This window comes from Carassius carassius, chromosome 19 (genome assembly GCF_963082965.1).
Source record: "Carassius carassius chromosome 19, fCarCar2.1, whole genome shotgun sequence".
Classification (NCBI taxonomy): Eukaryota; Metazoa; Chordata; class Actinopteri; order Cypriniformes; family Cyprinidae; genus Carassius; species Carassius carassius.
In genome coordinates, this window is record NC_081773.1 from 9,145,827 (window position 1) to 9,197,801 (window position 51,975).

The 51,975-nt window shown below is 38.6% G+C and overlaps 3 protein-coding genes and 1 long non-coding RNA gene across 6 annotated transcripts; 2 read left to right on the forward strand and 2 right to left on the reverse strand.

The window, feature by feature from the left end:
• The first annotated feature begins 11,484 nt into the window (after positions 1 to 11,484).
• Positions 11,485 to 17,691, forward strand: ihha (Indian hedgehog signaling molecule a). The gene is made up of 3 exons (XM_059499720.1): positions 11,485 to 12,342; positions 13,976 to 14,237; positions 16,041 to 17,691. Exons 1-3 carry the CDS (start codon positions 12,043 to 12,045, stop codon positions 16,718 to 16,720), a joined length of 1,242 nt encoding a protein of 413 aa, XP_059355703.1. The 5' UTR covers positions 11,485 to 12,042; the 3' UTR covers positions 16,721 to 17,691.
• Positions 17,692 to 18,388: 697 nt separating this feature from the next.
• On the reverse strand, positions 18,389 to 26,899 carry slc23a3 (solute carrier family 23 member 3). Its single transcript, XM_059499721.1, has 12 exons — positions 26,463 to 26,899; positions 26,022 to 26,158; positions 25,858 to 25,928; positions 25,669 to 25,742; positions 24,519 to 24,700; positions 24,240 to 24,324; positions 20,634 to 20,829; positions 20,275 to 20,525; positions 20,053 to 20,158; positions 19,667 to 19,834; positions 19,474 to 19,569; positions 18,389 to 18,965 (listed from the first exon to the last, which is right to left on the reverse strand). The coding sequence occupies exons 1-12, from the start codon at positions 26,595 to 26,597 to the stop codon at positions 18,703 to 18,705; spliced, it is 1,764 nt and encodes a 587-aa protein (XP_059355704.1). The 5' UTR covers positions 26,598 to 26,899; the 3' UTR covers positions 18,389 to 18,702.
• On the forward strand, positions 26,032 to 32,547 carry LOC132095010 (uncharacterized). Its single transcript, XR_009422421.1, has 3 exons — positions 26,032 to 26,254; positions 32,028 to 32,127; positions 32,326 to 32,547. It is a non-coding gene; the product is annotated as an uncharacterized LOC132095010 (long non-coding RNA).
• On the reverse strand, positions 27,990 to 47,166 carry LOC132095009 (myc box-dependent-interacting protein 1). 3 transcript variants are annotated; one of them, XM_059499722.1, is made up of 20 exons: positions 46,913 to 47,166; positions 45,345 to 45,425; positions 45,153 to 45,207; positions 44,954 to 45,048; positions 37,293 to 37,388; positions 37,104 to 37,211; positions 36,889 to 36,981; positions 36,472 to 36,557; positions 35,836 to 35,911; positions 35,557 to 35,612; positions 35,301 to 35,345; positions 34,824 to 34,896; positions 34,027 to 34,149; positions 33,458 to 33,535; positions 33,059 to 33,076; positions 32,396 to 32,593; positions 32,011 to 32,064; positions 31,086 to 31,148; positions 30,883 to 30,984; positions 27,990 to 30,802 (listed from the first exon to the last, which is right to left on the reverse strand). In XM_059499722.1, exons 1-20 carry the CDS (start codon positions 46,997 to 46,999, stop codon positions 30,701 to 30,703), a joined length of 1,689 nt encoding a protein of 562 aa, XP_059355705.1. In that variant the 5' UTR covers positions 47,000 to 47,166; the 3' UTR covers positions 27,990 to 30,700. The 3 variants fall into 3 exon arrangements, with proteins under 3 accessions (XP_059355705.1, XP_059355706.1, XP_059355707.1); XM_059499723.1 differs by lacking the exon at positions 35,301 to 35,345; XM_059499724.1 differs by lacking the exon at positions 32,396 to 32,593.
• Positions 47,167 to 51,975: the final 4,809 nt, after the last annotated feature.

Genomic DNA, 51,975 nt, shown 5'->3' on the forward strand with positions numbered 1-51,975 from the left:
GTGCATCTGTACACTTGCTCACTGATTGCACTTGCCTGTTTTAATTCACTACTGATGACAAATTGAGGCTGAGGTGGGACTGTTAGCACACACTAGCACAAGAGTACCAATGAGTTTCAGCGGCTGCATGGGAGTTTCCATTATTACTTCCTTCAGATTTTAATCTTTTTGTGAACATGAAGTTTGTTCAGTGAGTCTCCTCCACTTTCCTTCCTATTCTGAATTTGACTTTCAATTGTGAGTCTGCAGAGAACACCTCCACCCATATCTATATGCGGAAATAAAAGTTTGATCATTTATAGATATCCAAAAATGATGGATTTTTCCACTCCTTTTAGCTGAATAGAACAATTAATATTAGCCGTTGGCTTGTTTATTAAGAAAGTAATTTAAATTAATTTGGTTATGCAGTCATTTTTTTTTTTTATTACAGTCCAGGCAATGTATTCTTTATTACTACTATGATTTTTTTTTATTATCATTTACTCATCCTCATGACATTATAAAATCTGTTTAACCTTCTTTCCTCTGTGAAACACACTCAAAAAAGAAATTGTAAAAAATATTTCATCGTTTTTTCCACACAATGAAATATATATTCATTTTATTGAGAAAAACTGTTAAAATACTCTTTCATTCAAAAGTTGGGTTGCTAAATCTTTCTCTCTTTTTTAACATTTAATTTAACATTTAATATTATCTTATGCTCACCAAGGTTGAATATATTTCAATCAAAAATACAACAAAAGCAAGAATATTATGAAATATTATTACAATGTACAAAAAATTATAGATTTTTTAAGATATATTTAGAAATATAATTTATTCCCGATACGGCAAAGCTTAATTTTCAGCAGTCAATACTCCAGTCTTCAGTGTCATATGATCCTTCAGAAATCTTTCTAATATTCTAATTTGCAAGAAACATTTTACTATTAATGTTTATCAATGTTGAAAAAAAAAAATGTGTAACGCCTAATATTTTTGTGGAACCCGTGATACAGCTTCGTAATTGTATAAATCTCTGTACTTGTCATGCTCTGTCTAGAGTTTAACGAGGAGACGCAGAACACACAAAACAATCATTAATGGAGTCCAGGATTAGGGTATATCCAATACAGGGAAATCACAGGAAACACACGCGGCAACAAGTAGATCCGACAACCAAGAACTGAATGGACTTGGACTTTTAAAGACAGGATAATAATGGTGGAACGAGACATACCTGGGATCAAATTAGCACAATTAACAGGAGACAGAAACTGCTTCATGGAGCAAAAACACACACACGGGTAATAATTCTGACATAACGCCCCTTCCCGGAAGGTGTGTCCTCGCACAGTAGAAACAACAGAAATGGGGAACGGGTGGGAACTAAAGAGGAGGTTATGGAGAAGCATGGATATCCAGGAGGAGGACAACAGCTGGAGACCAAGAAGGAGACGATGGAGGGAGGAGCCAGGGAGGAAACAGGACAGGCCTGGAGCAGGATGAGTCTAGCTGGACCCAGGCCAAATCCATGATGCCGACCCATGGTGGAGCTGAGGGAGGACGGAGCCATGGAGGAGGAACTCGAGGCAGAGAGCCAACGAGCCAGGGGAATGCTGAGGATCACGGGGGCCAGGGCAGAGCCGAGGGCTCTGGTGACCGAGGCAGAGATTCACTGTGGAGCCGGAGTGACTGAGGACCAAGGTGGAGCTGGCGGGAGGAAGGAGCCCAGCGCAGCCGGTGGGATGGAACATGAGGCGCAGCCAGAGGAGAGGAGTCCAGAGGCAATGACGGGTCAATGCCTGACCAAGGTGGAGCTGGCGGGACGAGGGAGCCTAGGGGAGCTGATGGATTGACGTGTGATGGTGGAGGCGAGGGAGCTATGAGCCGAGGTGGAGCTGCTGGGTCTACTGACCAAGGTGGAGTCTGGGCCTCAGAGGCTGGAGGCGGAGGTGAAGGATACTCTGACCCCAGTGACGTTGGAGGATGGCAGTCCCGTGGGGCTTGCACCGCATTGATGGTGGGCTGAGGGGGAGACGAGGGGCTGCCAGACGACGGCGGTGGAGGAGGCAAGAGCAGGTGGGAGGGTGTGCATTTTTAGAGGGGCGGGCACTGGAAGGCACTTTCGAGGAGTGGGCACTGGAGAATCGGAAGCCCCTTCAGAGCTGGAAGAAGGAAACCAAGGACGAAGGCGGGCTGGATGGGACCAGCGGAGATGACACAGACAGGAGAGGGGGCAGTTTGATTTCCAGATCAGACTCCCAGTCTATTAGATCCCCCTCCTCGTTTTGGCATCAACACCGTCCCACAAAAGTGGCAAAATTCACTCGGGGACCGTCCTTGGACGACAGTGCTCAGTATGCAATGTTCAAACTAGTGTCATAGAACACACAGAGTGTGTCACCCGGGTAGTTGGTGAGGCTTGACAGTCTGGTGTGGGCCCTGAGCGATTTATCTCAATTCCATCAGGAGGAGGAGGTATTCCAGGTGAAGGAGGGGATCCATAGGTCAACACAACGGAAAATGTAAAAAAGAGAAAAAACTGAAAACAAACGGAGGGGAGACAAACGGAGGTAATGGTTAGGTTGGGTCTTCTGTCACACTCTGTGTAGAGAGGAACGAGGAGATGCAAAATACACAAAACCATCTTTAATTGAGTCCAGGATTAGGGTATATCCAATACAGGGAATCACAGGAAACACACATAGCAACAAGTAGACCCGACAACCTAGAGCTGAATGGACTAGGGCTTCTAAAGTCAGTATAATAAGGAAGAAACAAGACACACCTGGGATAAAATTAACACAATTAACAGGAGACAGAAACAGGTCCATAATCCTGACAGTACTGTTACTTTTGAGAAAATATATGAATGGAAGTGTATTAGTAGAAAGAAAGTCAGTTCAAATATACATATAACACAATGTAGAGCATGGGGTTGGTAACCAATTATTTCTAAACAAAATAATTACAATATAACAATGAATCATATAGTGTGACCAGAGTAAATATTATCTAGCTGCAAATATCCTGATCGGCCCCATCTCTGTCATTATTTTTGTAAATCTGCTCTCTGTCTCTTACTTCCCTTTCAATCGTTTCCTCAGACGAATGCACTATGGGAAAATTTACTGTAAGGCACTGGATACACAAACCATGAGGACAGAAAATGTGTCATGAATCAGACTGTGGTCTTTCTTGAAAAACCCTGAATGATATAAGCTCTCTCTGAGAGTAACAAACAGTCAGTCTGCTTTAAGGTGTATGTGTGCATTCATCGCAGTGTGGTATTTTTGTCCATTATAGCCCTAAGTGAGCATGTCTGTGGTAAGCCGGTGTTTACCTATGGTCAGATTAGCTATACTGCAGGCCTGTGGGTCTCCCTCTGTATATAGGTGAGACAGGGAATGTGAGGGGACGTGAAGACAGACAGGGAAGAGGTTAAAATTAGCAAAAAGGACCACTATGTGCAACTATGTTGCAGTGCCGATCATAAAAAGCATTTAACAGTCCAGGCCTAGATGCGGCCATGACTGATTCATCATCACAGCATGTGCTTATGGCTTACTGAAGAAGGGAACTGAGACAGAGTTGTGGAATGACAGTCTTTTAGGGAATGATGAAAGGATGTTGTAGTAATCCTCTGGTGTCCACTAAATCATTAAACTGAGTTTATCAGTTTGACTTTATCTAGTAGCAGTAGTCTGAGGGCCGTTGCTAATGGTCTGAAGGGTGGGAATGATTCTAGGGGCCCACAGATTCAAGGGGACCCACAGTATTTCCAGTAGGTTTGATATAGGATCCAGTATAATAATTCATTTGAAGCCACATTCAAATGATAAAGGCGAGAAGTTTATGTGGTGAGCGAGTCATACTGTCAGGAAAGAAACAAAAATCTGTTCACCATAAAAGACAAGAAAGGAAGGAAGGAGAATGAAAACAGAAGAAGTGTAGAAACACAACAAAAAACAAATTACTTTTTAAGAAAATGTAGTTTATTAAACAAGTCATATTAACAGTAAGACAAGAAAGTTGTCTGCTTCTTGTCACTGCTTCTTTAGAACATTTAATTTTCACACAGTTCTACATATTCATTTAATTTCCAATGATCATATGAACACATCAGTATACTATAACTTTGATAAAATAGTTATATCATCACAATTCTCAGGAGATTTTAGCATGGTAAAGGATATGACAATGTAAATGTATTTGTTCTTTTTAGAATAGATAAGCCATGCTGCTGCTGTTGGTTATTGCTGTAGAATATTGCTGCCGCTGCTGCCAAACAAGTACAGGAACTTGCTACGGCCAATGCATATGACAATACGGTGCTGTGAGTATTTCAGATATACTGCTGCTGCACAAATAGCATATAATAACCTGTAGCAGATCTATACAGGTTGAGCTGGGGAAGTAGAGGGATTCAGAGTAACTCTGAAAGCACCCTGCAGAATGCTCTAGGGATGCTAACCAGCCATTTAAATGTAAAGCAGTAAACTCATTGGCTGCATATTCAACATGAACCAATCAGGTTGTGCCAAGTAGTTTAACACTGTGAATATTATCAGTTTACGTAAAAGACCCATCAGCCTGTGCAATCTAGAGCTTCATGACAGAACTTGGCATTTACAGTGCCGTTTAAGTTTAGGATCAGTGAGATTTTTTAATGTCTAAAGAAGTTTCTTAGGCTCATCAAGATTGTGTTTGTTTTTATCAAAAATACAGATTTACAATTTGTGAAATATTGTTGCGGATTAAAATAACAGTATTCTATTTCAATATTCTTTAAAATATAATTTGTTCATGTGAAGCAAAGATGAATTTTCATCATCATTACTCCAGTCTGCATTGTGACATGATCCTTCAGAAATAGTTCTACTATGTGCGGATTTATAATCAGTGTTGGAAACAGTGCTGTTTCTTTGATAAATAAAAAGTGCACAGTGTACAGTGTTTAGTCAAAATATAAATTTTACGTTACAATATACACTACTATACAAAATTTGGGGTTGGTACTTTTTTTTCTTTTATTTAAAAAAAAAGAAATTAATACTTTTTTTCAGCAAGGATGTGTTAAATGGATAAAAAGTGATAGTAAAAAGACTTGAATAAATTATGTTCTTTTTAACTTTTTATTCATCAAAGAATCAAACTTACACTCTCCCGTCTGGAAAATATTTTAAATTAAGTATTAGGACAAACATGATTTTCTGATGTTTTAATGTTGATGTTTAATTTACTTCACCAAAATCACTAAATCATATTACATCTTACACTAATTACATATTGCATCATTAAAATCAATGTTATTTCGCTCAGAAAACAGAATAAAACAGTAAAGAGGTGTTAGATAGAATAAGAATAAAGCTTGAGAGATCTTCAATGAAAGGAATTTTGATAAATATATAATTTTGTAATATTAGTAGAGTCAGAAAATTACTCAAGCAAGATTTAAACTTTGGTAATCCTCATACAAGCTCCACGTGTCAGAGCATGTGCGCCATCCACCAGACCACATCTAAATCTAAACTTTCTTAAAAAAGGTGAGGGGCCTAGAGAAATATACAGTCAGGAGGCCCATACTCCCTATAGCTACAGTCCCAGATAGGCTACATCTACAGCACTAACTGTTTCCTTCCAAGCCTGAGCCGTGGATTGACAGAGAGAGATACAAACAGACAGAAAGAGAGACAGACTACTGTGGGACAGATGAGAGTAGGATGCTATTCCTCCCTTCATCCATGTCAGCCTGCTGCTACTGAAGCGTAGTGTGTGCACTTGCACACACTTTCCGCTAGCTTGTCCCCAGCTCCAAGCAGGCACCCTCTAATTAGGGCTGCGGGCAGGCCTGCAGTCTTTGAAGCTTGCAGCAGCACCACAGCAGCTCGCCACAGCCGGGGTGACAGCGGCATCCCACAGAAGATCACGAGACAAAACCGTACAACATGGACACGCAGGATCTGTTCTGTCTTTTCTTCACTATTCCCCTCTTGTGTAATTGCGCAATACTCTCTCTCTCACCTTTCTATCCTTCCTCTATTTTTCTCCATAGCTTACCTTTGTTCTTTCATTTTTTTTCTTCTATACCTGGTAGTACCACATTTCAGAACAAGGATCCATTGATGGATCCATAAGATCGATCCAGCCATAAGCTGCTTGAATTATCATTTTAAAGTGCAAAAACACTTGCAATGGCAGGTGTGAGTTCAATTAAACAAGCTTGACAGCTTCTGAGATAATATCAAACTTAATTTCCCACTCACTGAGACTCATCTGTACTCTTGCCTTTTACCTCAGTCTTGCAGCTCAGCAAAAATTGAGGCCTAAAATCCAGCCATTTTTGTTTGTGGGCTCTATGTTAATACTGGGCACTGAATGTTGATGTTTACCTTCATTTTAGCTGTTTAATCATATTGTCACAACCTATTTAAAGGAAACAGGCTGTTAGCCAGTACACAGCTGGCAAGGGCAGTAGCGGTATAGTAAAATATAAATATAATAAGAACGTTTTTGAGCTGGTGAATCCATTCTGAGCAGTGAAACATCACCACAGGGACCACAGCTGTGGCATGCGTGCAGGAAAAAAGCAGCCCAGGCCTCTGAAGCCTGAGAGAAGAACCCAGTAGAACCAATAAACAGGACGAAATGTGCAGCATGTGCCCTACTTCATTTTAAACGCTGCCATTAGCATGGATCCCTCCAAAGCTATTGGTTACGCAAAACAACACTGGACACCATCATTATCATCATAAAACTAAAATCAATATCAATATCACTGGGAAACACAAACAGCTTTGACTTCTTTTGGGTTCTTATGGGACAGGCCACAATCAGAGCGATTTTTTTTTAATGAGAAAATGTGTATAAATGAACAAATCCTTTGACTTTAAAACATGTTGCATCTATTAAATAACACAAATTCCTTAATCCCTAACACAAAATAAAGTTATTCTAGAAACAGAAACACTGAAACTCACCTTTCATCTCATCATCTTATACATTTAGCCAAGAGTAAAGGTCACCACAGCCATGGAGGTGAGTGAGGTTTCAGCTCATTGGTGAAGAAAAAAAGTTTTTTTTTTTTTTGATTTCAGGTCCGTTATGAAGGTAAAGAGAAACATAGAGGGGGAGGTCCCACAGGCTGCTATTGATGCATGGAGTTATTCAGGGCTCTTGACTTTAGGCCTCAATTACAGCCATTTGGCAGCAGCACTAACGTGTGGAGACGCGGCTGTGGCGAGTCCGGTCCACACTGCCTGACCCTGTGCTTGTCCCCTGGGCAGTGCTTTGTTTTTTTAGCAGGCGGCTAGCTCAGGCTGCTTTTAGCCTCTGCTTTTATACATCTCTGGTATTATTTTTTCCCTGCTTGCTCCAGCTGTGACTGCCCCAACCACTCCTCGTGCTCCACTGCATGTGGAGGAATGGAGTAATCAGACATTGACGCTGCACAGCTCTCTGCATGCATGAATGAATTCAGTGACATCTTCTGTCTCTGCTCCAATCAAAACAGAGGCCTTCAGAGACTGCAGAAGTGAAGTTGGAATTCAGGTGCCCTTAGGTGAAGTCCCAAATGATGTACTATACATTGTGCTGGTAATTGTCATCTAGTTTAATAATTTTAGCAGACTAGTGTCTCAAATGATCACTTAGTGTATTTCAGTGTAAACGCACTACTAGCACTACTGTGCTTATGCTACCATGTGGCACAGAACAGTGTAAAAGATTTCAAAATGGGACACACCTTTTGCTCTAAGAAAAACAATGCAAAATTTGAAGCTTGTCACTGAATCAGTACTCTCAAAGGGATTTCTTATTTAATCCTAAAAGGTTCATGGTAGTACTCTAATGCCTATTTCTACTGAGTGATAAGTGTCAGTACAGTACAGTATGGTATGATTTGGGACAGTACACCCTTATCTGGCTTACATTTCCAACGCCAGCAGTACTCTTATTTGATAGAGTTGGTGTATATTGGAAAATAGCAATAAATGTCATTCTCGCGCAAAGAAGAAAGTGCAACATTGTCCATGTGATTGTTTTTGCACAATCTAATATAAACAAGCCTAACATGCATGAGCAGCATGGCATTAACCAATCAATGCTCTGCAGTGAATCTAGCTGCACCCTTCAGCTACCGAACTACTGTGCTAGGTACCCCAATGGAAGAGTACCAAAAAAGTGGTATAGTTCATTGCACACACACAAAAAATATATATATATATTTTGAATTTACTAAAAAAATTATTAAAAAAGTGGTTGCAATCAATTTATTTTAACTACATTTAAATAAATAAATTTAGCTTACTAACTTTCAAAATTGTTTTATTTAATTGTAGCTAAAATAAATTGTTTGCAACCACTTATCTTAAAAATATCTTTCTTTCTTTTTTATTTCCCAGTGTATTTTGGTACCATTCAGTTTCCGGCAATGGAAACAGATATAATTGCATTCCATACTGTATGAACCCCACCGTACCACTTGGTGGAAATAAGTCTTTACGTATTAGTATGCACCGTTTATGGTAGAATTGTCCAATCCTGCTCCTAGAGGGCCTAAATCCTGCAAATTATAGAACAAACCTGCCCCAACACACTTTCCTGTAAGTTTCTAGCATGCCCGATGACTTTGATTAATTGGTTCAGATGTATTTAATTAGGATTGGACCTAAACTCTGTATAATAGTGGCCTTCCAGGAGCAGGATTGGACAACCCTGTTTTAGGACTAGATAAGGATAAGTCATTCCTTTAAAGGGACTGCCATTGTGAGAAGCCGTTTTATCCCTAAAAGTTTTTTTTTTCTTTCTAAGAGTGTTTAATTTTGAAATTACATTAGGCTTCCACCGAAAAGAGAATTAGTGGAGTATGGCGGCTGTTAAGACCCTACAAGGTTTATCACCCAGTTTGAGGGCTCTAACCCTCTTTCCCCTGAGGTTGTTAGGGACAGCAGGAAGCGGTGAGGGGAAAAAAGCTGCTATTACCTTGAAATCAAGGGGAGTGAAAGAGCAGCTCATAGAACACCGAATCCAACCACAATCCACAAGAACGCCATTCCAAAGAACGAAAACAACTAAAAACAGAGTTGTTTACCAGTTAATAGAGGAGAAACACCAAGTTGCCCATGCTCTTTTTCTCTCTCTTTCTCCTCCCCCTCAGCATTCAAGCTCCCTGTCCCTCCTGCACACCCTTTGTTGGTTAGTTCCGTGGGTAGCCCTGGTGCCCATGTGAGAACCCAGCAGAACCAGTTCACTCACCCCACTGACAGCAGATGAAAGGCTCCCTGGCTGGCATTATTTGAAAGGCACCCATCTCCCTCTGTTTTGGCCTGGGTGTCCTCTTATTTCACAGGGCAAATTAATAACTCTGTTACATCAATGGACTCTCGCTAAAAGAGCCTGGGTTGGCGTCTGAACCACTGCCATCACCCGGTTGACAGGGAACAGCCACTGCTGTGTTGCCTTTAAGGACGTGGGCTCTTTTCTTGAGGGCAGAAGGGATTTCTGACTGGATCTGACCACTTCTGAGGCATTGTCAACAGCCAAGTTCAATAGGCAGGCCTGCAAGGAGCCATGTCTTTATTTACGTCCATCAAAGGGAAGAGGACATACTCAGTGGGATCCACACACTCTGTAATTGTGTCTCTGTGATCTCCAAAGTCAAGATGCAAAAATTTGAAAACAAGTTCATCCTCTACATTCCATTTATGCGTGCTGGGATTGCTCAAACGTACCTGGTTCCCATGAGGACTTGGGTACCTGGAGATGAAATCATCTATCTGTGGAAGGTGAGTTATAGTGGAATGAAGTCACCAGTAAGTTAGGGAAGAGCTTGGCCAAAGTTCTACAAGACTCCAGTGACTGTAACTAATGAAGTGCTTATTTCATATTAAGAATATATTTAGATTAATGGTGGCTCAGTGGGTAGCACTGTCGCCACACAGCCTGGGACTCCCTGCTGATAAATGAGGCCTTTCTGTGGGGAGTTTGCATGTTCTCTCGGTGATGGCATGGGTTTCCTCTGGATGCTCCACAAACTAAAGAGATGCAAGTGAATTGGAGAGACAAACCAAATGGTCAATGTGAAATTGAGTTTGATTGGAAGAGTGACAGTAGTGTGTTCCTCATCCACTCAATTACTCTCTTTTACTCCTTGTTCCAAATGAGGACATACCAACCCCCAAACCTAAAATACTTTGATATTTACAGACATAAATAAAAAAATAAATTGCTTTTGAAATGGGCACAAAACCACTAGACCCTTTCCGGCAAATATTTGCAGAGCTAATTTGGAAGACTTGGGTCTGTTTCCTTTTCCTCATTTAAAGAGAAAGTTAACAGACTTCGAGTGTCGTGGATATATCTGTTCTTAAGGTGCTGACCGCTGGCTACCTCCACACAGTCATGACTTGTATACATGGAGCGTCTTCTCTCAGTGCTGTATAATAGAGCTGCTCCTGTGTAACAGTCTTCCAAGCTATATGCTCCCGTCTTTACCTGCTTCATCTTCAGTTAGAACAGTGAACCCCTCATGCAGGTCCCACCACTGCCCATTACCTCAGCATAGGCCAGCACACACTAGAGCTCTGTACTTTAATATCTGATACAAATAAGATCCATTGAGCAGCTGATGTGAACAGAACCTGGAACAAGGAGGCTGCAATACACAAACCAAAATTGTTTTTTTCAGCTCAAACGAATTTTCACAATGCTAGTCCACAGTTATAATGTATTGCCATGAAGATCAATCCAGATAAGAATGCCCAAGATGACAGAGAAGGAATGAGTTTGAAATCAAGTACAAATATCCCGATTTTTAAAGTCACAAATATTGAGAGTTATTCCACTTCATTTAAAATGTGCAATTTTTTTAATGGCCTGACACATAGTTATGAGGGTCTAAGGGATCACATAACACCAAAATGGCTTCCTTGCTATTTGTTACACCATTTGATCTGTCTGGACAAGTAAGTGTTTTCAAATATTATTATTGACTTTTTATTTATTTATTTTAGAAAACACTGCCAAACTACTAATGCCAACAATGACCCAATTTCTTTCTTCCTTTTTTAAAAATAATGTCAGCATTTTCTCTCATTTCTAGACACCACTTTACTTTTATGTAACATTGCATAACAATAGTTCAGGACCATAAAAAAAAAGTAAAAGAAAAAGAAAAGAAATCACTTGTCTTTGACTCATAAGCAACGTCGTTACACCTGTCACCAAAAATGAACAGCCTAAACAAACGGGCGTATTCTGATGAATAATGATCAATCATTTAAACGAATGCGCCAGGTTCTAGTCTAGTGTGTTTCCTGAAGCGTATCAATGTTATAAAGAGGTAGGGGCGGGCAGCAGTCGTTCACGTTTGTTTGAGGAGCAGCCAGGCTCGTTCTCTATTTGTGGATCTATGAATGGGAGAGTCTGAGTCCACAGATCTTCTGCGAGACTTGTGTTTGCCCAGCCAGGCGCTGTGAAGCGTTAAAGGGAGCCGGTGGGTATACGACGCACCCAATGTGACCCATGGGGAGGAGTGGCAGGCAGGGATAGAGAGGGGCAAAAAACTGGCAGGGTGCGGTCTCATTTCGCCGGCAACTCAGATCACTTGACGTGCGCCAAAGGACGTGCTCATTCAAAGACAGCAGCCGCAGCAGTTTCTCCGAGTCTGACAGCTCTGCCAGTGTGCATCGGAGTCACCCTGTCTCTCGCGCTCCTAGAATCTATTAGATAAATAAATGGACTTGCCTGCTTACTCTCATTTCGGTGATTTACTCGAGAGACCAGCGTTTCGCATTCTATGGGCACTGAACACTTGGTATCACTGGATCTTTTCTCCGGCGTCTCTCCATGACAGCCTCTGCGTAAAGCACGTTTTACGCACGGACGATGGCGAGGATAAGAGCGATAAAGAAGTAGAGGTTTTGTCCTCCCCATCTTTTACCCCGTGGGGGGGAATAAGGATCTTCCGGGGGGTAGTTTCTCATTGAACGGCGAGCTGTGCCACCGTGCCACTCCGTATCGGAGTGCACGGAGTGCCCGGCGGGTTGGGGTGGAATGCGTCTCCCCGTGGTGTTTGGGCTCCTCGTCGGCTGCGCCCTGATTTTCGCACCTGTTAACGAGGGCTGTGGGCCGGGGAGGGGACATGGGAAAAGGCGGCCTCCAAAGAAACTGACACCCCTTAATTACAAGCAGTTTAGTCCAAATGTAGCCGAAAAGACACTGGGAGCCAGTGGGAGACACGAGGGCAAGATCACCAGGACCTCGGAGCGTTTTAAAGAGCTCACACCGAACTACAACCCCGATATCATCTTCAAGGATGAAGAGAACACAGGTGCGGATCGACTCATGACGCAGGTAATAATGCAGCTCGAATGAATTCAATTATCGGCCCATTAGAAACACACTCAGTGGCTCTGATTCGATTGCGAGCGCATTAAACCTGTTGCTCCGCGTTGTGCCCTTTGCTCAGTCCCACCGACGCGCTCCTATCGATCTTCACAGCTTTCAGAGGAATTGATTGCTGACAGAGGTTTGTCTCTTAATATCGCTTAATAAAACAGCTTCTTCGATGGCTTTCGGGTTCTGCAGAGAATCTTATGTTTTTAAAAAACCTTACATTTGGGTTCTTGAGTTTGGCTGTATCTTTGGGGATTTAAATAAGTTATTAATGTTACATCGCTGGTCTTTTTAGATCAGCATATTGGTTTCTTAGTTCTTCAAAGCAGAAAACAGATTGTTTGCTAAATGACTAGGGCATATGATGATCTTATGATGGTTCTCTGTGGAACTTACATATCTGGGAAAATCTAGGACCTGTCAAATACTTGTTCTTTTATGTACAATGTCAATGTGAACATAAAAAAAAATAAAACTTAATATTTATTTAATTTTTTCATGTTAACTCACTCTAATACTAACCTTAGAGTATTAGTCATAAATGGAAATAGTTTCAAAAATAAGTAAACTTTCCATTCAGTTTGTGGTTTATTTAAACAATTTATAAATAAATCTTGAATGACTCATGAATCTGAACTTATGACTCTTATTTCCTTTCCAAATAATGAAACCGATATTGCCTGAAATTGTGGTTCGTTACAGTAGGATATCTGTGCTTTGGCAATATACTCTTGTTTCCATGCTGAAATATAAATTTGCTGTTAAAAGCAAATTTGTCTTGTGTATTCTAAAGGGTGGTGAATGTGGTTAGGTTAAATGAGTAAAAGTGAATCACTCAACATTTTGTACCTTGGTCAATGAAAAATACCTGTGGGATGGTAAAAATAAGTCAGTATATATTTGTGGGTTCAAGCATCACTCAGTTCACCTCATGATTCAATAATTTCTCCTTATGTAATGTTTTACGTGGGTGCTTTTGAAAACAAACTCTTCAGGCATGAAAGAGAGGTGCCTGGGTTAAAAACTAAAACTATGGCATATTGTATGGTATGTTAAATAAAGATTATTTGATTTATCTGATTTAAGTTCTGAAAATTAGTAATTAACTTCCATTTGTTTTCCCTGTTTTGCATCTTCCATGCAGAGCTTTCCACCGTACACTTTCCAATAAATCGTATAATTTATTCCTATATTAACTAATTAAAAGAGGTTCTGTAATCCCAGTTTTTCCACATTAAACAAGATTTAAAGATTTAGCCCATTCATTTATTTCACATATTATTTGTGGTGTTATAGCCATACACTTAAACTCCTTAAAGAGGTGATCCTGGACTCTTTAAAGTATCATTTGCAGATCTCTGGATATGTTTTCATTTACCTCAACAACAGAAATCAGTGTCCTTTGCATCAATTCTGTCTGTCTTGCCCTGTGATGTAAGTGTTTGTGTGTGTGAGAGATTCAGTCTGTTTTGCCCTTTGGAGTTATAACTTGTCCTGTTTGCGTATTTCTTGCAAAATTCCAGTAAATGCAGGCCATCATCTTCCACGTGTGTAACTCAGGTCTAAACATCTTTCCTTGTTGCGTTCACAGCGCTGTAAAGATAAGCTGAACTCTCTGGCTATCTCTGTGATGAACATGTGGCCCGGGGTGAAGCTCAGGGTGACCGAGGGTTGGGATGAAGACGGCAATCACTTTGAAGATTCGCTGCATTATGAAGGAAGAGCTATCGATATCACCACCTCTGATCGTGACCGTAATAAATATGGCATGTTGGCACGTCTCGCGGTGGAGGCCGGATTTGATTGGGTCTACTATGAGTCCAAATCTTACATCCACTGCAGCGTCAAGTCAGGTAGGGCTGAGACTACATACATCTGTTTATTTACAATACAACTATATGAAATGTAACCAATGTGATATACAGAGTAATATAATGTAACATTCAGCCAGAGACTTTATTCACTGAATATAGTTGAGTTCACAACATCTAAAAGGGGAAAAGTGGAATATTGTGTGAATTAAAAAGCAGGGTTATGATTGATGGTGTAAAACTGTCCAGTCTGATCTCTGATGTTTAAACTGAGAGACTCCAGCCTGAAAGGTTTATATGCGTTCAGTGTGCAGTTAAATCAGGTGTGTCCTATTGTGGTGAAGATGGTCATTTCTCATTAACTTGGGTGAGATAAGTGGTAGACCTGGGATGAAGGTAACAACAGGTAACCGACCACATCATTAAACCTTAAACACCTGCCTCTACCTGAATCACCAGAGACCAAATTATTGGCCAGACAACAAGGAAAGTAAAAGTGCACCCATTTATTGTCTCTTCTTGTCTCTTGACCTGAAATTGTATTTTTCGGATGCTAAAAACGACCTGTTGCACACATTGTCTTCTCATTGAAGATAATGAAGTAAATTAATTTAACACCTTGCAACACCTTTTCTTTGTGATGCTTCTTTCTGCAAATGTTTTGGATTATTTATCTCATCACCTAGCTACCATTATGAATCTGGAACTTCAACTTGATAACTTACTCTACTTTAATCAGTTCTTCAGAATTCATCATATCTTCCTGCATAGGCAGTGCAGATAAAGGTCTACAGTTTTGAAGGTCTGACTATAAAGTATTTATTTTTCCAAATGTCTGTAGAGTATTTCTCCACTGCTAAAGAGAAATGAGACCTGTGTGTGGACATATTTTGAGGCCCTTCTGTTATCTTTCTGATAGAGCATGCAAACACAAGCAAGATCTGTTGTCTACTTCTACTCTATCAAAGTCCTCTATAGGTGTGTTCTTCAGTTGGCTTCTTCAACTGTTATTGTAAGATTTCATGCACGTACTTCAGTTTATATATATAAAAAAAGATACAGTTAACCAGATTACGAAATATCATGTAAAATAAGTTCTTCAGAACTCAAATATAAACAAAACAGTATTTGGACTTGTGAGAACACATTCATATGCTAGAAGTGCATAAGAGTAAATATGTATGCATGTGTGTGTGTATATGTAAGAGAGAGAATGTGCCTTAAGAAGTAGGACTGCCTGCTAAAGTGCTGTGAGATGATTAACCAAGCCCTTTGTTTTCCAGACGGCAACTCTGTTGTCCCCTTTTCTCAGATCTCTTATATCAGCCTGTCTTATCTCCTGGCCTTGGTACTTACCTTTCCCAAATATTTGTGTAGGATTCAACAGAGACTTAAGACTCATTCCGGCTTTTGTAGTGCATACATCACTCCAAACCTTCTGTTGGACAGAAGTCACAGGGAGTTGGGATTCAATCAAGTTGTTATTTATTAGCTTTTATTGCATTTTTACCTGCTGACTATAGAGTCTTGCCGAAAAACGAATTAGCTTGAAGGATGGTGCTTGAAATGTTTGCCTGCACACCTCAGGTTATTTTACCACTGCAACTCTCTGTTTGATTGGATTTTTATGGGTTTACAATGAGAACGGGGAGTGTGTTTGTGCTTGGGTGTGTGTGTTTTAAAGATTGAAGATTAATCTGAGAAAGGCACTGTGCCATCTGAACAATCCAAACCTGAGCTTTAATAAACACACAAGACCTTTGGAATTATGTTAGGCTACTGTGCAAATCAAGGAGAGAAACGGGACAATTTTATTGTTAGTTTGTCATTATATTTCTCTTTCAGAGCACTCTGTGGCTGCAAAAACTGGTGGCTGTTTTCCCGCATCGGCTCTTGTCACCATTGAGGATGGAAGCGTGAAGACTATGGACCGCTTACAGCCTGGAGAGAAAGTACTCGCTTCATCAGAGAGCGATGGAAGTGGGCCGCTCATCTACAGTGAAGTCATCGCCTTCCTAGACCGCGATCCTTCTGCAGAGAAGCAGTTCTATGCCATCGAGACTGACTCGGGTGCTAAACTGAGCTTGACTGCGGCGCATCTCCTGTTTGTATCCAAAGGGAACTGCTCAGGGCCAGTAGCGAGTACAGAGCTGAAGTCTGTTTTTGCTAGTGACGTGCTACCAGGTCTGTGTGTTGTGTCCACACAAGGAGCAGGACAGCAGGGACAACTGTCCCGGGTCACTAGGATCCAAATACAGGAGGACAAGGGGGTTTTTGCGCCGCTTACCCGCCATGGCACGGTGGTGGTCAATGGCGTGGTTTCCTCCTGCTACGCAGCCGTGGACCAGCACTGGCTGGCTCACTGGGCGTTCGGCCCACTCAGGGTACTTTCTAGCTGGGGAGGGACAGTTGGACATCAGGCTGTGGGGATACACTGGTATTCCTCTCTGCTGCATTGGGTTGGGACTCATGTGTTGGATCCAACACACTTCCATCCCTGGAGCATGATGGACAATGACAGATGAAAACAAACAGGGGGAATGAGAATGTCACTCAAAAACAAGTTTTGGAAGCATCTAAAAGAAAGCGAAGTAAGAAAGTCCTGAAATGAAGAACACAATCAGTTGTGACCCTGAATAGTCCCTAAAAGACTAGAAAGGATGCAGCTATTCAATAGGTCGAGCTTCGTTTGAGGAAGTGGACATAGGACGTGACAAAATTGATCTTTGTAGCCCATATTTAACACTTTCAGATGGGTTTTTCTATACTGCCTACACTGGAACATTTTAACAAATATATCGAGACTCACACATTCCCGCTCGGATAGCTCCTATTCAGTCTCTTTTTTTTCCTTTATACACACATACATATTCAAATAAACATATCATTATAGGCATGGAAGTGAGGAAACTATAGATGAATTTGCTTTATACTCAGGTATGCAGTGACTCAACCAAAGGCAATCAGACAAACGCGGCCTGATAAGGTTTGAGACGGAGGAGGAAGTTCTGTGAGTGGAAGGTACACACAAACACACCCATAGAAACATACACTTTACAACTGGGTTAAGGTCTTTAAAACATCAGGAAAATGTACTTTCAGGTCCATAGCGGTTCATGATAACTGTTTTGTATTCATTCATATGGTCAGTTACATGTTTCTCACTGTAAATGTAGAAGTGTCTGTCCCAACATAATCGAGTATTTAATGGTCACATTGTACACTGTATTTCTCCATCTAGCATACATTATAAGGCTGTTGAGTACTTTTATGAAGGCTCCATTCGAACAAATTAAGTCTATTCTCTGCAATGTTTATGCCAGTTTATGTAGTCCTTATGTGTGCTTTATGCAGTAATACTCAGTTTCCCATTCAACTTACTGTATTTATCGGTTTTGTGGCATTATTTACATTTTACTTAAAGATGTCAGAAATTATATAATATTTGTAAAACTATTTAAAGATCTATTTTTCAGAATTAAAGATTATGGAAATATCTGCCTTTGTCCTTCTTTAGTCTACTGACTAAATCTCTCTGTTTTCAGAACTCCAATTTTTCAGTGCCGTTGGTTCCGGAAGTATTTTTTCCATTCACTTTTTCCAATAGGGATTTTAAAAGAATTGATTTTGTTATTGCAAGCCATGAATCAAATCAACCAGCTACGAGGTGAATCACATCAACACAAACTTTTATTTAATGTACATAAGGTATTCGAAGATCAGACATAAAGACAAAGGTACAAGACTGGTGTGCTGGATTTAGTGAGGGAAAGAACTACACTCCAATGAAGCATTGCGAATGACTTAAATTAAAAACGCTGGTAAAACAAAACTAATTTATTTAAAATTTTAATTATAGCTATAAAAACAACATATTTCCAATTTTGTGAAAATATTCATATGTATTAAAATATTTAGCTATTTTAAGAGTAGGTACACCAGAAGATTAAGTTATTTGTGATGATTCATGCAGTGGATGTTCTCTGCAAGCTCTTTTGCCAAAGTTTGCTCACTTGCTCTCTCATTGGTGGAATTTTCTGCAAGGTATCATGGGTAATGTAGTTTTTGCATTACAAATTCTAAGAAAAGCATTTCCCACCGATCAAGAACCTTGGAGCTCAAAACAGGTTTTAAAAATCTTTCAAATTATATTAAAAATCTATTTCCCTATAGAAAAAATGAATGGGATTTCACCTCCGAAACTCAAGTGTTGCACTCTATCCAGTTATTCTGAACCAGAGGCTGGGACCAATGAGGGGGCCTCAAATTAATATATTACAATAATGAATTATTCATAATAGTAATATTATTAATAAAATAAAACAATCTAACTTAAATTATCTAATAAATAATTACATTTTGTTGATTAATGGGTGGGTCCTCGAGTCAAAAAGGTTGAAGTAAAAACTGAAGTAATAGAAAACTGTACCACTCATAAACATTATACAATTTATAAAAAGAAGTTAAATACAAAAAAAAACTAAAATATAAGTTGGAGTGAACAACTTCAGCTGCTGCTAACAGCAGCATCCTTGTCAGGTAATAGGCTAGACATCTCTGGTACTGTCACTACCACCTCTTCAACAGGAGGGCTTCTGCAGGCACAGAACGGCACGGTTCTCAAGCCCCTCAGGTCCAGCACTTTCATCACGAGTGGAGGAGGGTCATACACCACGTTTGGACTATGGCTGTAACCCTGCTGCTGGTCAGCGAGAGACAGAATCTTCTTTGTGCCTTCATGTCGCACAAGACCCCTCTCAGGCAAAGTCCCTAAATACCAAAAATCACAGATTTAGTGCTTTATTTTAGGTAGAAACTCCTGTGATTTCATGAAATGACAGTAAATACATTTATGATATTGCGAAAGAATTCTATTTCAAATAAATCAATTCATCAAAAACCCTTAAATAAAAATGATCACAGTTTCCACTAAGATATGAAGCAGCACAGCTGTTTTCAACATTGACAATAACAAGAAATGTTTCTTGAGCATCAAATCTGCATATCAGAATGATTTCTGAAGGAACATGTGAGACTGAAGACTGCTGAAAATTCAGCTTTGCCATCCCAGGAATAAATTTAATGTTAAAATATATTAAAATAGAAAACAGTCATTTTAAATTGTAATAATCATTTTCACAATATTATTGTACTGTATTTTTGATCTAATACTGTAAATAAATGGAGCCTTGGTTAGAATTATATGATATTTTCTTTTAAAACAATCTTTCAGACACAAACTACTTGAATGGTAGTGCATTTGTGTGTTTTGTTTGACCTGAAACCGTGTGCTCTAGAAGAAAAGCCAAAACCCCCACAAAGAGAACGGGCAAGGTTAAAAGAGACCGGAGAAACACATCAACACTGGGTACACCTGAACACAAAGAGATGAAAATTCTTCAAATGAAACGGACTTGTGTCCAAATGATGTATATAATGTCTTTTAATGAAGTGCTTGCATTATACCATACCTGTTTGTATGAAGCTAGAGTGAAGTCTGAACCAGCGTGGCAGTGCTAATGACATGAACACTGTGAAGCCGATATTAAAAATGTTGCGTCCAGAGTCAACATCTGCATGTTGGAAATAAGTTATCCCTGTTGCTACGGAAAGCGTGTAGGTCACGCTGAGCACCGCACCTGAGAGAACAAGAGACAACGCAAACATTTAGACTATGAGTATAACGACATAATCTTCAGGCTGAAACCATAACTATAGGTTGACCCGATGAAATCTAAACCTGCGTACTCCTGTGCGGATTTGTGTATACAGTCAAGAAGACTAGAGTAGAGTATGAGTTACAAAGATGGAAAGTCCTTTGGATGTTTGGAAAATAAAAATATAAAATGATGATCACCATGGATGGCCAGAGGGACTGAGCAGACCATCTGAGCTAATTGAGGAGACACCCCCAAAATTAACAACAACACCCCAGCGAGCTGCACACTGCTCCGGGACCCAGACTGAGAGAAAGAGAGAAACATCATGAAGCGATATAACAATAAACATTAACAGAATGAATCCTAGGCAAACCTAACAATCATAATACTTTTGTGAAAGCACCAGTACAGTCTCTCACCTGGCTGAGCCCAATAACACATGCATTAGGCACACTGCTGCACAATCCTGCTGGCGCCCCCATTAGGCCAGAGAGCACACTTCCCAGTCCATCCACACACAGGCCCCTGTTACAGGCATGTGCTGGGGCCACAGGAGCCTTCAGGAGCCGAGCTGCCACCACGTACACAGCCGGAGAGCTAATGCTGCTAGACAGGCCTGCTGCCACTCCTGCTGCAATGCTTTTTCCAGACAGCAGGGGGAGCGCTGGAGCTGAAAGTACTCAAGAAACATAAAGATCGAAACAAAAAAAGAAAAAAATATCATTTCTATCACATTGCTACAAGGCTACTAAAACTGAAAACTGATCTTTCACATTACCTGGAAGGGGGAAGTCCAGCCAGGGTACAGAGTCATTAGGAAAGACAAAGTCAGACGAGTGTGGACCGTTCCTGGACTGAATGAAGGTGGCGTTTCTCTTTGTTGAGAGCATGTGGGTCACAGAGTTCAGATGGACATGTCCCCAGCGCACCAATGCAGCACAGACACCACACGTCACCATCACAGACAGAAGTACCTGCACAGAATGGGCACAAAGAGCAGGGACAATATAACTGTTATAGGGTGTGGACATAAAAAGGGACCTTACATACAGTGACCCAAAAGTATATGGACCGTTTAGTGCAAAAATGTCATTGCACCTATATTATTTCCTATGCAAAAAGATCAGATGGTAAAAATTAAAAATAGAAGTCCTAAAAAAGGGTCATCGTGTATTTGCAGATGCCACATTTGCCTCATTTTAAATCTATGCGATCTATAAGTACATGTAAAAGTTTGTTGTTGGTAAGATTTTTAAAAGGGGTGCATTTATTTGATAGAAAATACAATAAAGAAATTTTATTACAATTAAAACTTAACTGTTTTCTATTGTAATATATTTTATCTATTGTATATATTTTCCTGATATGATAAGTTGAATTTTCAGCATCATTACTCCAGTCTTAAATGTCACATGATCCTTTAGAAATCATTTTAATATGTTGATTTGCAGTTGTGTTGCTAAATATTTGTATAATATTAGTAATGCAAAGTAACTGGAGTTACTTATTTGAAATGGTAACTCAGATATTTTCTAGCAAATTAAAAGTAATGTGCTACTTTTCCAGTTACTTGAAAAACCAATCTGATTACATAACTCGTTACCTCCAACACTAATATTTCTGTGATAAGTTTTTTATTTTGAAATGTAGTTTTTTGTAACATTATTAATGTCTTTACTGTAATTTTTTTTTACCAAAAAAATAAATAAAATAAAAATCTTATTAGCACCAAATTTTCAGCGAAAATTTTAAACATATTCCAACCTTTAAAAAGAAAACAAGCATTAATCTAGGTTAATGTAAATTTTTACATATACTGATACATTTTATCATTTATATTTATAAATTAACATTAATAAATGCTGTAAAAAATACATCCAAATTGGATAATGTAATTCATACATTTTAAGCTTCACACAAACACTCCCACATCAAAACATTTACACAGATGGATGAGAATAATAACTAGACAATCAGGCACTGTCTATTTCCACAGAGCAGAGAAAAACTAATAAGGATTTCCCAAAAGCAAGATTCCAATATGAGCTTACGATCACTCATAAAAAGCTTTAAACTGTTTCCCATAACCTTTGACAACATTCAACCTCATATTAAATTAAGAACATTTTAGCCAAAGATCACTGTAACACAAGGCATATCTTCATTGGGAAATTTGCCCAGATCAATGATATAATCTTCTTACAGGCAAAACACTGATCTAATGTACTGCAGGTTAAAAGCTGTAAAAGAGCTTGACTACCAGTGCAACACAGGAAATCCCATAAATCATGAAGGTCTGTGTTACACTAGTTTTGGGAGGGAAATTAAACTTCTTCTTTTTTTTGTGGCAAGTCACACAACATTAAAATGTAAAGAAACACTTGCAGAAATGGCTCTCAAAATCAAAGTAATGTCTGGAATACACTATACTTCTCTAGTCTGGACAAGTGAAAGTTGACAGACTGGAGATTTCACAGAAAATCATGTAGTGTATGATGGGCAGTGACTCTGACCAGCTGGAGGATATTGAACATGTTTAATATTTCATACTGATTCAAGCATCTTATTAAAATTTTTCACTAAGAGGCACATGTTTCTATGCAAGTTAGATTGTGATCCTAAGTCATTTGCTGTGTGATGCTCTATATAGCCATTTGCAAAGAAACCAGCAAGTTAGTCAAGGGCATAGTGTTTTAAAATCAGTTGAGTCTTACAGTGTAGTCTAGCCATAAAGGGTTAGTTCACCCAAAAATCTAAATTATGCCATTAATAACTCACCCTCATGTCGTTCCAAACCCATAAGACCTCCGTTCATCTTCGGGACACAGTTTAAGATATTTTAGATTTAGTCCGAGAGCTCTCAGTCCCTCCATTGAAGCTGTGTGTACGGTATACTGTCCATGTCCAGAAAGGTAAGAAAAACATCATCAAAGTAGTCCATGTGACGTCAGAGGGTCAGTTAGAATTTTTTGAAGCATCAAAAATACATTTTGGTCTAAAAATAGCAAAAACTATGACTTTATTCAGCATTGTCTTCTCTTCCGGGTCTGTTGTGAGAGAGTTCAAAACACAAACAGTTCAATGATATCCGGTTCGCGAACGAATCATTCGATGTAACCGGATCTTCTTGAACCAGTTCACCAAATCGAACTGAATCGTTTGAAACGGTTCGCGTCTCTAATACGCATTAATCCACAAATGACTTAAGCTGTTAACTTTTTTAATGTGGCTGACACTTCCTCTGAGTTTAAACAAACCAATATCCCGGAGTAATGCATTTACTCAAACAGTACACTGACTGAACTGCTGTGAAGAGAGAACTGAAGATGAACACCGAGCCAAGCCAGATAACGAACGAACGATTGACTCGTTCTTGAGGCAAGAACCATTTCTGTCAGACGTGTCCGATTCGAGAACCGAGGAGCTGATGATTCTGCGCATGTGTGATTCAGCGTGAAGCAGACCGACACACAGAGCGTCTGAACCGAACTGATTCTTTTGGTGATTGATTCTGAACTGATTCTGTGCTAGTGTTATGAGCGCGGGTAAAGCGAAGGCTTGAATCAAGGGCAATCATCGCCAGTGATGTCATTACATCGAATGCAAAAGAACCGGTGAACCGTTTTCTTCAACCGGTTTATTGAATCGAACTGTCCAAAAGAACTACTGGTGATCCGAAAACCGATGCAACCGGTTCTTGACTCGTGAACGAGTCAATCGTTCGTTCGTTATCTGGCTCGGCTCGGTGTTCATCTTCAGTTCTCTCTTCACAGCAGTACAGTCAGTGTACTGTTTGAGTGCATGCATTACTCCGGGATATTGGTTTGTTTGAACTCAGAGGGAGTGTCAGCCACATTAAAAAAGTTAACAGCTTAAGTCATTTGTGGAATAATGCGTATTGGAGACGCGAACCATTTAAAACGATTCAGTACGATTTGGTGAACTGGTTCAAAAAGATCTGGTTACATCGAATGATTCGTTCACGAACCGGATATCACAAACTGCTTTGTTTTGAACTCTCTCTCACAACAAACACTGAAGAGAAGATAATGCTGAATAAAGTCGTAGTTTTTGCTATTTTTGGACCAAAATGTATTTTCGATGCTTCAAAAAATTCTAACTGACCCTCTGATGTCACATGGACTACTTTGATGATGTTTTTCTTACCTTTCTGGACATGGACAGTAGACCGTACACACAGCTTCAATGGAGGGACTGAGAGCTCTCGGACTAAATCTAAAATATCTTAAACTGTGTTCTGAAGATGAACGGAGGTCTTATGGGTTTGAAACAACATGAGGGTGAGTTATTAATGACATAATTTAGATTTTTGGGTGAACTAACCCTTTAAGAAACGCCCCCAAAAAGCCTTTATTTGACTCACAGAAAGTCTCTTGCAGACGGAGAAAGCCGACAGCCGCAGAAAGTAGTGCAGATGCTGAGACAGGATCACCAGAAGAACAACTGCCCTGAAAACAAAGAAAATTGTATTTAGTGCAGTATGTGTGTCTATGTAGTTGCACACTATGTGCGAAAGTGAAAAATAAATTTCTTATAGGGTGTTTCTATATTGTTCAATTACTAATATAAATAATATTACAAATGACTAATATTATAAACTGCTGTTTTTTGCATCAAAGACTTCAGGAAAGTGTTTGCTTACAGTGCAGCCATGCCCCAGTGGTCAGAACAAAACAGTGCTGCCTCCCTGTAGATGGAAAAACCCAGAATGCAGAGAAGAGGAGCCAGAACTAATGGTCCACAATGTCCCAGTGCAAAGCCAACCAGACCAGTCAAACCCATAGCGAGCTGCACTATACCTGCAACCACAGCCATGCCTCTCAACTGCACACACACAAACACATACACACAATACACCAAGTACAATAAATATAATGAAACTTTACTGGACAAGCATTGACAAACTTGCACAGACACATTCAGTACATAGAAATCAAGATGATAAATATGAATTGTCAGTATAATATATATGTATATATATATATATATTGATATATTGATATATATATATTATATATATGATCTATTATATCTTAAAAGAAATAAATAAATGATTGATATATTACAGTATTTGGTGATATTTTTAATTCGATTTTATTTAAAACTGTAATACCGTGGAATGTTATTACAAATACTTTTGACAATAACTGTTTTATTTAAATAAATTTTTAAAAAGTAATTTATTCCAGTGACGCAAAGCTGAAGTCTTCAAAGTCACATGGTCCTTCAGAAATCACTCTAATATGCTATTTTGGTGTCCAAGAACAATTTCTATTAATGTAGCATAATTTATATACTATTATATTTTTTGTTAATATTTTTAATTTAATTTAATTTTTATATTTTTATTTTCATTTAATTTTAGTTAAAGTTGTAGCAATTTAGTCATTTTCATTATTTCTTTTGTATATAGTTTTTGATAAAAAAAATAATTTGTTTATTTCGTTTTAGTCATTTTGGTTTTTCAATGAAAATTAGAAATGTAGCTGGCATAAAGTTTAATTATATTATTAAGTTCAAATTTATTTTATTTCAAGAAGCAAATTACCTTTAAAACCCCTTAAATAAATAAATGAATACTTATATTATTTCATTTAGCAACTATTTTATTTCAAGTACCAGAACTGTTTAAATGGTTTTAGTTAGCTGTTATAAATAAATAAATTAAATAAATAAATTTGCCTACTTTTTGTGAAGTGGGATCTGCTGTTACAATGCGTTACTATAGAAGAACAATGTGACAATGGAGGGTGGTCTGAATGTTCAGCACCACGGACAGCACTGTGCTCTACCTCTCTTATTGGGTGTGCTGGGGCCACAGGCTCCTCTGGTTCAGTGCACTGCCCCCTGCAGGCCACAGCAGTCCCTAACACACAATACAATTTTTTTTCTATAAATGGGTTTCATTGGGTTTGCTAGTGTGTTTAAGTGGGTAGGTATTTAGAATGTCTTTGGCTTCACTTTAATTCTGCCATTCTCACCTGACTGAGCAGAAAGCAGAGTCAAGGCAGGGATCAGAAAGTCCAAAGATGGAGCCAGGATCAATGGCAAACTAAACAGAGGAAACATTGGACTTATCTCTATAGATGCTTTAGTACAACTATATCAGCTTACATGGAAAGCAACAGGGTAAATGTAATCTTACCGTGATCCAATCCAGCTCTGCAACAGTGTAGATATACCTGAGTTAAAGAACACATAGGCCACTATTCTGTCTTTGTCTACTTCCTGAATGAGTGTTTCCACAACCAGCGCACACAGAGAGGACAGAACCAACACATGCTGCATGGAGACAAAGAGCAAAACACTTTTTACTTTTTCAGTTGTTGTGTTCAATGTTTGCTCTGAGAACTTCCTGTCAATGTAATTCATTATGAGGTAAGATTTCAGCATTTGTAACTAAAATGTGAAAGTATATTTTTTAAGTTACAAAAGAAAATCAAGGATGACTTCAGTTTCAACAGCTAGAATATATAGCTGTGATCCACACAGGAGTTAAAGTGCATGCTTTTAATGTACTCTACTGTGCTACATGACTTTATTAACTTGCAAAAGAGATAAGAAATATAAATAAATAAATACTTACTTGGAGTGCAAGGGCAATATTCAGCAACAATGAAGGACTGGAATTCACATCTAGGCTCTCTATTCTTCTATGCCTTTCTTGGTCCAAAGGTTGCTCTTTACATGAGAGTTTCTTGCATCTATGAGTCTTCACCATTGTTTTCTCCTTTTTATTTCCTTTTTCTTTGTCTTTCCTTAAAATCCTTTTTTTGCTGTCACTCTTTTTACAGTGTTAACTAAATTCCTTCTTTCTTTCTCTCTTCGATTCCTCCTCACATGATGGCCTTTGACTCAGTTATGCAACGTGTGGTTTTTCATCAGCATTACTCCTTTTAATCATTATCTTCCCATTGACTTAAAATAACAATGGATTATTGCAACAGCTTTGCTTGGGAAGCTGATATGACTTGTGGAGAAATCTGTGTTTTTGACTGTAAGATTACTGTTAAACTTACCCTTCTGAAAAAGAAGTGTGCTAAATTATAAGAAATGTGCAATTGTAGTGTGCTTCAAATCTTAAAAGCATTCTTTAAAAAACTGTGCTTGCAGCTAATATATGAAATAAGCACATTTACAGAAAGTAAAAAGTGCACTTTAATAAAGTAAAATTAAAGGTTTTACTTTAAATACATTTTAAATCATCATTTTAATTATCTTAAAACATCGTCATGTTTTAAAGAAGTGCACTTATTTTGATGTGTTGACTAAAATATTAAAGCACATGTAAAGTACTTGATCATAATTTTAACTGTGGTTTATTCAAATATATTACATTTAAATTATATAAATTTTAAATCCACTTAATTGAAACTTTTTTAGAAATGGGTAAATACAAATATATTTGTGTGTGTGTGTGTGTGTGTGTGTGTGTGTGTGTGTGTGTGTGTGTGTATATATATTCAGTGGAAATGACAACACATATATTTTAATTTCAGCAGTGCACTTTAACTTAAGTGTTTTGTTAGGATCATACAATCTGGAATCTGAGGGTGCAAAAAAAAATCTTAAATACTGAGAAAATCATCTTTAAATTTGTCCAAATTACATTCTTAGCAATGCATATTACTATTCAAAAAAATTGATTTTGATATATTTTACGGTAAGAAATTTAGAAAATATCTTCTTGGAACATGATCTTTACTTAATTTTTGTCACAAAAGAAAAATCTATTATTTTGACCCATACAATGTTTTTTGGCTATTTCTAAAAATATACCCCAGCAACTTAAGACTGGTTTTGTGGTCCAGGGTCAAATATTTCAAAGACAATAGAAGTAATGAAATTATATAAATGAAGTCATAAAAGCTCTCTAATTTTTATCTAATTGCATTTCATATTCATTGAATCTATAATAGTTTTTCATTTAATTTCAATGAACACAATCACAAATCCCAACTGTTTCAATTACAATCATTTTGCACGAGTATATTCTTATTTCTGTAATAAATATTTTACATTTTATATATATATATATATATATATATATATATATATATATATATATATATATATATATGGACAATTTGTGCACACAAAAGATGAAATATGACATGATTATATCCATATTTATTAGCACTGTTGAGTCAGCAGGATACAGGACTGCAGAATGACTACTCATGGCTTACAGTGGCGCAAAGTGACCCTGGTTTCCCAGGCCACCTCAGCAAGAAAACATCAAGTCACTACACACAGACACACTGCTCATGGATTTAAGTATGCTCCTTTCACATTCACACTAGTTATAGATATAGATATGCTCAGAGAATTTGTATCTTTAGTGAAGAAATGTAACAAAACTACACAATGATCACAGTCACAAATGCAACAACACAACAACACTAGCAAATATCGTAACTGCGCTCAAATACATGAAGAGGAAGTGTTTGTACACCAACAAGGTTTTTCGATTTAATTAAGAGCTTGTGTGAGGTCATTAAAGATGCATTGGCAGCTTAAATAACTCAGTAATCAACCTCTATACAGATCACATTTATTTCTCAGTACTGAATACAAAAACCTAGCACGCAAACACATACTCACACGTGCTTCAAACCTGGTGAAGCATGGCAAGACCTCCCTCAAGCTTGGGTCACATGACGCGTCCAGTTAGCGAGAGATCAGGGGTAGCAAGCAAACCAAACAAGTTCTCATTCAGCACAACAGATGACTGGAAAATCAATATCTCCGCCATACCAACTTGAGTTCAGTTCCTTATAAAAGTTTAAATCCTCACTAAACCTGCTCTTGCTCTGAGATTGATGGTACTTTCTGATTCAAACATGTAAAGACCAGAGTATACAGCACTGAGAAAGACTCCAGTTAAAAGCCAGTGTTCATGGCACATAAAATCATTTTAACTCTCATTTGACTCACAATGTACAAAAATAAAACTATAATTACAGTGTAAGAGGACCGAATTCATATTATGCATATTCCGAGTCACTTTTGAATGTTCCACTGTATTAAAACTCAGACAAATGAGCATTAATATCCACTTTCAAATCACAAAATGCCAATATCCAATATCTCTGATGTGTCTATGAATATGATTCATAAAGAAATAAAAATCTGTGCAGAGATTATTGCATTTCATGTTGAGAAGGACAGAAATTCTCCTTCAGTTAATATAAACCGTGTTTTACTAAATGACTGAGACAAATTATGTGTATATGACTCCATTTGCACAGTAAAGAATATTAACCACATTCATTTCTGAAATGGCTTCATCAACAACAACAACAAAAATCAGTGGACAGTAATATTGTGTATAAGGTAAAGCTAAGGGTGAAAGACAGCACACAGGTTCATATAAATATAACCTGAACAAGAGTCTGGGGTTAAATACATCAGCCTCATTAGTGTCGCCGTTAACTGCATATAGAATGAGTGCATATGTTTTTTGTTTGTTAATGAGAAGGATTAAATACTCCTTTAACTATATTAGATGGTTTTATTTTACCTTTTGAGTTTGTTTCTGAGCTGGTAGATCTTTGACTCTGAGCAGTCAAACTCGATTTCCATCAAGGAGTGTTCAGCTGTCATATTGTAGGACTATGGAACTGAAGGCTGGAATCCACAACGTGACTTTTGTACAGATTTTTGCCCTAATTTACAGTCTGGAGGAATTGGCGCTGGTTGCTGAAAGTCAGATCCATTCTGCAGATTTTGGGCTGTTGGAGTTGACAGATTTCACAGAAAACTCAGCCTGTGATTTCATCCAATCAATGGATATTAACCATTTAGATTTTAGAACACATATTGCTTTTATTTGTCACACACTCTTAAAAATAAAGGTGCTTCACACGATGCCATTAGAAGAACCCTTTATGGAATGGTTCCATAAAGAACCTTTAACATCTGAAGAACCATTCTGTTTCACAAAAGGTTCTATGTGGTGAAAGAAGGTTCTTCAGATTATAAAAAGCTAATAAAGAGATGGTTCTTTAAAGAATCTTTGACTGAATACTTCTTTGTGGAACCAAAAATGGTTATTTTATGGCATTGCTTTGTAGAACCTCTTAAGCAGCTTTATTTTTAAGAGTGCATCTCCTAGAAACAATAAGTTTGTTGTGTTCGGAGCAAATTTAAAGTCGTTTGTAGTTTATGACCCTCAGTTATTTAGTGTTGATGCCCAGTTTTTCCTCTGTAACCATTTACAAAGATGGCAAGTGTACGACACCTAGTGTTTTTTGTATGCTTTTTAAAATCTGTTCAGATTTGAAAAGCTGTATAGTGCATTCCAGTCTCAAGAGGAATATTAATCACCTTTTAAAAATAAATACTGTTTGCTTCAACCTGTGACATTACTATATACATCATGCAGCTAGTGCTCAGTATTAGACTAAAGAGACTGTTTTCTCACCAGTTTGTTAGCTCATCTGGGATTTCGACTTTAAAACATTTCCACACAAAATGGGACATGGTTAAGAAGTTCTAGTCTAAAAACATTTGCAGCAAAGACTTACTTTGGGTATTTTACTCCATCTATTAAACAAGGCAAAACTAGTTAACAGAATACAACTTATTTTGTCAAAGGTTGTTCCAATCTTATATTTGCACCGTGACAAATATGAGACATGGTGACAACAACGCAAAGACTAACCTGTCAACAACTTCCACAAACATAACCAGCAGATTGCCTGTGACTGTGCATTTGTTGGTGTAGTACAGTTGTTTTTTTTTTTTTTGTCTACATTTTGAGGGGAAGCAATAAGGAGTTATACAGAAGGATTAACAACAGGTCAAGTGGATCACAGCCCCTCACATCCTCTGGGTGAAGTTTTCAGGAAAGACTCCTTTTTTCCCTTGATCTTTATGCTGAATCCAGTCGGACTCTTTGACGCCCACTAACCACCCTTCATCCTGTAAGCACAGAAACACAGTTAAGTGATGCTAAAACCAAGATCTCTTGGGTATGAACTGATCAAAACGACTATACTAACCTGCTCATCTTGGTTTTCATAGCTTACAACCAGCACCACATCTCCGGCCTTCAACTCCAACTCATCAGAGTCATTAGCATTGTAGTCGTGCATTGCTTTCACCTATATTCACACAAATACATGTCTCACTTCTTCTGCTAACGAAGAACATAGTTAATTAAAAGAACAATGTTAGTTAAACTGAAACATAATCTTGCACTCACTTTGAACAGGAAGCATTCCGGCATCTCTACACTCTCTGTGCTCTCTGTGGTCGCCTGTGCAGTCTGGATTAAACAATAAATGTAACTAAATAACAGACATAAGCGTTTTACTTTTTAATGTATTATATTAATAATAAGCATCAAAACATGAAATGTGCTCCGCTTGGTGTCTGACAAGCTAATGCTACACTTTGGTAGGTGTTTAGGGCTGCTGTGGGGGTCTGCAGCTGCTCCTTCAGTCCACCAGAGGGAGTCCTAACTCACTTATTAGCCTTCAAAATGTTTTTATATATATATATATTTTTTTTTATATATACAACGGCTCACCAAGGCTACATTTGAAAAAAAAAAAAAATATATATATATATATATATATATATATATATATATGTATACTATAAAAACAGTAATATTATGAAATATTGCAATTTAAAAGAAGTGTTTTTTTATATTAATATATTTTAATAAACGTCTTTTTTTCTGTGATGACAGATGAATTTCAGCTCCAGTTTTCATTGGCACATTATCCTTCAGAAATCAGCCTAATATGCTGATTTGCAACTCATTACTTATTATTATCAGTGTTGAAAACAATTGTGCTGTTTAATGTTTATGTTCAAAGCGTGAACATTTTTGTTGTAAACAAGATTTTTTGTTTTATCGAAATCTTTTGTAACATTATTAATGTCCTAACTGTCACTTTTGATGAGTTTAATGCATACTTCCTGAACAAAAAATTATTTTTTTCTTTAAAAAAATACTAAAATAAATAAATTTTTGAATAGTAGTGTATGTTGATAAAGGGTTTGAGTCGCCTATGGACTTCCTCTTTGTTCTCTATGCTGTTGCCTTGGGTTTGATGATCAGATTTTACACTTTTGGATCGTATGCTATGCCCTATTTTATTTACTTACTCATCACTTACTTCATTTATGGTTTCAGCTACTGCCTCTTCTGTAACAGCTCCCTTTTCTGTGGCCTGCAAAAAGAAAAGACCGGGAGATAAAGAAGGAGAGGGCCAATACAGAGTGAAGAATAATAGGTAGAAATACCAAGAGAGAGCCAAGAATTCAAAAAGAGAACAAAAAGATGCGTATTACACAGCTATCCTCATAACATAGCAAGCCCAGCTGTAGCTGTTACTACTACTACAACTACTCAGCTACTATTACTGCTATTAGCACTGCTACCAGCATTCTCCCTATTGCCATGCTAAGCAACTTTTTGCCTCCATCCACAGGTTCCTACAGGAGCGCGACCTCATTATAGCACAGCTCAGCTCCTGCCAGCTTGCGCTATGAATTTTGTACCTGAGCCCCATCATCGTCCCACCCCTGGGCCTGCTGGGTAGAATCATTGTCATTCCCCTGCACAGGCTGAGAGCCATCAGGTTGGCTACCATCATCATCCCAGGTAGCCTGGGTACCATCATCGCCCCAGCCAGAGTGCCCAGGCTGGGTACCATCATCGTCCCATGTCTGAGGGACCTCAGCTTCCTTCTCTGTTTGCTACAGAGGCAGGGAGGAGGGTGGGTTTGGCGGTGAGGGGAATGGTGGGAAAGGGTACATGTGGGAGCAGGGAAAAGCATGAGCAGGGATCATTCAGAGAGGAGAAAGAATGAGGAGCCAGAGAGAGTGTAAAACACAGATGAGCATTTCTGCAGCTGAACACACAATACTGGAGGTCATATAGCCTCCATGGAATGATGTGGGACATGCAACATTAATATCGCAGACAGTTACTAAAGCAGGACAGAAAGACATTTACAATCTTTATGCTGGAAAGCTTTGCAGTGAAAGGAAATTAAATGGAATAGCTTTTTTTGCAACTGACTGACTTCCCCAACCATTACATATACTGAATATTATTAGCTAAATTCTTCAAAATAGTGTAGGATCCTGATTGAATTAAAAGGAAAGGTTATGTATGCTGCTATACACTACAACTATGAGCGAACATAAAAGCACACTCACCTCCCAAGTCTCCCAAGGCTGTGAAAAAGCATAAAAGCAAAGTAAAATTAATGACTAGACAAAGTAGATTTGTCAATTTGATGTTCCATTGCATGCACACTTTGAATATGTTATAATGCATGAATTAAACATACTATAAGTGTTGTAGTCCTCGAGTTTGGACGAGACCAGACTCAGAATCCAGTTTTCTAGACTCCATATTCTCAGGAGCATTAAGACTCGGCATAGACTCATACTTGAATGAGCTGGTCTTTACTAGACATAGAAAATATGGACTTGGGCTCAGAACTGTGTCTGGTCTTGACTGGACCTGAGTACTACAACACTGCTATATGCTAAATTTAATTAAAGTTAAATAAAAACTGTAAAAAAAAAAAAATTCCTCTAATTCTGACAGACCTGTGCGGCTGGTGTGGTGGCAGCCTGAAGTGAGTCCAGATCCATATCCAGAAGATTAGCAGTGGCTGGAGCATCATACTGACAAAAAGAAAGAAAATTCCTGTGAAATTTTGCAGGAAAAAAAGCTCCATTTTCACTTTCAGACGAGAAGGTTTCCATTGGTTAATAAGCAGGAACATTTTCTTTACTGAATTAAACCTGTTGTTAAATTTGAGTGGACAAATCTTTTTGAAATTCCAGATTACGTGGATTCCTATTGAAGTGACTGCAATTCATCCATGACAATTTGCAGAACAATGGTAAATGTGACCATATTGCAAGGGTAACAGTTTTCTAAAAAAATAAAAAAAATAATATATATATATATATATATATATATATATATATATATATATATATATATATATATATATATATATATATAATATATTTTTTTAATAATGTCTAACTATCAAACAAAAGATTTGAATCCTGAGTTTGAAAAGGAACTTTTAGCAAGTCCTGGTGTCTTTACTAGTAGCATAATTAGCCCAAAGACGAGGATTACAAGAGAAGAAAGTACTGCTGACCTGTGTTGGCGAAGTGACACTTATGTTTGGGGCGGCTGCCTCACCAAACAGATTGATAATGTTCTCCTGCTTCATATCCTTTGACGGAGTAACTTTAGGAGGTGGAGGAACCATAGGCTTTAGCTAGAAACACAAAAATGAAATAGGTTTCATATTTCATTTAGAAATCACTTTAATACTGGCAAATCACTGCAATTATTAATTTTGGGGTACTGATTCCAAAAATAGTGCTGTTTTGCTCAAGCACATAATTTTACATTACTTTATGTGTCCTGATGCAATTCCTTTGCTAAATGTAAGCTAAATTCATTGAATACCTTGTTTTAATTGTCATTTACTTATGAATGCTTTTGTTATTTTGATATTTGTCACCCAGGTCCACAAAACCAGTCTTAAGTGTCAATTTTTCAAAAAATCGCCTTAAAATTTGTCCAAATGAATTTTTAGCAATGCATATTACTAATCAAAAATTAATTTTTTTTTATATTTACTGTAGGAAATGTACAAAATTTCTTCATGAAACATGATCTTTACGTAATATCCAAATGATTTTTGGCATTAAAGAAAAATCTGTAATTTTGACCCATGCAATGTTTTTTTGGCTATTGATAAAAATATACCCCAGTGGCTTAAGACTGGTTTTGTGGTCCAGGGTCACATTTATTTTGCTATTTTAAGTACTTTAAAGCCGATACATAAATATATGCTGATAATCACCAAAGTTTTTTTCCTCAAGATGCAGGGCTGTGTTATTTTACATGGCAAGTACAATGCAATGGTGTTTTCTAAATACATACCTTGGATGGTGATTTGGGTATGGCTGCCGGTCCTCCTGGACTCAATGTGTGATTGGCATCTTGTGTTTTGTCACTGCAGCATAAAGTACAAATAATGAAATACAGTATCATGGCTATAAAGAGCCCCTGTGTATCATGCTTTGATTAGGCTCAATCCAAGCACCAATGCTTCACAGTACAAGTCCTAGTTTTAGATTGCCAGTGTGATCGACAGCTTATCTGGGAGACTTCCAAGCCAGAACTGAAATACTGTAACTACACTTAGGATAGTACCAAAATTAACAGGTATTCATGCAGATGCAGATACTTCCTGTGCAAAATCAATCTGTTCATGCAGTGAACTCTCAGGACTGCAGACAGACTGCACAAGACAAACCCCTGTCTAGGTGGGCAGCACTTGAGGGCACACAAAAAGCTTTGGTACGGAACGCACACACACACACACACAATCACACAGCACTGTAGGGCTACCGTTACCTCTTCTGGGCTGTTGATGTCCTCAACCCTTGGCTACCTGTTTTTCTGTGAGAGTGGTGTTTTTGGTTTGTTCATTTATTTAATTGTATAAACTTAATGGTATAAATACTCATTATTGCCATATGCACAATTTACACACCATTTTGAGTCAAAATAGCTAAAATAGAGCCAGCATGGTTAAAATATACAATGAATACAATGCAGTGCTTATAAATGCAAACATAAAGTATGTATGCTGCATATACATTTGACTAACCTGGACATATCTTGGTTTTCTAATTCCTCCAGCGTATCATTCAGATTCTGATTAATCTGTAAGGAAAAACATATATATACATGGAAAATCAACATCTTTTGAAATGTAGACGTTTTTCGTTCATATTTTACAGTCCATATTATATTAATAATATTTATATTAATCAATTAATACACACACACAAATAAACTACTCATTCGCTAGATTATTAACACTTATATACAAAACATAATAATAATAATGTTCTGTCAGTGGATGGTGTTGAGCTGGAGCCCTTACTTTTCCCATTTCTCTGTGAAACTTCTCCTCCAGACCAGCCACGCTCTGGAATGTATTCACATAAAAGCCAACACGACTGGAAGAGAGCAAACACAGTCTTAGCCCTCCACAAGATGACAACAGACCTCAGTCTAAGACGCTACACCCATGGACCATTTATGACCCATCTGGTGCATATTGCACACAAAAATACCAAGTGAATCAGATTGTCAGATTATTTCCGTGATTTAGGGTGTAAAGGGTACTGTATTTGACAAAGTGGCAAATACAGAGGCTCAAGACACTGAATCTGTGAAATATGTTCACAATTTTGCTTGAGGTAATTGCTTTTAGCAGTTAAACTGCATACTTATCATTTAGACATTTTCCTCTGTCTTTGATGTTATCTGTAAAACAGAGACTGCTGTGCAATAATTTAATTGTATAACTGCATTGTAAAACAGTCTATTATTATTGTAGATTTTACATTTATCCACCCATATATTTCTCATAAAGAAAATGAACTGTTGCACGTTGTTTTAGATGATGATCATGGTTCTTCCTGTCTAAGTAGCTGATTTTTAGCCAGAATTAGCTCAAAAGTCTGTGAAACTAAACACAAAGAAGATCTGTGACAGACAATAAATAAATCCAGACCTGTTCCACAGAGATGGCAGTTCCTCCTGCAAATCTATATTAATCTCTTCAAACACTTTCTGTGCCCTGTCCAGCTCTTCCTCTGCCTATAAACATAAAAAATGACATTATTGCACGACATGGAGTTCAATAATCTTATTCACCCACAAGACTTTAGCTGCTGAAACAAATTTACCTCACCACAGCTAATCAAAAATGTTGAACACCTTCACCTGCCATATTTGATTTGTCATTTATTTGGCCCAAAAATGCCTGGAATAACCAGGTAATAACAAGATACTTATTTGTTTTGGCTGATATTGACCAAGCAAAATGATCAAGATGATGGCTAGTATCTCAGAATAGCTCAGAAAGTAGTAAAATTAAAGGAATTTATTGTTGAGAGCAGCCCTATCCCTTTAAGTTATAGTGTTTCACCTGACTCCTGGAGAGGCTGGTTTGAGCCACGTTATGGGCCGACAGGATCCCCTGAGCCCAGACTGGGGCGGCCCTCTCCAGCAGGGAAGCTGGCTACATAGAGAAGAGAAAAAAAGTGGCTTACTCCATATGCACCGACTGTAGAAACATTAAAACAACAACATGACTACAAGAAACTAAATGGCAAAAGTCTTGTAAAAACCTAAGGGCTGTACCTTGGTGATCTTGATCCCCTCCTTTTTCTTGCCTTTGTTTACAGCAGCATAGTTGTGTCGTGCGCTGTCAAAGTCCACCAGCTTCCTGTCACGCTTTGCAATACGGGCCTGAAAAGAAGTATACAGATATTAAACAGAAAATCACAGCCTGATATGTTAAACTAAAGCATCATTTTGGGATCTTAGTACTTTGATGTCAGGAAACTGGCCCAGGTAAGTGTCCATGGATATAAGTGCATGGTCCACAAGTTTCTGATGGAAATCTGTCCAAAGGAGGTCTGAATCCTGTTACACACACACAACAATAGATACAAAAGATCAGGATGGTGGAAGACTATCTTAAATACATGAAGTACACACCCACACATGACACGTGCTGTACCTATCGGGACAACTACCGAGCAGCTGGATCCTCAGTGTTGTAAAACTATTTAGGCTAATTCTAGTGTCACTACTTGTGTGGCTGAATTATAATTTTTTGCAGTTACTGCTGAAAAGCTAAACAGCATTTACATGTTTAGAAACTAGCTATTATAAAATCAACAGCTAATTAATAATCAAAACCCCTTGAATTACCTCCCATCTGTTTCCTCACTCCTAACATTCCTTTCAAAGAAAGCAGAAATCAAGTAAAAATGGTGGACATGTAAAATGGATACACATACACTACTGTTCAAAAGTCTGAGGTCAGTGAGATAAAAAAAAAAGAAAAAGGAAAAGGATATTAACACTTTTATTCACATTAAATTGATTAAAAGAGAGAGTAAAGAAAATTCAAAGAAAATGTATCTCTATTTCCACAAAAATATTAAGCAGCAAAACTATTTTTAACGTTGATAACAAGAAATGTTTCTTAAGCAGCAAATCATCAATGAATTCTGAACATGTGACACTGAAGACTGGAGTAATGGCTGCTAAAATTCAACTTTGCCTTTACAGAAATAAATTATATTTTAATATATATTTTATATATATTCTTAATAATATATATTCTTTTTTTTACTGTAATAATATTTCACAATACTATTGTTTTCTGAATTCTGAAGGGGTCATATGACGTAGCTAAAAAACATTATTTGGTGTAATGAAATGTGTTTATGCGGTTTAAGGTTTAAAAAAAAACATTATTTTCCACATACTGTACATTATTGTTACTTCCCTATTCCCCAACTTTCTGAAACGTATACATTTTTACAAAGCTCATCGGTCTAAAAAGAGAGGTGTGCTTTGATTGGCCAGCTATCCAGAGCTTTGTGATTGGCCGAATGCCTCAGGTGTGTGACGGAAATGTTACGCCCCTTACGCCAATGTGATGCTGTGTTCCAGTCATAACACTGCTGGGACAAGACAAAAATAATAAAACCTTTTGGGTGTAAAATAAAAACATTTGGGTGGTGTTATGCAAATCTTCCCACACAGTGATGTATAGATGTGGGGGGGGGTGTTTAAACAAGGCGTTTTATGAGGGCGTGGACGAGTCTTAACTTTTAGAAAGAATATCTATTTGGGTTTTGGCTTTAGTCTTTGCAACTATAGGGATCTTATCTATTCACTAACGGCTTGTAACCTTTTAAAGAGAAAGGAAAAATTGAAATCGCATCATATGACCCCTTTAATCAATTAAATGCAGTCTTGGCAAGCATACTCTTTCAAAAACATAAAAAAAACTTAGAACAGTAGTGTAATATGTAATAAAAACATGGTGAAATGACAGATGGGCATGAATTAAAAACAAGAAAATGGAAAGAAAAAAAGCTTTAGAGTAGTGCTGGGTGGTTTGACCAAAAATGTATATACCGTTTTTTTTTTTTCAAAATTATACCGGTTTTCCGGTTTATGACGTTTTTTTTTCCATGCATAATCAGGTGTACAATGCATTTTCTGCTGGTTGATATTCCAAGGCGTGCTTGTGGCTAAGGTGCTGGAGCAAATTGCTCGTGCTGCCAATTTGTTACAATTTTAGACTGACAACACTTGCATAAAATGGATATTATATATGCATAATCTGCCTGCAGTGCATATACAGTTGTGGCCAAAAGTTTTGAGAATTACATAAATATTAGTTTTCAAAAAGTTTGCTGCTAAACTGCTTTTAGATCTTTGTTTCAGTTGTTTCTGTGATGTACTGAAATATAATTACAAGCACTTCATACGTTTCAAAGGCTTTTATCGACAATTACATGACATTTATGCAAAGAGTCAGTATTTGCAGTGTTGGCCCTTCTTTTTCAGGACCTCTGCAATTCGACTGGGCATGCTCTCAATCAACTTCTGGGCCAAATCCTGACTAATAGCAACCCATTCTTTCATAATCACTTCTTGGAGTTTGTCAGAATTAGTGGGTTTTTGTTTGTCCACCCGCCTCTTGAGGATTGACCACAAGTTCTCAATGGGATTAAGATCTGGGGAGTTTCCAGGCCATGGACCCAAAATTTCAACATTCTGGTCCCCGAGCCACTTAGTTATCACTTTTGCCTTATGGCACGGTGCTCCATCGTGCTGGAAAATGCATTGTTCTTCACCAAACTGTTGTTGGATTGTTGGAAGAAGTTGCTGTTGGAGGGTGTTTTGGTACCATTCTTTATTCATGGCTGTGTTTTTGGGCTGAATTGTGAGTGAGCCCACTCCCTTGGATGAGAAGCAACCCCACACATGAATGGTGTCAGGATGCTTTACTGTTGGCATGACACAGGACTGATGGTAACACTCACCTTTTCTTCTCCGGACAAGCCTTTTTCCAGATGCCCCAAACAATCGGAAAGGGGCTTCATCAGAGAATATGACTTTGCCCCAGTCCTCAGCAGTCCATTCAATATGCTTTCTGCAGAAGATCAATCTATCCGATGTTTTTTTTGGAGAGAAGTGGCTTCTTTGCTGCCCTTCTTGACACCAGGCCATCTTCCAAAAGTCTTCGCCTCACTGTGTGTGCAGATGCGCTCACACCTGCCTGCTGCCATTCCTGAGCAAGCTCTGCACTGGTGGCACTCCGATCCCGCAGCTGAATCCTCTTTAGGAGACGATCCTGGCACTTGCTGGACTTTCTTGGACACCCTGAAGCCTTCTTTACAAGAATTGAACCTCTTTCCTTGAAGTTCTTGATGATCCTATAAATTGTTGATTTAGGTGCAATCTTAGTAGCCACAATATCCTTGCCTGTGAAGCCATTTTTATGCAACGCAATGATGGCTGCACACGTTTCTTTGCAGGTCACCATGATTAACAATGGAAGAACAATGATTTCAAGCATCACCCTCCTTTTAACATGTCAAGTCTGCCATTCTAACCCAATCAGCCTGACATAATGATCTCCAGCCTTGTGCTCGTCAACATTCTCACCTGAGTTAACAAGACGATTACTGAAATGATCTCAGCAGGTCCTTTAATGACAGCAATGAAATGCAGTGGAAAGGTTTTTTTGGGATTAAGTTAATTTTCATGGCAAAGAAGGACTATGCAATTCATCTGATCACTCTTCATAACATTCTGGAGTATATGCAAATTGCTATTGTAAAAACTTAAGCAGCAACTTTTCCATTTCCATTTCAGCATCGTAAGTCTTTTATCACAGAACAGAGACAATCTTTCATATAGACATTATTTTAAACTCAATAAATATAAACAACACATTATTCAAGCATTTTACTTCTAGGTTTGTATAATAAGCTGCTCAAGCAAGCGGCAAAACATTTAAACACAATAATTAGCCTACTTTTCTTGTTAAAATATAAAAAATTAAAACACCACAGACAGAAACAGTCTCATGCATTTTGCATTTAAATCTTTATCACAAGAAATCCCACGGGTCTTAATGAACTTTGTTTTTCTGCTTCCATAAAAGTGAACATATATATTGTGTTCCTTGTTTATCTAAAAGTGCTCTTTTTCTTATTTTAAACCTAGCCAAAAACCCATGTGACTGCGTTTCCATGTCAATCCATGTTCATTTTTCCCGCGAACAATGCGCTTTCACTTTAATTCACCGCCTGCAGCACAGCAAAATTAGACTCAGTACATTAACAATCGCTGCACTGCTGCAGAGCACCGCTACTTGATAGCACTGACGGACCGCAACCTCGTGCAGCTGGAATCCGTTAATACGACTGTGTGAAAAAGGCGTTATAACTTAACACCAGAGCACTGCTGTGTGTACCCCTGTCTATGGTGTACCCTCACCACAGGCGTTTCTCAATGTCAAGGATATTTCCTTGACAGGACTGGTCCTTCCAAGTCACTTCCTTCAGAGGCTAGGCGAGACTCCTCTTTAGCATTCGGAGAACACTTAAATGGAACAGGCTAGCAAGTGCACGTAATTGCGTCATTACGTCAGTGAAAAGGTCCGTTTGAATAACGCTGTGAATGGTATCGTTAAATTACTTTGGACAACTTAACTAGTTATTTATAAAAGAAATGCCGATGACGCAACCAAGCTAACAATTGTTAAATGACAGGTCCGGTTCAGTTATCCATTTGTATTTGTATAATTTACAATATCAATATGGTAGTAATTTGTACTGGCATTTAAACGGTAAACTTTACTTATATTTACTACAGTTAAACAAATGTTTGGTAACGTAAATAAAAACCGTTAACACTCCGACTTTTGAATTTTTGAACAAGATAGCAAAGCTGCGCGCATAGGATTGTGGGTGATTTGAGAGCGCGAAGAGCGCGAAGGATACACATATGTGTCACGGCTTATGCTGCTGGAAGGAACACGGAGCCGAGGGATAAACGAAACAAGGATTTATTAAATAAAACATAAACAAGGTAAGTCGTAAATAACAGGTGGCAAGAGGCAAGTGGCAAGTAACAGGTGACAAGTAGACAAGTTGACATATAGACGAGTAGACCCGACAAAACAGAACTGCAAGGACAAGGCTTAAGTAGAAGGGATAATTGGGGAAACACAGGTGGATGGCATGACTAAATTAACAGGGACATGGAACACATGGGGAAATGAAGAGACACACCTGGAAAATAATCAAACCAGACACGGAAGACAGAAACTGGGTCACAGGGGCAAAAACACACAAAATGAGTCCAGGTGTGTGACAGTACTCCCCCCTCCCGGTAGGTGCGTCCTCGCACCGTAGAAACAACAAAGGGAGGCGTGGGTGGGAACTTGGGAGGAGGTTCCGGTGGAGGACAGCCTCCCAGGAGGGGGCCAGCAGACAGGGACTACAGAGGAAGGAGCCAGGGAGGAGATGACGGAGGGAGGAGCCAGGGAGGAGACAGGAAGGATGTGAAGCAGGAGGTACCCAGCAGGACCCAGGCCACAGCCATAACGGCCATGGAGGAGGAATGGTCACTGACTCCAGGGACTCGACCCACGGCAACGGAGCAAGTGGAGGAGGAGCCCGAGGCGGAGACGGAGAGCCGAAGAGCCAGGGTGACGGGGAGGAGCCGGAGGTCCTAGGCGGAACAGATGGCTCTGGTGACTGACGCGGCGATGTGGATCCGGAAGGCCGCGGTGAGGCCAGAGTGACCGAGGACTGAGGTGTAGCCGAGGGGATGAAGGAGCCTGACGGAGCCGGAGGGACGGAGGGATGAGGCGAAGCCGGAGGAGTGGAGTCCCGAGGCATAGGATGGACGACGCCAGACCAAGGCGAAGCCGGAGGGACGAGGGAGCCAGGCAGAGCCTGCGGACTGCCGGGCCACGGCGGAGAGGAAGGAGCTAGGAGCCATGGTGGAGCCGACGGGTCAACGGGCCGAGGCGGAGTCCAGGCCTCAGAGGCTGGAGGCGGAGGTGAGGGAGACGCCGACCAAGGCGTCGCTGGAGGATGGCGGTCCCGCTGAGCTCGCACCACAATGATGGTAGGCTGAGGGCGAGCAGAGGGGCAGCCAGACGACAGCGGAGGAGGAGGCAGGAGTGGGTGGGAGGGTGGGAATTTTGGAGGAGCAGGCATTGGAGTAAGCTCTGGGGCTGGAGCCCTTCCTGGGCTTAACGGAGGATCAGGAGCCCGTCCTGGGCTTAACGGAGGATCAGGAGCCCGTCCTGGGCTTAACGGGGGTTCAGGAGCCCGTCCTGGGCTTAACGGGGGTTCAGGAGCTCGTCCTCGGCTTAACGGGGGATCAGGAGCCCGTCCTGGGCTTAAAGGAGGATCAGGAGCCCGTCCTGGGCTTAACGGGGGTTCAGGAGCCCGTCCTGGGCTTAACGGGGGTTCAGGAGCCCGTCCTGGGCTTAACGGGGGTTCAGGAGCCCTTCCTGGGCTTAACGGGGGTTCAGGAGCCCTTCCTGGGCTTAACAGAGGATCAGGAGCCCGTCCTGGGCTTACAGGAGGATCAGGAGCCCGTCCTGGGCTTAACGGAAGATCAGGAGCCCTTCCTGGGCTTAACCGAGGATCTGGCATAGGTGAATTGGAAACCCCCTCATTTTGACCCATTTGGCGCTCCACATTATGCTCCCTCGTGGTGGGCAGTGTCGCCGGCTCTCGCACCTGGTCTGACGGGTTGCTCTCTGGCTCTCCGTCATCGGTGGGCTCGGGCTTATGCCTCGTACCGTGGGGAGATTGTAGGCTGGGCTCTGGGTCCAGAGTGGACCTGGCGAGATCCTCCATTGGGCCGACCGTGAGAGGGGACCCATTTCTCACCAGATTCCACTCTATAAATGCGGCGAAATCCTCCCGAGGACCATCTTCGGGCGACAACGCTTGGTCCGGGTAGCTGGTGGCATTAGCTAGCCAGAGAAACCGTCTGGTATGGTCCTCGAGAGACAGTCCCTCCTGCTCCAGCAGGAGGAGGAGGTATTCGGGGCGATAGAGGGGATCCATGAAACACTACGGAAAGAAAAAAGACTGTGAAAAAAAACGGAAAACAAAACGGAGGGAAAACACGCAGTTTTTAACTTTTTCAGGTCGGGTCTTCTGTCACGGCTTATGCTGCTGGAAGGAACACGGAGCCGAGGGATAAACGAAACAAGGATTTATTAAATAAAACATAAACAAGGTAAGTCGTAAATAACAGGTGGCAAGAGGCAAGTGGCAAGTAACAGGTGACAAGTAGACAAGTTGACATATAGACGAGTAGACCCGACAAAACAGAACTGCAAGGACAAGGCTTAAGTAGAAGGGATAATTGGGGAAACACAGGTGGATGGCATGACTAAATTAACAGGGACATGGAACACATGGGGAAATGAAGAGACACACCTGGAAACTAATCAAACCAGACACGGAAGACAGAAACTGGGTCACAGGGGCAAAAACACACAAAATGAGTCCAGGTGTGTGACAATATGCATCCTTTCCTGTGTATGGGATATTTTTCGAACGAAGGACTCAGTCCTTGGTTGAAATTCCGAGGATCCTCGACATTGGAACAGTCCTTCGACGGATGTCGATGACGTAGCATCCTCGAAATACTGGCTTCCGAGGATCCTTCCTTGACATTGAGAAACACCTACTGTCTCGCAGTCGCTGCTTAGAAGTGCAACATTGTAAAGAGTCCGTCTGAAACAGTGTCTCGCGGCTGCGGCGCAGCATAACGTTCGTTCCGAACGCTGAGTAATTAAATACACCGGTATGGCGGTATATTCAAAATGAACATCGTAACAAAAATATACACCGGTTTTCGGTATGAACCGGTTTACCGCCCAGCACTACTTTAGTGCATACCTTTTGCCACATCTGCCCTTAATTATGTGTTAAATGAATTTTATAACATTCTAAATCATTTGGTTTACTCTTTACATAAAAAACTGCAATTTTCTGTCCTGTTTTGAAATGATTCCCTTTTAAAATACAAAGCTGAGACATTTTAAACTGTATTAATAGGACAAAAGGGGGCTCAAATTACACTGTTTGAGTCTAAAACACATTTTACTGACAATGACTTGAGTATAAAACAATAACCTCCAAAAGTGAGTCCACTTCCTTTCTGCCATACCAGTCAGTCTCATACATGTCATCCAGGCACTCGTACAGATGTTTAGAAGACTCATGCATGGCTAGGGGAAACCATGAGAAAGAAAGAAATCAGCATGGCTAAGAAAACAACATACTTGATTCATGTTGCATTTAGGTGTGTAAATTGGTCAATCGATAATCTCACTTTTCACAGCAGTCAAATAGGCCCGCAGGTCTTTCTGCAGTTTGGATCCCTCAACCTATGTAAGCCCAAGACACAAAATTGAAACAGAAAATCACAGACCAAGAATAAAAAACTAGAATAGATTCCCATTGCTTGCAGTTGAACATTTGAAAAAACAAACAAAAAAAACATAGGAGTTCGAAAAACACTCACCAGCTGTTTGTTGAAGTTGATCACACCCTCTTCAAATGCCAGATCTTTAGTCTCGTCTGCCTTGCCAAGCTTTTGGAGAACCTGAGAGAAGATGATTTCATTATTGACCACATTGTTTATGTTTTTAAAAAAGCATTTATTGTGGCTTGTTACATTTGCAGTTTGGCTAGTTATGTACTTCATGTTATTGAAATATTAAATGAACAAGAAAGTGTTTTCAATTTGCAATGGCAACCCAGAACTTCTATGTGGAGGGAGATTCTTTGCACTGATGAGAAATACATAGGTTAAGACTGAATATCTAGGACCTATTATCCTGTAAATGTGTGTCTACAACATAAAAGACTATTGCTCTTTAGAAAACGACAGTAGCAGATTCAAGTCAAGCTACTGTAGCTGCACAGATGACCATAAAGAAGATCTAAATTGAACTTTATTTATTAAATACTGTACAAATATAATTTATAAATTGTCAAAGTCATATATATTGCTCAAAGACCACGACTAGCATATGTATTTGTGTCTGCAACATTTAAAGGAAATCATTCATTTCCATAGCCTTATTCAGTGACAGCTGGTGTGAAGAACCCAAACATCATTCTAAAGGAAATAATCAATAGTCAGAAGAGACAGATGGTTCCTCAACCTATTTAACCACGCTGGTAAAATGTATGACCACAATTTACTTTAGTAAATTTAGTTTGAGCGAGGAGGTTAAAACAATAGTTGTTTGTGTATTTTACATAAAAATGTGAAATATCAGGCTGCGGCATTTAAAAGTGGATGAATCAAAACGATGAGGGGGATGCAGCTGCTCATTTACTTAGGTGAAGGGAAGTCTGACTCATTTCCGCGAATCGGTTCTTTAGAACGATCTGTTCAAAGAACCGGTTAAAACGTCATTGCGTGAGAATGATCAAGTGGACGCAACAGCAACTACTGTTTATGTATCACAGAGTTCAAATATGTATGTCAAAAAATCTATATCAAATCGCACATGCCACATGCATGCATGAAAGTGAGGGTTCTCGGTTTAATGAACGAGTGAGCCGACGACTGGTGATCAGATTCGTGAACGAATCGTTCGGACTTGTTTTGTGAACCGATTCACTAAAAGGATCCGGACATTGCCGCCGCGCTCATCTATTTCGAAGTGCACGGCCAGGGTAATGCGAAGGTTTATAGGCAAAAATGGGTTAATTGAAGCTTAAAGCACATTGAGAACTGATCGTCGTGGTTTTAACGCGAACGCACAAATCTAGTCTAACAGGCTCGTTTCTGTATAACAGCCCCATTGCATTTAAATAAACAGCGAGTTTGCGCTTTCGAAATTGCATTATCCATAAAATTATCAAAACATTTGCAAATATAGATGAGGCAAATGCACGTATTTTAGTATCTGATAATCAGTATGAGCGTCGACTCTGACGCGTTCCTTTGACACATCACGCTAGAGGACGATACTGGCGTCCTTAGATGTTTAATTGTGATGTCAGGCAAATAACACTGAGATCCGTGTTGAAAGAAATGATGTATTTGATATATATCTGATGGTTAAAATGCCTTACCTTTTCCTGAGCCCTGGTAATTTTTTTCTGTACATTGCTTGCTATTTTTCCTGCGGATACCCCTTTCCCCATCGGTAATTCAGCCATTTTTATCTGGATTGTGTTATTTGCTAATAACGAGTCAAAATAGCATTTGTCACAATATCTAATTCAACAGACTGATTTTTCCCTCAATGCAGGTGCATTAAATTCTAGGCCTTATAATAACACTCGCCCCGGGAGCAGAATGAACCCGCACAAGCGCAGACGATACAGATGGCATTGACCAATGACAATAGCGCAGTCTTAAAGGGACAGTAAACTATTTTTTTCATGTCACAAAAACGTAACTCATTATTTTAGGCCTGTTGTCGATTTTTCAGTGGTTTTACAGTGGAATGTGTAATAGAAATATTTATACTTTAGGAGTTGTTCCTACTGAAGGAAGTATTGACCAGCTGAATTACTGAAAATGGATTCAAAGCTACTACTTTAAGATATGTCATAAACAATCATAAAAACTGGACTACTGATTTGCTTCAGTAGTCTATTTAAATCAGTAACATTTGCTTTAAATACATTAAAAAGGAAGAAAAAAGAAAAATAAACGTTTGTGGCTTGTGCTTGGGTCAGCCTCATTTGTGGCTTGGCTTGAACAGAAATGCATAAACTCCAGAGTTTCTCCGCAAAATCTCCATCACATTTCAGCAGATGGTTCTGATTTATTTGTGGTACACAGCTGGCCTCTTAGTGGTTCGTGGATCAAACATTTATTGGAGCACCAGAATTAGGCAGTCCAGAGCATTTGATAGTTTGTGGTGAGACCTCAAAGCATGCCTATGAGGAAGCTACCATTTTAAAACCAGTAGCCATCGGTTGCATGCACAACAATGGAAATGATTGATTGATATATGTGTGTGTTTGATCCTTCAGCATATGTCAACATCCACCATAATAACACAAGTGGTAAAGAGAAAGCAACCTGCTGAATGAAGTAGCCTATATTTTTTAACGTAAGTTCAGTTCACATGTTATTTTCTAGCATAACACTGTCACCTTTTAACATTTTCTGGTAGTGTATAGAACTAAGCTTCAAAGACAGTCTGACATCCCTTAATTGAATCATTCATGTGTTTTTTTATTCCCCAATCATTAATGCATTTATTCATGTTTTCCTTTTGTTAATGGCAATTCTACTCTTTAGAAAACTTTTACAGTATAAACTATATCAATATATGTGCTTTAATCTAAATATAGTGCGTATGTGCAAAATGAAGCATGTCATAATGCCATTATATAATTTAAGAAATGTATTCTAACATGCATTGTCTCATTTAACCAATCCCTGTAGCAGTTTTAAAGTATCACCAGAAGAGGGGAAACTTTGCACGTGCAGGTTGATTTGTGCATATGAGTATGATGTTCATGAGCCTATAACGACGTTTAAAGTGATATTTCCACACTAAACAATTTCGCCCAAATTTCGTAACGTGTAGCATAGTAAAAAGCAAGCCCAGCTTTAACAAGGAGAGGATTTATACTGTATTAATATATACATATGTATATTATTTAACATAAAATATAATACTGTGGTAACGTGCTAATATCCAAAAGAGCATTAAAGAAAAGCTATTTTTCCCATGTAAGCTAAATTGTTTTTATCATTATTATTGCAGCTTCAAAGGTTTGTAGGATTTTATCTCTGCATCGTATGGTATTGTATTGATGCAGCTGTCACGCAGGAGGGCGCAAGCGCTTTATATCTTACCCTGTTGAAATAATCAAGTTCATCCTGTTTAAGACAGGTGTTAAAAATCCTGAACGATGTGCAATCGCACCAGTCACGGCTATCCCCTGCACAGATGAGCAGAAACAGTATGCTTTGTTATTATACATAGGTTTCCTCACGTCATTAATGTCCATTGGTCTTCTAGTCTAATAACCTGCTGTAACTTCGATGTTCTTGATGCTTCTTTTCTATTAATAGAATCGTATCATGTTTCAGCACTAGACAGCGTCAGGAACTGGTCAAACTTTCCTGTGATACAAATGTGCAATCTTATATTCTTCTTATAATAAAACACATTTTTGTCTATATTTGTTTGTTTTGTATTATAATTGATACATGGCTTTTATGCCTTATATTATATGATAGTGATAATATATAGCTCGCACTTGAGTGAAAGATAAAACTATATTCAGAAGCCCCAACGAATAAAAAATATGCAATTTGATGCAGTTATTTTAAATGGCCAAAAAGATGTATGAAATTCTGCTTGTAAAGTAAATCAACGAGATCTTTAAAACTGTATAGCAGACTACTTAACACACAATGCATATAAACAGCTGTCGCTAGGCTATATCTCAATACATATCACAACCACTGTATATTAATACTGTATATCTTATTGAGATGATTTATAAATGCTTTGATCAAAGCTCTGTAGATTTTTATTGAAGGGGCAAAGCATGTGATGCCACATTTGAGAACCGAACAAATAAACATCCCTCAAGGCCTGTACATTTATATTTTATACTTATAATACCTGATACTTATAAATAAATAAATACAAGATACAATTCTTAAACATTAATATGCCTTTATTTTCAAAGAAAAATAAATTGCCGACAGAGGGCATGATTGCGTACAACAGCAAATGTACATTGGCAGCAGGGACCTTGCTGTGACTGGACAGCTGAAAAGGAAATGCATTATATGAATGTTGACATAAACATTTGATATATATATATATATATATATATATATATATATATATATATATATATATATATATATATATATATATATATATATATATATATATATATATATATATATATATATATATAAAAACGCCAGAAAGTTAAAGTTATTCAGTTTATTTTTTGTGTATGTTTTGAATTGATTAAATCAAGATTATTGTCTATTTATTTAGGCCTATTTTTTACGGGAAAAAAAATGTTGCAGCAGAAAAAAAAAACACACACACACAAAAAAAAAACATTGTGACAGCTTTGTGACAACGTTCACCATACAACAAATTGCAAATTTGCATGTTGCCAAAACGTTAGAGTCATTCTATAATTAGGGGTACATGTCACATTTACACATTTTTCCATAACTTTACACTTCAAACAATGATCACTTTTATATCAGAGGACATTTCTAATTAATTTAATACAAAAATTCAACAGATATCCATCTTTTATCTTGCAAAAAATGACATAATCTAGAATTTAAAAAAATCTGGAATTTGCTGTTTTTGTGCTGTCCGATTTGGTAAATGTGAGGTTTTGCTCTTTAGATTAGCTCTAAAATACATGTTTCTGTATATATTTCTTATAAATATTTGTCCAAAATAATCATTAAATCGTGAGAAAGGTGTTTTAAAAAATATTTTGCTCACGCTACGTTAAATCATCCATTTTGTGTTTGTCCGAGTAATCAGTGTCAACTGTGTTACTCCCCATAAAACCCCCTATAAATCAGCAATGGTTTGTTCCAAAGTCCCACGTCCTACATCACGTGAAGTATTTTCCTTTTTTGGAGGGAAATTTGAAGACCGTGTGTAAAGTCTCCTCTTCAGTATTTTATCTAGATTATTGTCTGCACACAGAGTAGATTAACTGACCGTCAACTGTGTTATCAACTTGTTCTGGTGAACTTGCGTCTCATGTTATATTTATAAACATGTAGAGAAAGAATATAAAAACAAAAGTTCATCATGGTCATGTACCAACTATTCCAAGGTCAGCAGTTTGCACAAGGCACTAAAATGGCTGGAATGTCAGCTGTGTTACCCATCAGCAGGGTGGACTGGCCATCGGGAGCACCGGGACATTTCCCGCTGACCTGACGGTCATTCTGGCCTGCCGTCTGCCACTGTGCAGTCGATCAGGCTGACGTGTGATATGTATGAAACTGCGAATTAATTGACGGTCTTATGAATCTACGAATCAGGCGATCGCGGAGTGAAAATGACACCACCACATGACCAAACATCAGTGAAGCACTGCCCAATTGGCTATATCCAGAGGCAGATTTATCTTAGAATATCGCGCAAAAAATGGAGCTTAAACGCAAAGGAGGAGCAGAGACGGAACGTATAAAAAGGAGAAAAGCCCTGGCCACAGACGCAGCAAGATGCTGCAAAATCCCAGCCATGTTCGCCAGTGGGAGCAGGTCGGTCAGAATTACATTTATATTTACTAGGGATGGGACGGTTTACTGAAAAAACCGAACCGTTCAGTTTAGCACACACTGTTCAGCACGCGCTGGGACCGCTGTTCAACTTAAATCTGACAAAGCATCTGTAATATGGTTTACTGTAAATAACACGTAAAACAAACTGGGTTCAAATAATATATGTTTCTGTTGATGCATGCGCATTCTGGATTCCCAGACATTACAACAACAGCGATGAAAAACATCTCTACTAATTATTCTCTCTTGTTCAATACACTGTATCAGTGCATTCTCTTAAAGTGACAGTCTTTATATTAATCGAACAGCAACAACAAAGAAATCACTCATTGCTCTTGATTAAAAAGCTTTTTTACTTAACGAATAATCTTTAATTTATAGTCCAAAATGCAATGTTGTTTTACATTTGATTACTTTAATTTCTGTACCTAAAAACTAATGCAGACCTACCTAAAAAAAACCTGAAAGTCAGTTTATTTTATTTGTGTCTTTACTCTATTGTTTTTATTTGTGCTGTTGCTTGTAGTTAGAATATTCTTAATAATATGATAATATATATATATGTGTGTGTGTGTATATATATATATATATATATATACACACACATATATATATATATATATATATATATATATATATATATATATATATATATATATATACATACACACACACACACACACATATATACACACATATATATATATATATATATATATATATATATATACACATATTGTCACACACCTGGACTCATTTTGTGTGTTTTTGTCCCTGTTAATTAAGTCATGCCATCCACCTGTGTTTTCCCAATTATCCGTTGTATAAAAGCCTTGTCCTTTCAGTTCTGTTTGGTCGGGTCTACTCGTCTACTTGTCAC

Bases quoted from the DNA above. Each gene is read 5' to 3' on its own strand.
- ihha (XM_059499720.1), top strand. From the start codon at position 12,043: ATGCGTCTCCCCGTGGTGTTTGGGCTCCTCGTCGGCTGCGCCCTGATT. The intron at 12,343-13,975 runs GTAATAATGCAG...TTGCGTTCACAG, and splicing joins CGGATCGACTCATGACGCAG to CGCTGTAAAGATAAGCTGAA. The intron at 14,238-16,040 runs GTAGGGCTGAGA...TTTCTCTTTCAG, and splicing joins CCACTGCAGCGTCAAGTCAG to AGCACTCTGTGGCTGCAAAA.
- slc23a3 (XM_059499721.1), bottom strand. From the start codon at position 26,597: ATGGTGAAGACTCATAGATGCAAGAAACTCTCATGTAAAGAGCAACCT. The intron at 25,743-25,857 runs GTGAGAATGGCA...ATTGTGTGTTAG, and splicing joins TCTGCTTTCTGCTCAGTCAG to GGACTGCTGTGGCCTGCAGG. The intron at 19,835-20,052 runs GTGATCATCATT...TTGTTCTCTCAG, and splicing joins AGTCCCTCTGGCCATCCATG to GTGCGGTGCTCAGCGTGACC.
- LOC132095009 (XM_059499722.1), bottom strand. From the start codon at position 46,999: ATGGCTGAATTACCGATGGGGAAAGGGGTATCCGCAGGAAAAATAGCA. The intron at 37,389-44,953 runs GTTATTGTTTTA...TGTGTGTAACAG, and splicing joins AAGTGGACTCACTTTTGGAG to GATTCAGACCTCCTTTGGAC. The intron at 34,897-35,300 runs GTAACGGTAGCC...TTTATGCTGCAG, and splicing joins ACATCAACAGCCCAGAAGAG to TGACAAAACACAAGATGCCA.